The 72,089-nt window shown below is 38.1% G+C and overlaps 1 protein-coding gene across 5 annotated transcripts; it reads right to left on the bottom strand.

Moving 5' to 3' along the window:
- Positions 1-11,579: 11,579 nt before the first annotated feature.
- Positions 11,580-38,404, bottom strand: RFC3 (replication factor C subunit 3). 5 transcript variants are annotated; one of them, XM_028497758.2, is made up of 10 exons: positions 38,127-38,358; positions 35,334-35,471; positions 32,090-32,157; positions 30,173-30,270; positions 27,947-28,128; positions 26,764-26,900; positions 26,575-26,673; positions 24,436-24,505; positions 22,972-23,236; positions 11,580-11,669 (listed from the first exon to the last, which is right to left on the bottom strand). In XM_028497758.2, exons 1-9 carry the CDS (start codon positions 38,277-38,279, stop codon positions 23,045-23,047), a joined length of 1,137 nt encoding a protein of 378 aa, XP_028353559.1. In that variant the 5' UTR covers positions 38,280-38,358; the 3' UTR covers positions 11,580-11,669; positions 22,972-23,044. The 5 variants fall into 5 exon arrangements, with proteins under 5 accessions (XP_028353559.1, XP_054945568.1, XP_054945566.1 ...); XM_055089591.1 differs by having other exon boundaries at positions 11,587-11,669; positions 38,193-38,357; XM_028497759.2 differs by lacking the exon at positions 38,127-38,358 and adding an exon at positions 38,105-38,125 and having other exon boundaries at positions 11,589-11,669.
- Positions 38,405-72,089: the final 33,685 nt, after the last annotated feature.

Below are 72,089 nucleotides of genomic sequence, written 5' to 3'. Positions count from 1 at the left end.
GGTCTGCTTCAGTCTCCTATGGGGTCACTGCTCCTTCCCCCTGAGTCCTGATATGCACACTACTTTGTGTGTGCCCTCCAAGGTTGGAGTCTCTGTTTCCCCCAGTCCTGTCAAAGTCCTGCAATCAAATCCTGCTAGCCTTCAAAGTCTGATTCTCTGGGAATTCCTCCTCCCGTTGCTGGCCCCCCAGGTTAGGAAGCCTGACGTGGGGCTCAGAACCTTCACTCCAGTGGGTGGACTTCTGTTGTATAATTGTTCTCCAGTTTGTGAGTCACCCACCCAGTTGTTATGGGATTTGATTTTACTGTGATTGCGCCCCTCCTTCTGTCTCATTGCAGCTTCTCCTTTGTCTTTGGATGTGGGGTTTCTTTTTTGGTGAGTTCCAGTGTCTCCCTTTCGATGACTGTTCAGCAGTTAGTTGTGATTCCAGTGCTCTCGCAAGAGGGAGTGAGCACACGTCCTTCTACTCCGCCATCTTGAACCAATCTCGGCAACATGTTTTAAAATATTATAAGATTTGTTTGAATATGTTTCTTAAATAATGAGAGAGAAAAGAAAAGTTTTGGCTACTTTAAGAAGTCACTGCAGGGCTTGCTTATTTTATGAAAATGAAATATCACTAAGCAGGAGGAGGTTGTTTTTTTTTTAATTTTTATTTTTAAAATTTATTTATGTATTTATTTCTGGCTGCACTGGGTCTTCGTTGTTGCCCGCAGGCTTTCCCTAGTTACAGCGAGAGGGGGCTACTCCTCATTGTGGTGCACGGGCTTCTCATTGTGGTGGCTTCTCTTCTTGCAGAGCATGGGCTCTAGGCACACGGGCTCAGTAGTTGTGGCTCGTGGGCTCTAGTGTGCAGGCTCAGTAGTTGTGGCGTACAGGCTTAGTTGCTCTGCGGCACACGGGCTCTTCCCAGACCAGGGCTCGAACCTGTGTCCCCTGCATTGGCAGGCAGATTCTTAACCACTGCACCACCAGGGATATCCCAAGGAGGAGGTTATTTAAAGGCCCATAAAATTGTTGTTGCCAAAGTAACCTCCCCCTGATTTTAGGAAAATCTTGACGGGGAATCATGTCACAGACAGAAACATAACACATCTCATTTTTCTTTCTTCTCTCCTTGCTTTAGCCTAGAGGGAAAGAACAAGGAGTTTCTCTATCCTCAGAGCTGCCTGGACCACATATGGAGTCAAGTGTCACTTTAAGAAGCTGAGGGGGGCTTCCCTGGTGGCGCAGTGGTTGCGCGTCCGCCTGCCGATGCAGGGGAACCGGGTTCGCGCCCCGGTCTGGGAAGATCCCACATGCCGCAGAGCGGCTGGGCCCGTGAGCCATGGCCGCTGGGCCTGCGCGTCCGGAGCCTGTGCCCCGCAACGGGAAAGGCCACAGTGTCACTTTAAGAAGCTGAGGGATAAGGAGACGCACATCCAGAGACAAGCAACCAGCGGAACAAGGACTCTGAAGCCCAAGTCACAGGATGAAAATGTGCAGCACCTGGAAATGTCTAGTTTGGAGAGGGGTACAGTTAAGGAGAAATACAATAGCTAATTCAAATATTTAGAGGTCTATAATGTAGAATACATCTTAAAATGTGTTTGTGTAGTAGCAGACAGCAAAATCTGTCTGCATCTGAGCAAGTGTCTGATGGCAGCCCCCACCCCAACTGCAAGCAGTCATGGACTTCCATCCTCCTCCTCCACATTGTTGTTCCCTTGATTTTCTTGTGGGGAACCTGGCTACTTCAGCTTTCCCCCCTGGCTCTTCTCCCTCATCCAAAAAATATATGTACAGATAGAGTACAAAAATATATCTAAAGATAGATATAGTCTTATTTAGCCATCATTATATACGGGATGCTGCTTGCCTGGCCTGTCTATAGGAAATTTTATTATTTATGTCAAACTGTAAATACATACATGTATATGCATATATATAATATATAATATTGTGATTATAAACATAATTCACATTCCTTAGAGGGAAATATTAGAAAATGTAAAAAATAGGAATTATGCATAGTCCTACTACCCAAAATTATGCTAAAATTATGCTTCTTTTCCTCATGACTATGCTCTCCGAGTATTTTTATAACGTTGTGATCTTTGTATACACTTTTATATACCCATCTCTTCACTTGTTAAAATATAAAGATTTTTGTGTTATTAAAAATACTTCTAAATATTCAATGATTTTATAGTTTTCCATTATAACATTATTTCACTATTCTATTATTTTGGAGCATTAGAGTGATTATCAATTTTCCTTATTATATATTGGGTTAATTTTTTATTAACCCATCTACTTTTTTTCCTCAAAATTCTTATTTTGCTCCATGACCCTCTCTTTTAGGCGTGTAGGCTTTGTCTCAGGGAAAGCATGAGAGGGCAGATGAAAATAGTTCATCCTCAGCTTCCGAGTTTTAAAGCAGACTTTTGAAACTTGCAGCAAAGACAAAGCAAAAAGTTATTTAAAGTTATTTTTGAGTCTCAAAAGTCTGACTTCTGAGTATCAAAATCATGATGTATTTTTGGCATTTCATTTATGTCATGAACAATAAACTTGAAAGCATGTGAAATTGCCAAAGTGGTTTAGAAGGGATTACAATTTATAAGGAAGAGAGAAGTGTGAGATATGAGAGGAAAGCCATAGAGTTAGATGGTGTAGGTCTCTGAAAAGAGAGTCTGCCCTCTAACCATCATCACCAGGGCCAAAACTCTTGGGAGGGGGTGAGAGGCAAAGAATCCCAGATAGATTTGGGGATCTGAGCATAGAGGAGACCAGTGCCCCACTTCCACTAGAGACTATGCAAGAGGTAAGCCTTAAAGGGGTCCCTGTATCACCATGGCAAGGTGACAGTGGGTGGAGATGGTGGCATGAGGAGTCTATACCAAGGCACCTGAGAAAGCTCCACAGAGCACAGTTTTGCCTGTGCCTCCCTGAGAGACAAGGGCGGGGAGGCGGTGTCACTAAAAGAGAGTTTGTACACTCATCACATCCCAGTGGCTGAAGGGAGCACAGTAACTGGAGACCAATGGGAAGCCCAATGCCTCAGCAGACACCACACTGGGACAGTCACAGACCCCAGGAAACAGGTAGAATGATACATTTGCCAGGTGCCAGCCTAGGCAGAGAACGTCCCAAGTGTAGTCTCTTCTCCATGCCTTGAGGTAATGGAACTTCCCCACAATTGAGAGGCAGTCTCAGAGGAGGAATCCTGAACTGACTGGGGGGAAAAATAAGCCTCTGAATTGACTAAGAAAGCCATAATTTGACCGAGTCTACCATGAATTGGCTGAGATTAAATCTCCATGGGGAATGAGGAGCTCAACGTTAATGTTAATTTGAGTTGGAGAAAAATGATTACATTTTTGCACATCCAAATTTGTCACCACTGCATAATTAATACCATACTAAATAGTTTCATAGCAATGATAACTTTCAATGATAATACCCTTTCAATTGGGTTCAGTCATTTAATTTTTGCCCATTTATCCCTTCAACAAATATATTGAGCACCTATATTTTCTAGGCATTGTACTAGACAGCTAGAGCAGAGAACAAAACAGATGTAGCTGCTCACTGTCTTCACTGACTTCCAACTAGGAAGACTGAAAATGAAGAAGTTATTACAACAAATTACTATGGCCAGTATGACAAGGGAGGAGTCCTAACCTACCCTTCTAGGCAAAACAACAGTGACACAGAACCCCCACAGAATTAGCAGACGTAAGGAAGGAAAAAGTATCCCAGAGAAAGAAAACAGCCTACCCAAAGTGCCAGGAGTCACATAGAGAAGGATGACATGGCCACCCATTGCTGAGCATGCATTCAGCACTTGAGGATACATATCGTGTGTGTTATAAATGGAGTTTCAAATTCAGGGGGTTACGATGCCATAGTTTAAAGAAAAAGGTAGGACTAAGAACTAGAATCAGAAAAATAAATTCTGTGAGCAATACTTTCTCAATATTTGATAGCTTACCATTTCTATTTCCACTTAAATAGGTAAAGAGATACCTCATTTTTCTATGACTGGAACAGAGACAGCTAATTGCTTACCCTAATAGTCATTTTCCACTATTTCTCTGATTTAAAAAAAAGAAGGATTTTACTCAGTGCCATCATATGCCTAGCTTTTCTCCAACTTCAGAGGTGACCAACAGAAATAAATCCCAGACATTGAGAAGTAAAAGTGTAGAAGGTACCTCTAGGAAATCTTCTTTAAAGTTTCCTTTGTCCTGTTGCCATCCTAGAATATGACCGTGATGTCTGCATCTCCAGCTGTCACCTTGAAATATACGGACAAAGTTCGTACTCCAGGGTTTGTAGAATGAAGAGTGGGAAGTATATCCTGATTACCAATAATTTTGTAAAGCCACAAGACTAGCCCACCAAATTGCTTTTACATGAGAGAAATAAACTGTCATGTTTAACCCACTATTATTTTCTTTTCTGTTATATGCAGCCAAACCTAATCCTAATACAATGTTGTAAGCAGTTGATTTAGGATAGCTGAGAAGTAAATGTTCTAAATCTACAGCAAGGCCCAAGACACAAATCAGATAACTGTAAAGCTAAAAAGAAATCTAGAAGTCATTTGGTTTGTTTTGTAAACTTGACCATATCACTCTCTGGGGTACGGCTGTTCAAACACTCCTCCTCATTGACAAGATAATGTCGAAGTTTAAGCTTCTTGAATGGTCATGAACCAGTCCTTTCTACCTCTCCATCCTGATTTCCTATCAAAGAAATTATGTTCAGGAATTATCAACTATTTTTAGTATCCTGATACAACATGTACTTCATAAGCCCACGTGTTTATCATGTCCTGTTCTTGCTGTTAAAAAATACTTCTCCTGCTTGGCCATTTTGCTCAAAAATGTACTTCTCCATGAAAGATGCCTACCTCCAAACCACCAGACAGACTGATTGCTTCTTCCTTTGTGTGATCTTTACGATATACGTATTTTTTCTAATATTATACTTAGGCGTGTAAATAAGTAGTCACCATCTAATGTGATATTGTGTATTTCTGTATTCCTAGTGCCCAGCACAGTAATATATAGTAGGTGCTGAATATTTGTTGAATTGACTTGCATTTCAGATTAGGAAATTAAGGACTCTGAAAGAGTAATCAACCTAGGTATTAACAGAGCACCAAAGTTTACATCAGGAGTCAAAAGAGAAAAGATGAAGCCAAAATATTTTTATATCTGACAGAGGTCAAGTTGGAAGACCTGGCTTATATTGATATCTTGGGACTCACTAATAATGAAGTCCAGAATTGGGCAGACTTACCCAACTAGGCACAGAAGCACTGGACCAGGGCAGGACTCCCCATGTGGAATAATGGAAGAGAATTCATGGTCACTTCCAAGAGGAGAAAGATGGGAGCTGAGCTGAGCTGAGCTGAGCATGCCCTGTTTTTCCTCCAAAATGGACTCACAGGCTAAGAATCTCCTCAGAGGCAGGGTGATTGATGGGCCAGAGGGAAGCCCAGCCCTACAACTAATTGAGCTCCTTTCACATGACCAAACCATCAGAAGTGGGAAGGAGGACCATTCCCCACATTTTGATTCTCTTAACTCATTGGGCTTAAGCATGAAGCTGTGGATGCAAATAATCAATTAAAACATCTATAATAAGAATAGAAGAGAGCTTTATTCAAGCCAAACTGAGGACTACAGCCCAGGAAACAACCTCTCAAGGGACTGCTCTGAAGAGGTAGGGGAAGAGTCAGTATATATATGAATTTTTTGGCTGGGAAATACGTGTAGTCTAGCATATATCTTGGTAAAAAATTACTGCTTATCACAAAAAACAGATACCTCAAGTTAATGATTTTAGTGTTTTTCTATGTATAGGACGATGCAAGAATCTGGGGTCACTGAAATTCTTCCTTAGATATGCACCTTAACTATCTAGGACCCCCGATATATCTGAAGGACAGAATGCTTCGTCCTGTTTTGTTTTTTTTTTTTTGCATCCTGAATTCCCCTTAGGGCACACTGTCAGTGGGGCAACTGTAGTGGGTTGTGATTTAACTCTTTGCATAACTGGATGATGAGTGACACTCTTTTCTTTAATGGTTAAAGCAGATGTACAATGTATATTTGACAGGCCATAAGAAAGTTCAAGCCAAATCACGTTATAAGCCCAGAACGACTTCCCCATACCTCAGTATGTGAAAATTTCTTCCATCAAAGCCTATGGTCAGCAAGAGTTGTAGCTGTCTGCCTTGGGAGACCTTTCATGAGGCCACCTTCATAAGATCACAAGCTACACGTCTCCGCTCTTTTGAGTTTCCTCCTGGGTTTAGTGGCAGGCAGCTTGAAAGTCGTCCCCACAAGAATCTGCAATGCGTCAGATGAATACATTCAATATATCAACTTTGAATCCACTCCATACCAAAAGCTGAAAATGTATCCCCTATTCTATTTTCTGCCTCGAATTATATCCACATATGCTGTCCAATACAGCATGACAAAGGTTCTGCAGAGATTAAACAAACACTATCTTGAAGATACTTTGATAATAAAACACCTATAAAGAGATGTTTCAACTTTGAACATGATTTCCTTTCTATTATTAAATTCCAAGAAAGAAATTAAAGTCCAAAGACTAGATTCTTTTACAAGTTGAAATTCAAAGACACTGAAATCCAAGGGAACTAAAGTCTGAAATCAAATTCTTGTGTGTTAAAGTTCAAAGTGCAAAGTTCAATTACAAAACAAAAACCATTCACTGATTTGTTATTCCACTGAGGCTCAGCAAGAGGGATTTTTTTCTGCCTCGGTAGAGTGGGGTCTCTTCAGCAACTACAACAGTTCCTCTCTGGAATGGATTTGGAGTTTCCGAAGCCCCAGAAGTCATAGTAATTCAATACTTAGTCCCTCAGTAGCCTCACTTCTAAAGAACCCTAAGAGTTAACAGGACACAGAGAATTATCACAGGGTTTTTCCAGATCCATCTAGTTTAGAAAGCCATTCTCCTGCCCTTAGATCAATTACAAAATTACATTCCCAGAACCAGGCTACCAAGACCCTAAGAGAAATCTGATGATGTCTGGGAAAAAAGGAAAATATTCTTGGATTCAACCTAGTAGGAAGTCTGTCATTCAAGACCAATTGTCTGGATTGCTTACTTAAGCCAAACGAGGAAAATTCTCCGAACGAGAAGTTATTTTGAGACTACACTTGCATTTAGTACTTTCATTTACATTTCTTTACATTTACATTTTTGTGAGAAAAAAAAATCTATCTATGCATCCTGCATCCTCACAGAGTGTCATTTGAGGCATTTCTGCCTCCTTGCACATTTAGATAACTGTAATGGGGTCAGCTCCAATCACAGGAACTCAAGTACCTTTCTTCCCCATCAAGCATACCCAGGACCTCTTAATTCCATTTTCCTATTAAACCTTGGGCCCCCAATGCCGTGTAGTGACATAAGTGACCACCTCTCAGAAAGAGGCTTTTTCGGTCCTGTGCCACAGTGGCTGCCTCACTGCCTCTGGCTCCGGGATTGCTTGGGCAGTGAAACTGACCCCCTAGAGAAGTTTCCCTTCATTCCCAATTTGTTTTGGCTGAAGATCCACCCTGAACAGATTCCTGCACTAAGTGATTTTGATGCTTCTGAAGCTTGTGTCCCTGGGGAAAACAGTTTTAAATGTCCCAGCATCTGAGTAGATTTTTGTTCAACTACAACTTTTTTCTGAAGTAGTGAAACATACCACTGGTACTGAATTTCCCTCTGTTATTTCCCCACTCCTTTCAGGAAGGCTATTTGAGCTTAACAATTTAATCTACTTCTTAAAGTAGCCACTTTCCTTCTCTAATCCGTGTGGGAGCTAATGCTACTTGCTGAAACTTAGCGCCTCCCTTCCCTTTATTTCATCTTTGCTTTCTGGTTCAGTTATTTTTATAACTTCTCTGGATTCTTCATCATCATCATCATCATAGAGAATAAATCAACAAGTTCTGGATTCATTGTTCAAATTTTGTCTACCTTACTCTTGATGAGATGAATAATCCCCGCCTAGAGATATTCTTCCATCAGACATTTAATCAAAACCTGGACTTATTCTCTGATTCCCACATCTAGATTTCATCACATCTTCTCTCAACTTTCTTTTAGGATCTATTGACCAAGGTCAGTAAGTTCCCTCAGGGCAAAGGTAATGTCTGTTTCAACTGCAATGATGTGTCACATGGAAACTCAGCTGAAAAATGCTTTGAATATTTCACATGGATTTCCTTCCTCAATTCTGCCCCAATTTTTTATAACCACTTGGTACAGCTGTCCCACTCTTTAAGGAGTGGTTCTCCAACTGCTCTGACTGGGGACCTATGGCTTTCAGAAGTCATCATCCCTCGGTGACTTGGCCTTTCTTGAAGGAATCAGATCTGCTATCTGCTAGATTTGTTTGGATCCCAGTCATCATTTCTGATCTTATAACAAAAATGTCTTTTCTTCTTTTAGAGCAGTTGGAATCTGGGTACTGCTTTTTCCCCCTTTTATATTGGTCTAACGTCATCTTTAAGATGCTCTTTTCTTCTTTACTCTTCCTTAACATAAATGAATAAATTTTTTAAATCTCTTCCTCCAGCTTAATTGGCCTGTGTTCCTTTATTTTTTTAATATTTCACTGCTTCTGAGTTTGACAATAAAACTGAAGTACACCTTTCAAACCACTAGTTTCTTCTTGTTTTCCTAAGCAAATGAATTTATTACTAGAGGCAAACAGTTCCAGGCACTGAGCATTTTTGCTTCCTTTTACCTTTGGGTTTGTAATAATGTCATTTAGTTGAATTTCTACCTTAAGGGGATGGCACTATTTAATAAGGGCTCACATCTCTTGTTTGCTTATTAAGTCTAACACAAGAACAAGGATAAAGCCACAATTTGGGTGTCAGATATCAAGCCAGAGTTATAAGTTATGATATTAACATAGAGCCGATCTGAGATTCTATGATAGGACAGTGAGTCTTGAAAGTCAGAGGAAATGCCACATGAAATCAAGGTTAGTCAGTCCCTCCAGAGTGCCCTCCTTGATCCTGAAAGAGGAATAGAACCTAGTATTTCCAATCTAGATTACCTAGGCTTGGTACTAACCATATAAAGCTAGAGCATCTCTAGTGCTCTGTTCACATGCAGAATTCAGCTGCCTTGCAGTTGAAAAGTGGCAAATATTCTTCTGACAACCAATGGGTAAAACAGTTGTAAAACTCTTCTCCGCAATGGAATCTTTGTCTCAACAAGGAAAAGCAAGGCCTGTGCAGTAAACTAAAGCAATCTACCTGAAGCCCCCAACACAGCCAGAGGGTTGTGTCTTATTTTCTCAAATTAATTGCGTTAAGTCATAAGTTACAGTCACCTGCTAAGCTCAAAACACCTCCTGGCAGCTAAAATTTCTTTCTCAGGCGACAGAAGTTCAAACTCAAGTACAAAAGTGTAAAAACACATTTGGCCTAAAATAAGCCTCTATAAACCAGCAAGGTTTCTCCCCCAAACTAAAGTCCAAGACCCACGGTGTGGGCCCCGGATGCACAAAAAGCTTCTGCCCAAATTGTCCCCCTCGAATTTTCCGTTTATTTTTCTTTCTCACTGTTGCTGGTGAATAAACAAAACTTGGGAATCTCTGAGAGCCCCTCCCCAATAAACAGCACCTTTAATATACACTCGGCTTATAAACAAGTTGAGAAGTACAACAAAACAGAAAAGTAGGAGGTCAAAATAATGCCTGTGACTGATAGAGGGCAGGCTGCAGGATATGGTTTGTTGGGGGGCAGGGGCGGGGGTACAGTGCTAGAGGTGGATAGGCCTTCCTGTAGGTAGGAAGTCTGACTAGTTAAGATTTATAACTTAGAACACACATGCTCATTCCAAACAGGAAGAAAGTTGGAGCTAAGGCAAGCAGGTTCATTTATTCTTCCCAAAGTTGACAATCAAAAAAGACTCGATCTCTCTAGGAGCTGGATGAATAAAGGATGGAGAGAGACCTACAATGACATTAAGAGATCTCACTCTACAGGAAGGAAACATCAGAAATGGGAATTATTCCCAGCTAACAATGCTTGCAAACAAGGTTAAATTATTTGCTTACTGGTTTTTATACCGAGAACAACTTTTCTCAATATATTTGTGCAATTCTGATAGGATAATATTCTCATATTTAGTTTTCAGCACCACTCGGCATTCCAATTTAATAAATCCCATTCGTGGAATATCAATGTTTCACAATATCGATATTAATTCATTTTCATCAAATTTGATATCAGAAAGTCAATTTTAGAATTTAGTTTTCAACTTCACAATTTGGGGAATGTATTCATAGTTATGTCTGCTATTTAATGTCTGGAAATTGATTTCCCATAAGATTATAGGCCAGATGATTCACTGACAACTAATTTCCCAAAGACTTCAGTAGGAGCATATGTGTAATGGTTTAAGAATGACCTTACACAAAAGTATTCACCATTTAGATGCACTGTATTATCAACTAAAGAATCCAATCTTTGCAAAACAGGAGACAGGGGGTGGGGAAAAATTAAGAGTAGATTTTCCCTTAGAGGACATGAGCAAAGTTGACTTCTTTCAACAATTCAAAAATCATTTTCATCTAACCTTTGTGTAAAGACAGCCTACGCCTATATTATTTTATGCACTCAACTTATCCAAGATATAACATTACATTTATATACACGTTCTTTACCTTCTTTTAACAATGATTTATTTTCAATGTACAGGTCTTAAGCATTGTTTTTTAAACTTATTACTAATTATTTTAGCATTTTTGATGTATTTGTAAATTATTTAAACTTTATTTTCCAATAATTTACTTGTTTATATAAAAATACGATTAATTTGTGTATATTAACTTTATATCTTGCCAGCCTGCTAAATTCACTAATTTGTTAAAAGAATTTTTGTTTAGGATTTTTCAGGTAAATAATTTCACCTGCTAAAAAAAAAATTTTCCTCCATCCTTTGGTTTCCTTATGCCTGTTATGCATTTTTCTTGCCTTATTAAACTGGCTAGTTAATGATATACATGCTAACCGGCTGGGAGAAAACGTACTTACTTTGAAATGCAGCAAAAACATAAGATGACTAAAGAATGGAGTGATGGATAGACGTGTGATAAAGCAAATACAGTTAAATGTTCACTGTAAAATACCAGTATGAATGTTCATTGTCACTTTTTTTTCAGTTTTCTGTATGTTGGAAACTTTAATAAGATGACGTTAGGAAAATAAAAACCAAAGCAACAATCCAATTTTGAGAGAGGGACTGAGGACCAAAGAGACAAGGACAAAGGACATCATAGGTTTTGAGAGACAGGCTAAAATTGGTGAAATCCAAGGCACAGGATTAAAAACAGATGAGCAGCTTCTCTGTCTCATCAAGAGAAAATATGAATGCACACAGAGTAAATCGGATACATACAAATGAACACATAGTAATATAGGATGCATACATATTTGGTTTTGGTAGCTGGCTGGTAAGGGGATAAGGTTATCTGCTCTAAATGAAGTTCTGGAAAAGGCATTGTGGAGATTTGATCTGAGAAATGTGAGTTTGCTGGGTAGTATTGAGGGCTTATTTCTTGGTTGGTGGCTATGAATGTAGTTGAGGGCAGTCTGCGCTCAACTGCCTGGATCCAGTTTCTTCACCTGCAAAACAGGATAATAATGGCCAACTTCAAGATCATTAAGAGAATTAAGTGAGAGAATGCCTGTAAAGAATCTAACACAGTGTCCCACATAAAGACCAAGAAGGTTTTTCCATGCCTACTGCTAGTGATTATTTTGTACAGCCGCACTTCAGGAAGTTGCTAAAGTTTCTCATGCTGCTATCTACAGAGAAGGTAATTTCAGTAGGCAATCAGCTCATCAAAAGAGCTGAAACAGGCACAGAGAGTACCAAGCCACAAAGGTACCATGCAGTGTTTGTAACCAGCATTAGGTTGTAATTTAAATGAAAGTTAAGGTTTGTAGGGACCACTTTCCTTTACTGAGAGGAAAGAAATTTATTATAAGTCTTACATACCACAATCAAACTGATAAAGAGCATCTCATGATAACATTCCAAATTTCCATAGGAATTGTAACCAGGAAAGAAACCAAGGGGCAAATAGCTAATAAAATTTAGTTCATCAATTTGAAAAATATGAAATGATTATGTCTTTCTTGAGAACTAGATAGAAAATGGCTGCTAAGGGTTGATTTCGTAATTTTTAAGAAATGTGTTTCATGATTTGGAGGGCTATAATTTGGAAATAACATTTAAATTCCTATTACTCAGTTCTATAACTCAAAGTATAACACAGTACTTAAGGAAAAACCACAGCAAGAGGTTTTTTGTGTGTGTGATGCATATTACACAACTTCAAATCTTAGGAACAAAACTTAATTTATATTATAAAAACATAAAATCAAAGGGGAGTGACGTCAGTATCATGGCAGCTTAAGATGTACCTCATCTTTGTCTCCCCACCAACAATAAAATTTGGCATCCACCCATGGACAGAAATCCCTTTTAGGAAGCTGTGGAATCCAGCACCATAAGCCAAGGAACCCGGGAGGAGTCTCGTCCAGCCATCCATCAGGTAACAGGGAGACAGGACCTCAGTCCAAGATGTGGACCCTGTCGTGGCCTATAAACTGGCCCCAGCCTCTTTCAACCGCCATCTAGGAGCCCCTGAGAACACCAACTTAGACATTCACTCAAGGACAAGAGAGACTTTGCAAAAGTTCAGGTTTCCAGAGAAGTCCCAGAATTCCATTGGAGGAAAAAAAAAAGTTTGGATGTATTGGAGGAGGTAAGAGGAACAGTTTGACTTTACCCACATCACCCCTCCACCCAGGGATGGCACAGCTTAGGGCCAAGAGAGATCTTCCTCACAGTGATTTATCCCACAGAAGAAAGGGAGAGCATGTGAGTGAACACCCAGCGGCCCCAGCTGTAGAACACCCAGCGGCCCCAGCTGTACACGACACTGCCAAAGGGGCTCCTTTCTCTCTTGCTCCATCCAGAGTATAGAATCATGAGCTACATGACTGGGGGCAGGAAGAAGTGGGGAGAGTGGCAGATACAACTACTGAAGGACAGTAAGGGGCACAGATCTTAACTGTGTCGTGAATTCCACCAAGAACCTGCCCAACAGCTGCTGGGAATGCATTACCAGTGGATCACAACTGGGTCACAGGAACCTCAAGCACTCTGTGTGCCTCACCTACAAACTCCCCATCTTGTGGTCAGCTCCCTGTGTGTGTTCCCAATGGTGGCAGCAAGAATAAGCTTTGGAAGACAGTTAGTGAGCATGCACATAAGCTGGCCAAATCTGCAGGCCAGGGAGAGGTCACAAACTTGACCCTAAGCACCACCTGTGGGAAACAAAAGAGAGGCTGTCAGCACTCACTCAGCCTGGTGTATTGAAGGATCCAGAGAAGGCATAAAGCCTAAGAATTCTGCCACAAGAGGGAGCAAGAAGCATGGAGGAAGTATACCCCAGAAAGGGTCTAAGATAGCCTCAGAATCTCTAATAAGGCTGATGGGAGGTATCTTTCTCCCAGAAGCAGTTAGTGAAGCCTGGAAGGGGTGACTGCTACTTCAGAAGTAAAGGAATAATGCAAAAGTTCAAAGAACATGAAAAATCAAGATAACATGACACCACCAAAGGATCACAGTAATCTTCCGGTAACCAAACCCAAAGACATGGAGATCTGTGATTTACCCAATAAAGAATTCAAGTTTTAAGGAAGCTTGATGAGGTACAAGAAAACACAGAAGGACAACTGAACCAAATCAGGAAAACAATAAATGAACAAAATAAGAAGTTTAGCAAATGCTCATAGCAGCACTATTTACAATAGCCAAGACACGGAAACAACCCAAATACCCATCAACAGATGATTGGCTTAAGAAGATGTGGCATATATATATGATATATATATCATATATATATCATAAATATATATCATATATATGATATATATATCATATATATCATAAATATATATGATATATATATATCATATATATATATCATATATATGATGGAATATTACTCAGCCATAAAAAAGAATGAAATATTGCCATTTGCAGCAACATGGATAGACCTAGAGAATATCATACTAAGTGAAGTAAGTCACACAAAGACAAGTATATGATGTCACTTGCATGTAGAATCTAAAAAATAGTACAGATGAACCTATATACAAAACAGACTCACAGACACAGAAAACAAACTTATGGTTACCAAAGGGGAAAGGGAAGGGAGAGGGATAAATTAGGAGTTTGGGATTACAAACTACTACACATAAAATAGATAAGGAACAAGGATATACTGTATAACACAGGGAACTATATTCAATAACTTGTAATAACCTATAATGGAAAATAATCTAAAAAAATACGTATGTAACTGAATCACTTTGCTGTACACTTAAAACTAACACAATACTGTAAATCAACTATGCTTCAATTAAAAAAAGAAGAAGAAAAGTTTAGCAGAGAGACAGAAGTCATAAAAAGGAACCAAATGGAAATTCTGGGGCTGAAGGATACAATGAATGAAATGAAAAATGAAATAGAGGACATCAATGGCAGAATGAATCAAGCAGAAGAAAAAAATCTGTGAGATTGAAGAAAGAACTCAGAAATTATGCAATCAGAGAAGAAAAAAGATGTAAAAGAGTAAAGAAAGTTACATAATCTATGACATATCATCTAAAGGACCAGTTTGTAAATTACTGAAGTTCCAGATTTAGAAAAGAGGGAGAAGGGGGCAGATAGCTTTTTTTTTTTTTTTTTTTGTGGTATGCGGGCCTCCCTCTGTTGTGGCCTCTCCCGTTGCGGAGCACAAGCTCCGGACGCGCAAGCTCAGCAGGCCTGGCTCACGGGCCCAGCCGCTCCGCGGCATGTGGGATCCTCCCAGACCAGGGCGCGAACCCGGTTCCCCTGCATCGGCAGGCGGACGCGCAACCACTGCGCCACCAGGGAAGCCCCAGATAGCTTATTTAAAGAAATAATTACTAAGAACTTCCCAAGTCCATGGAGAGACTTGGAAATCCAAGTTCGTGAAGCTCATAGGTCATCAAACTAAGAGGTTCTCTCCAAGGCACATTATAATAAAACTGTCAAATATCAAAGACAAATTAAGAATCTTAAAAGGATTAACAGAAAAAAGCTTGTATTTACAAGGCAACCCCCATAATGCTATCAGCAATTTTCTAAGAAGAAATCTTAGAGGTCAAGACAGAGTGGGATAATATATTCAAAACACTGAAGGAAAAAAACTGCCAACCAAAAATATTTTATGTGGCAAAGCTGTCTTTCAGAAATGAAGATGAGATAGACTATTCCAAACAAAGCTGAGGGAATTCATCACCACTAACCTGATTATAAGAAATGCTGAAAGGAGTTCTTCAAGTTGAAATGAAGAGACACTAATTAGTAAAATGAAAATATATGAAAATGTACTAAACACTGGTAAAAGTAAGTACACAGTCAAATTCAGAATACCCTAATACTGTAATACGGTTACGTGTTAACCACTTAACTTTTGTACAAAGGTTACAGGACAAGAGTATAAGAATTACTACAGCTACAATGATTTGTTAATGAATAAACAGTATAAAAAGAGGTAAATTGTGACATCAAAAACATAAGAGGAAGGGGGAGTAAAAGGATAGAGTTATTGTGTGCAACTGAAATTAAGTTGTTAATAAAATAGACTGTTATATCTATAAAACGTTTTATGTAAGACTCATGGTAATAACAAAGCAAAAATCTATAGTAGAGTCACAAAAGATAAAGAAAAGGCAATCAAAACATACCCCTACAGAAAACCATCAATTCACAAAGAAGCAGCAGCAGAAGAAAAAAGCAAGGGACTTACAAAACAGCCAAAAAAAACCATTAATAAGATATCATTAATAAGTCCTTACCTGTCAATAATCACTCTAAATGTAAATGGAGATTCTTCAAATAATTAAAAATAGAATTACCATATGATCCAGTAACACCACTTCTGGGTATTTATCCAAAGTAAATGAAAACAAGATATGAAGGCTGTATCTGTACTTTCATGTTCATTGCAGCTTTATTCACAAAAGTCAAGATATGGAAACAACCTAAGTGTTCATCTATGGACAAATAAAGATGTGATATACATACACACACAAACACACACACATAATTATTATTCAGCCATGAAAAAGATGAAAACAGTGCCATCTGTGACAACATGGATGGACCTTGAGGGCATTATGCTAAGTGAACTAATTAACACTGAGAAAGAAACATACTGCATGATATCACCTATATGTGGAATCTAAAAAAGCCGAACTCATAGAAACAGATAATAGAATGGTGGTTAACAGGGGCTGGTCAATGGGGAAATGGGGATACACTGGTCAAAGAGTACAAGCTACCAATTTTAGGATGAATAAGTTCTGGGGATCTAATGTACAGCATGGTGATTATAATTAATAATACTGTATTACATACCAGAAAGTAGTTAAAAGAGTAGATCTTAAGTGCTCTCACCACAAAAATAAAATTGTAATGATGTGATGTGATGGGAGGTATTGCTAATGCTATGGTGGTAATCATTTTGCAATATGTAAGTGTATCTATCAACACATTGTACACCTTAAACTTACAAAAGGTTATATATCAATTATATCTCAATAAAGCTGGCGGGAAAAATGTAAATCATACATTTTTAAAGAACTACGTAAGATAGTGATTCACACCCAGGAATCAGGGCCTTCAGTTAAAATCCTGACATCAAGACTTTAAAAAAGAGTAACTGATACTAGACTTGCCCTCCATTGTAAACAACTAGAAAACTAGACAAAACATAAAAGGAATGCTACACCAGACACTGGAGCAGGCAGTGCAATGCAGTGATACGTTAAAGAAAAGAAACCAAGGAAGTAAACTCTAAAATCACCCCTGATTTCTGCCTAGAGGCACTTTCCAGTCTACAGGGTAGGAAGGGCAAACCCAGGCAGACAACTGTGACAACAATGAGTTGAGGAGAAAAGAGCAAAATTCAGAGACTGGGGTGGCTGAACATGCATGCAGAGATCTGGAAAGAGGAGAATTATACAGAAAAAGTGCAACAGAAATCTGCATAAGGGTTGCCTTGCATCCTTGGCTGATTACTAAGCTGCATATACATTGAGTATGACTCCACAAAGCCAAGCAGAGAGAAAAAAAACAAGCAAACAACAACAAAAAACTACTGGGGAAAGACCTGCTAGAAACTCAGCTGAATAATTACCAGAGCTCACACAGGGCTGGAAGACAGTGAGTTCTGGTGACCTAGGACGTAGCTCCTCAATGATCTCTGGGGCATTCGATCAAAACTAGAAAGATCAAACCACAGTTGTAAAGCTCAACTAGGGATAAAGACTACTCTAGGCACACCGTAAAAAAAGGTTAAAAACAAGCATGAAAAGGATCAAGCTGCTAACCAAATAACTGCCTGTGAAAACAAAGTTCAACGCTGTTTAAAGAAAGAGGGTTTCACTGGATGGTTTTTAAAGCAAGTTAGACTGTGCAAAAGATTAGTGAACTTAAAGGCAACAGAAACTATTCAAACTGAAGGACGGTGAGAAAAAGTCTGGAAAAAAGAAAGAAACCCTGTCATTTATGGGCACTATCATGAAGTCAGAGATGTAACTAGAGTCTCAGAGGAGAGGGCAGAAAAATAATTGAAGAAAATGGCTAAATTTTCCTAAATTTGATAAAAAACACAAATCCACAAATCCAAGAACTGAAACAAATGTAAAGCTAGTATAAAGCAGTATGAACACAAAGAAAAATCATGCCAAGACACATCTTAAACTGCTGGAATTGGTCATAAAGAGAAGTTGTAAATCTTACAAGGAGCCATAGGAAGTAAAATAAAACAAAAAACGCATAGGAAAAAAATTAGAATGCAGATGTCTCCTCAGAAACAATGCAAACTGAAACACAAAACTGTATTTTTAAGATACAGAAAGAAAAACAACTGTCAAACTACAATTTTACACCCACTAAAAATGCTTTTCAAAAAAGAATGCAAAATAAAGACATTTTAGGCCAAACCCCCTGCCCCCAAAAAAACAAAAACAAAAACCTGGGAGAATTCACCAGCAGATCTGCCCCACAAGAAAAGCTAAACCTGTTTCAGAGTAAAGGAAAATTACATCAGATTGAAATTTCCATATACAAAAAAGGCAATGAAGAAATGAGTCAGTGGAGGGCTACTTCTACAAATTGAAACAGGAGGAGATTAATTTCCCTCTGCAGAAAAGTATAAAACAGACAAAACTGTCAAAAAATAACCAATCATGACACTGAAAATTGATCAAAATCAGACAACAAATTTAAAAAATGTTTATTGTTGGAAAACTAGATTTGGACAAAAATGGTAGCAACTCCATGACTTTCTATACTTGGTATTATTACCTTGTGCCTACCACTTCTCCAGTAAAAACTGTACCTTTATAAGTTTAAGGCTAGTTGCAGCCAGAGTATTAGACTGAATTAACAGTTGGGAACAAGGAAAACCCATAGCTTTGCTAAACCAAGGTTGCAGGTCCAGTTCATGGCCACTGAGAAATCAATCACATAGTGAACTGAGAGATCCTGGAAGTGAAAGAGCCACACAGTGGCTAAGACAAGCTCTTAATTCACACATACCTGACCGATTGTTTAAGTGGAAAAATGAAAACCAAGGGATACTGAGAACTGGTTGCAATCTTGAATGTGTTCCTCAACCCACATACAGCTCAGCAGACTTAAAGTCTCAACTTTAAGATGTCTGAGCTCACACTCCACCCAAATCACTGGGTTGACCACTAAGCTATGCAGACAGAAAGACGAAGCCAGGCTAAAATAAAAACAACTGAGCAGAAACATCAGTGGCAGCACAATGCAAGGAAGATAAATTACAGAGTTTAAGCATAGGTAAGCTAGGAAACAAACAAAAAACATCAAAAAAAAAAATCAGAAACCCAAAAGAGAATCCAAAGTTACTAGAATATATTATCTAAAAGTAAAGGTTTCAGCCACAAAATTACCAGACATTGGTGTAGGGGTAGGGGGAAGAAGTATAATGATACACAAGGGAAAAAGCAGTCAATAGAAACTGACTGAGTGGGACCAGATGCTGGGTTCAGGAAAGACTTCAAAGCAACTATTACAAACATGTTCAAAGAATTAAAGGAAAACATGCTAACAAGGAGACAGAAAATAGGAAATCGTAATAGAAACATTGAAACTATATAGAATAAAATGGAAATTCTAGAGTTAAAATGTACGAATACTAAAGTGAAAAATAAATTAGATGAGATACCAGATATGAAAAGGCAGAAGGATTCAGCGAATTTGAAGATTTATCAATAAAATTATCCAAGCCAAAGAACTCAGAGAAAAAAGACTGAAGAAAAATGAACAGAGAATCAGCCACCTGTGGGCCAATGTCAAGTATTCCAGGATATAAGTAAAAGGAGTCTCAAAGTAAATGAGAAAAAAAGGTCAGAAAAAAGGTTTGAATAAATAATGACCAAAAAACTCCCTAAATTGATACTATAATACTAATACTACTCATAATAATCTGATCCAAGGAACTAAACAAAGCCCAAGTAAGGTAAACACAAAGAACTACAACTAGTTACATCATAGTCACCTTGCTAAAAGCCAAAGAAAAAAAATACTGAAAACATCAAGAAGAAAGTATCATGTAAAAGGGAACAATCATATGTTACTGGCTAACTTCTCATCAGAAATAATAGAGAGCAGAAGGTAGCAGAATGAAATATTCGAAGTGCTAGGGGAAAAATAATAAAATTTTTAAATGAACCTAGAATTCTGTAAGTGAAGACAAAATAGGTACTTCCCAGATAATCGAAACTGAGAGAATGCTAGCAGACCTTAGCTATAAGAAATATGTCTACCATACAAACTCTAATCAAAAGAAAGCTGGAGTGGTAATATTAATATAAGATAAAATAGATTCAGAGTAAGGAATACTACCAGAAATCAGGAGGAGCATTCATAAAGGGGTCAATTCATCAGGAAGACATAACAATCCTAAAATTTTATGTACCTAATGAGCTTCTAAATGTATGAAAACCCGAAAGAACTAAATTAGACAAATCCATAAATACAGTTAGCTATTTCAATATTCCTCTTAGTAAATGACAGAAAATTAACAAGGGTAGAGAAGCCTTTAAACTATATCTGAAAATTTTCAATCATTTGGAAATTAAACAACACACTTCCAAGTAATCATTTGGTCAAAGAAAAACATCTCAAGTGAAACTGAAAAATAGTTTGAACTAAATGGAAATGAAAACACACGATATCAAAATCTGTAAGAGGAAGTTAGATCAGTATTCAGGGTAAAATTTGTAATTTTAAATGATAGAAGAGAATGGTCTAAAATCAATTACCTAAATTTCCATTTTAACTCTGGAAAAATAAAAGCAAACTACATCAAAAGGAGAAGGATGGGATTAATAAAGATAGAAAAGGTAATAAATGAAATATAAAACAGACAATATAGAAAATCAATTAAATCAATTTTATAGAGACAACTAGAATGCCCATACAATGTTGGTAGGAATATAAAATGGTACAATCACTTTGAGAATCTGGTGACTTCTTAAAAGTTAAACTGACACCTATCTTAGGTCTAATTATTCCATTCCTATGTATTTACTCAAGAGAAGTGAAAACATATGTCCACAAAATGACTTACAGAAATATTCAGAACAACTTTATTCATACTAAACAAATCCTGGAAACCCAAAGGTCCATAAACAAGTCAATGGGTTGTAAAAGTGTATACAAACATACACTGATCAATGAACATTAAAGAAATTAGTGAAATATGCAACAATATAGATGAATCTCAGTTATAATTCTGAGAGAATGAAGCCTTAACCAAAGACCATACAGTATTTGACTCTAAATTCCTGAACAGGCAAAACTAATCTATAATGACAGGAAGCAGATCAATGGTCACTTGAGCTGGGGTAGGGGTGGGCTGACAGCAAAAGGGATATGTAAGAAACTTTTCAGGGTGATGGAATCTGTATCTTGATTGGGATGATGGTTACATTGAATACCTTCGTCAAAAATCAAACTGCAGACTTAAAATGGATATGTTTTATTGTATGAATTATACTTCATTTCTCTACATCTCAAGTTTCTTATTCATAGCTCAGAGGTAATACTTACTTCACAGAGTGGTAAGGTTATAATGAAATAGTACACATACCCAGTGCAAGGCCTACCATGTAGTAAGCAGTTCGTTATTCATCAGTTCTCCACCTGAACACCTGCTGTTTCTAAGGAGCTTTCAAGATTCCCATACCATTATTAAGATAGCTGCAGTTAAAAAATTTTTCTTCATAGGGAACTAAAATGCCTCTCTCTAACCTACATCCACTGATCCTAAGTCTACCCTCCCTCTCTAGAGCAGCGGTTCCCCAACTGAGGCGTGCATCAGAATCACTTGGAGGGGTGGTACAACACAAAGACTGCTGAGGCTTATCCCGATCGTTTGATTCAGTAGACCTGGAATGAGACCTGAGAGTTTGCATTTCTGAGTTCCCAGGTGATGCTGGTGATGCCAGGGGTTCCACTCTGAGAAGCACTGCTTTAGAGAAACATAAATTATAAGACCACTCATACTTCCAAGTGCGTCATTTTAAACACTGGAAGAGAGTTAACATATTTTTTAACTTCCCTTTTTTCCAAATTAAAGCAGTCTTAGCTCTTCCAAACCTCACTTTCCTAGTTCTGTTAGAATGTCAATATCCCTCCTAACATGTAGCCTCCAGGACTGAGACTACCAGTTGGGACCTGACTAGTACCACCCCGCCCCCCGCCACCAGATAAAAAAGGCAACAATCATTTATCTTAACCTGAACAGTTTCCCAGGTTTAGGTTTTTCAGTGTGTGTGTGTAGTTGTGTCTTTGTCAATCAAACACTTCCTGATTGTTTATCACCAACTGCTATAAGAGCAGGTCTTCCTAATATTCTTATACAGAGCCTGTCATAAACTTCCGTCAAGCAAACCCTTTGTTCCATGAACCAAATTTCTGAATTAAAAAATGCTCCAAAGGACAGGACCAATAATACAACAGTATACTTGTTCAAAGAGTAATTTCAACAGTAATATACCTTTGCTTCAGAACTACACGATGCATAATCTTCAGGAGTCTTCAAGTACTTAATGAAAACATGCTTATCTGAATCACTGAAAATAAAAGCTGGAATTCTCGGGGCTTCCCTGGTGGCGCAGTGGTTGGGGGTCCGCCTGCCGATGCAGGGGACACGGGTTCGTGCCCCGGTCCGGGGGGATCCCACATGCCGCGGAGCGACTGGGCCCGTGGGCCATGGCCGCTGGGCCTGCGCGTCCGGAGCCTGTGCTCCGCAACGGGAGAGGCCACAGCAGTGAGAGGCCCTCGTGCCGCAAAAAAAAAAAAAAAAAAAAAAAGCTGGAATTCTACAGTTTCAATAGAAATGGTATGTGCAATTTTCTCCACACCCATGCTATTACGTTTCAAAATTAATTCCTGTATTTCCTGCAAAAATATAATTCTTGGTTGAGAGAAAAAATGATTAAACATAATGACTTGCCAAGCAAAAATCTATGTACCTGTGGCCAAAAATGGTCATCTGAAGGATAGAAAACAATCCCTGCTTTCTTATGTGTACATTTCCTCCAGCAGGTGAGAGAGTATATAGAAATGGGAGGATCAATACCGCATACTTGGAAAACAAATTTTTAAAGTAAATTAAAATCATGTTCCTATATTCTAAAGTTTCTAGTTGTATCCTTTCAATACACTTCAATAGTACAGGAGCAATTATTTAACCTAGAGAATAATGATGAATAATTCAGAGGAATTATTACAAAAACCACAAATAAGACATAATTAAGTAAAGTTAGTTTATTTTACCTGTAGCTCTTCCAATATAAATTTAATGTAAATGCTGATACTGAGAAATATTAGGAAGAATTACTGATAGATGTCAGAATATCATGCCTTCCAATCCATCCTCCATGAACTTCTTATAAAGTGCCATAAATTTGGCCACAAATGCTTCCAAGTGATAAATGGCTTTGCTACCCAGCTGTAGACGATGTTCATAGTAAGCTGCCATCTGGGCCACTTCCCCTTTCAGTTGTCCATCACAATTATGTAAAAGTTCTGAGAGAAGGCCCTAAAGAAAGATATCTAGTAATTAAAAAAGTAATCATTTAAAAAAAATATTAGCTGAAAATGCTTTATTTCTCTCATTCATAAAGAAAGTAAAACTTAAGTTAAATATGTTCTTTTTTTATTTCTGATGGACCAGCAGACTTCATCCAAAAGTACATACCATTCTATAATGTAAAAATGTGATAGTTATCTTTCATATTCCAACTCTAAATATTTAAATGTACAAGGGTGCAAAGATATAAGTACAAAGATGCTTACCGCAGCATTATTCATTATAATAATCTGTAGACAACCTAAAGTTCCACCAACAGGGGTCATATCCAAAAAACTGTGGTATAGTCATACAATGAAATCCCACCCATCCACTAAAAAGAATAAGGTAAATCTGTACTGTCATGAAACAGCAACCATACTACACTGCTGAATTTTTAAAAAGAAGGGAAAAAAAAGCCAAAAAAGTGCAGGACACTGAAGTTTTGTGAACACACACATATATGGGCTTATTTCTATGTGACTAGAAATGAGGTCTTACAGAAACAGAGTGTGGAGCTTCACTTTTTTCTTTGTATATTTGGTATCATTTGAATTTTTTCATGTTAAGGATTACCAGGTAATTTTAATAAATACAAACAAACAAAAAAACAGTGTGTTCCCTAAAATCTAACAGTCAGCCTATCTATCCAGCTGGGGAGTTGATTAGGTTTAGACCAGCCCTAAAACCGTGTCTTAGAATATCCCTCTGCCTCCTTCTTTAACCTCATTCCTCAAGTGCACCGGGCCCTGCTGTCTGAAATACTTGTTCCCCAGCTACTTACATGGTTCCCTTCTTTTAATCCTTCAGGTCTCAGTTTAAACATACCTTTCTCACAGAAGCCATCACTGACCTTCCATAACCCTGCCCTCCATTGTTACCATTTCACCTGGTTACTTCCTTTGCGGCACTTGGAACATTCTGAAATCCTCTTGCTTCATTTCCCATTTCACCCCACAAAAATGTAACTTCTCTGAAGGCAGGCCCACCCATCCCCTTCAACACACGCCTAAAGGTTCCTGGCGCACTGGAAGCTCAAAAACTATCTGTTGAACTAATGAGCTGGGCAGAAAGAGGTGACAATGTATCTTAGTGCAGCAAAAGCCCTCAGATCACACAAAGTCCAAGTTTTATGCTTATAAACAGTTCGAGATTTGAAATCAGGATACCTTCATTATAATTTCAGGAGGAATACAATGAGTTAGAAGCTCATAGAGTCTCCCACGAACTTCAAGGAGCCTATACAAAACAAAACAATATTTTGTGATAAAAATAGGAGGTAATTTTTCCTCTGCACTGTCTTACTTTACAAATTAAACATCCCAATACAGACATTTTCTTAAATGGCTTATCATACTTAAGATACACCTATGGAAGCTTATCCTAATTTCAGTTCATTTTTCTAAAATGATATAATAATTGCTCACTAAATATTAGCTGCTATTCAAATTAGAAAATTATGAATTTTCTAAGATACGTCAAACAAGAATCAAGACTAAGGGGTCAAAAATCAGAAGGAGTCATTTGGTACTGTGTGGACCAATGTTCAGAATGACACCAGCCATCCCAGTATTTCTGCACAGCTCCAAGGTTTTCTGAAATTAAGAGAAATTTCTTTTTATACAGCATAATGGCATCAACTCCCAAAACTGTTAGTCTAAACAGGCAACAGCAGCACTCGAACAAGTTCATTTAGGAGCTGTCAAAACCTGTTTGGAAATTGGAGGAAAGGGCCGCAGCAGCTAGAATAATTAAGTAAACTAATAATCAACTAAAGTCTTAAAAATACATCTAATAATAGTCAAATAGTCAAATACTGCAACATCTGTACCTAAATCTCTTAAGAGCAGGAAAAGTTCAACTATTACCACCAATTTTTCTTCATTAAAATCAGAACAAAAACAAGAAAGTCACCTTTAGCGTGGAAATATTTTATGAAAGTAAAAGGCTCCCAAGACACACTTTGTTTGAATTTTATTTCTTTAAAGCCTGAAATTTCTTCACTGCTTGACAATATTTTACAGAATGGAATGCACACTTTTTCATAAAGTCGAGGTTTCTTTTCTGAAGAACCTACTTAAAACGTTTGGCACTTTTCGAAAACTATTAATTTCTTCAACTAAAATAAATGAATTAATAGGAATTCAACGCAAATACCACACACCCATTATCTATGACTATTCACCTCCTCTAATCTATATGGTAGCCCAAGAGTACATATTATCATTTCCTTTGAAGAATTTCTTATAAAAATAAGAATTCATCAGATATACCATACAAGAAGAGAAACATGGTATAATCCTCTCATGATTATTTTCACGTAAACCAGGGAAGCTTACAGTTCAGTGGTTGCATTCAGTCTAGTCTGTTTCCTAAAAGAATCAACCCTCTCTAAAGTCCAAAGATGGTTTCTCAGTTCTGACAGGCAAAAAAAAGTAACAAATTGTGTCTCAGTGAGCCTAAGGGACCTTCACCAGACGTTCCAAAGGTAATGAGTGCGCCTTAAGACTGTCACTCTTGATTTGGAGAAGAGCAGACTGCCCTTCTCAATCAATGCTGTCACGATAAATCAAACAAGCAGCGGCTGAAGTACTTTCAGTATGGTCTACTACTGAATAAGAGACCTAGGAAGTAAACAGAAACAACTGTACCGCAAATATGCACAGAACACTTCCTAAATACTGATGGCATATACACAACATTATTCTTAACAAAGCCTATCATCACGCATGAGCACCGGGTCTTCTAGTTCTCAATCCATTATCACACAATCTCTTCTGCTCTTATAACAAAGGTGCAAGTATCCTTGGCAGAGTAAAAATAATAGTATCTTCATTACACAAATGAAAAAGCTGAAGCTCTAAGATGAAGTTACCTGCTCAAGGACACTTAGCTAAAAATCAGTAGAAGAACTAGAAGTCTGACCCACAGTCTAGGGTCTTTCTATGACACATCAATACAAAGTTATATATTGTGATTTTCAATATTAGAAAGCTAGACACATCATGCTATGTATTAATATTAAATCATCCAAGATTCTGGGAGAAAACCTAAAACTTCCAAAATTTGTTTTAATTTATGTAGAAGTTCTACATTTACATGCCAATAGCCATGATATGATACACTAACTATTCTGAACCACTACATTTCTAAAATTAAATCCTACCTTTTCTTTATAAGTATAGTATTATAGATTTAATTATAATTCTAAATGGCATGGTATTAGCATAAAACAGCTAACCTAAAACTTAGAATATCTGTACTATCTCAATGACCAAACTTTCATGGTGATCTTTTATAGGAGTTACCTCTGTGGAGTCTGCTGACTGACAATAGCATTGGCAGTCTCCCTCAGATACACCTCCCAATCTGTTTCAGGGATTTCTTGATCTGCAGTAAAAGGATATCTACATGACAAAAAGAGAACACAATAAATTAAATGAAAGTGGGCTTATGTCCCAAAATGTTTCCCATGGTAACTTCCCCCTTTCACTCACTGTTGCACTCTGCAGGCTTCACACATAAGCAGGGCTTTCCTGAGATTTCTGCAGGACTTCTCTGCAAGTCTATGAGCCAGTTGTGAAGGAAGATTTAGACCTTCCTTCTTGCACACAGTAGATAACACATGGCAAATCTACAAACAAAATAATTAACAAAAATGGGCAATCTGTCAAACAGCATGCTGAGACAATTTCTGTTAATATCTTTATAGACCCTCCCCCCAACCTTTTTTTTGGTCACTACCCTACCCTAACCCACTGCTCCTTCAGCAGGAAGCTAGGGGTCTAGCCTAGTTGTCAGGAAGAGGCAGCAGCTAGATGGGCAACTGGAGGAAGATCTGGTCCCAGCTCCAAGCCTGACAGCCTCCTCAAGGCAGCAGGGAGTTGGAGACAAAGGGTCTCATGTTGGGGGCAAAGATACTGCTCACAAGGCTGCCAAGTAGAGCCGTACAAGCTGAAGTGCACATGACTCAGGCACTAAGACCTGAATGGTGCCCATGGGAGTGGTGTAACCTGGCAGTGCTGCTGCTTTATAGACACTTTTAACTCTATCACCCCCAAAATTTTTACAAGTGAAACTTATAATAAAGTTACTTTAACTACTTTGAAACTAATACAATGTCACATATTATCCCCACTTTGCATAAAATTGTCCCAAATCTATTAAACAGCAGAAAACTGCCTGTGAGAAACTGGTATTTCTACTGATGGCTATTAAGAATGATAAAGAAAATAAAAAAATGTATTATGTTTCAGACTAACTTTGGTCCCCTAACAGGGGACTAGGTATTCCCAAATCATCTTCTTGCAAAATCTATTTCCTGAATACTCACGCCTCCTCCCTAAGCCAGTTAAATCAGGTTAAGGTAGAAGCCATTAAATAACTAGCCCTTACCTACTTTAGTAAAATCCACAATAATTACTTGTTTAAAGTAAAAGATGATTTAATGGAAAGAACATTTTCTATATATTGGTATCTGGTATTTACTACATATATATATATATATATATATATATATATATATATAGGTTTATACGTATACTAATAGTTAGCATCCAGGCCATAGCTATTCCTAAATTACTGATATAGCTCACTATGTTTTCACAAAAACAAACATGACACACAGTACGCATGGAATCTGAAGTGAAATTTTCTTCTGAAAAGTTTAACTTGACTTACATCTTCAATGCTGGGAGCAGGCACACGAACTGCAAGGCACCTACTACGAATAGGTGGTATCACTTTTGATGTAGAATTGCAACACAAGATCAACCTGCAGGTGGACATATACTTTTCCATGGTTCTGCGCAAGGCATGCTGAGCATCTTTAGTGAGTTTGTCAACTTCTGTCAATAACACGACTGAGTCAAGGAAAAACAAAACAAACTTTAACTTAAGTATTTCTCTTCCTCTTCCTCCTCATTATTCAGAGTGAAATCCTAAACAATAAGCCCAATATACTACTTTCCCCTTTGGAGAAGACATGCAAAACTTATAGGTATGGCAAGAATAATTTCTTTTATTTTTATTTTAAAACATTCTACGATCAAACAAGCCTAAGAAACACTAGGCTAAACAAAGTTAAAGAGGTTATTTTGTTGTAGAATTTACTGCAGCCTTTATTATATTTATACACAGTAGAAATCACCACGACAAGGATATACTGTGCTGCATTTACCCAAAATAATTTATCTCAGGAGCACATTTCTGTAGAACATCTTAGCATTAAGGAACATACTTTGGAAAACACTGGCACAAAAGAAGTAGCAAATAAGGCATAAAGATATCTGGTTACTTGTATAATAAGATCCATCTGGTCATAATCAAGGATTGGCCTTAAAGTACTTCAGGAATAGTATGTAGGGACTGAATCCAACTGTTGTATTTTTCATTGTATTAAATTATTTCTAGAAGATGACAGTGGTAGCATTTGTAGCATTTGAATCTCTCCCATAAAAACAGACAGAACAAGTAAAGATTCCAAGACCCAAGACAACATTTATATCAAAACTAGGTGACAAGTTGTCCCTAAGAACCCTAAATATGAGCAAGTGAGAACAAGAAACTATGTGTGGGAGGAAGTGGCTGGGATCCACCAGGTTTTTGACAGCCTTTAGGACAGGAGAACCCCAAATCACCCACAAAAGCACACTGGAAATATCATGGGCCAATTTAAGAACAGCACTCATAGGGCTCAATTCATCGATAAGAGCTAAGGAACCTTGATGCAATAGGTTTGAGAGAACATTGGACTGAAAATCATAAAACGAATATTCCTTCCAAGACAACACTTCACAATATGGAGACATTCTGGAAATAGAACCGAAATTCAACAGAACAGGAAAAATAAAGACAAGGAGATTGATCCCAGTATCTGACAAGGATAGCACCAAATAAAATGATAAAAAAATAAGTCATTGCTAGGTGAGAAAACAGCAGCATATTTTAAAAATTAACACATCCTAACCAAGTGACATTTACTCCAGAAATGCAAAGTAGTTTCATGAAAAGATCCAGTAATATAATACTAAACACTAAGAAGAAAAATCATAAAAAACTACATTAATGGATACAGGAGAGCATTTGAAAAAAAATTTTTAAATTTATTTTGAAGTATAGACTGAGGAGGAAAGATAAGAAATACAATGGAATATGCACAGGCGATTTACAAAACAGTAAAATAAGCAATGAACAAAAGATAAAATCATCATTCACTAAAAAAAAAAACAAAGTACAATTTATTTTCTCCACTCAAACTGACAAGGATTAAAAATAATTATCCAGTGTTGATAAATGTTAGAGAGCAATGGGCATTCCTAAACACTGCTGGTGGTAGCACAGAGCTATACCCTCTTTCAGATAAAGAATTTGGCAAAATATATCAAAAGCATTAAATATTGGCATATTTATCAAAAAATCTCCTGTAAAAATATATGTATATGCACATAAATAATACTGCAAATGTTAACAGTAACTGTTACAAGGATTATAGCCGATATGAATATTCTTTTGTTTAGCTAAATATTTGATAATGAACATATCACTTTGGTTCTAAGAACCATTATTTTTAAATCATGCAATTTTTTTTTAAATTAAGTATTTTTTCATTACTTATCTAGTTCTAAAGTAACAAATGGGTGGCACAAATAGTTCTCTTTCTGCCAAAATCCAATTCCATTAGACTATAAACTCCCAGGAGCAGAGATCATGTCTCTCTTGTTCACTTTTACATATTTAAAGAAAAAAAAAAAAAAAAAAGGTACCATAGTGCTTGGCACAGAACAAGAGGTTAATAAATATTTGCTAAATGGATGGAATTTACATTCCCCACTACATTTTTCTCTTATACCCACTGCTTGTAATTTAAATGTCTGCCTCATAAAAAGAAATCTTTTTATCACATACCTTTAAAATCTTTTTGAGAGTTTGTTTCAAGTTGCTGTGATTGTGCCACTGTTTTCAACATCTCCTGAATTACTACCCGGTCACTATTTCCAGCATCACTATACAAAACAAAAATAGTGGTAAATATGTGTGTAAATATTTAGAAAGTATTATGCCCTTATTCTTAATCTGTTCTTGTAAGAAAAATGTTGAAGATCTTAAGTTATCAAAATTTTAATCAAACTGAGTAACACCTATTACATTCACAAAACTTTAAAAGTGAAGTGTTTTAGGGTCATTAAATACTAAAAATATTCCAATACTCAACTACAATTTGGTTAATATCACTGAAAACACCAAGCATGTTCTTATATTAAGTTTACTGAGAATATAAACAAAATTGATAAACCATTAGCCAGACTCATCAAGAAAAAAAGGGAAAAGACTCAAAAAAAAAAAAAGAGAAATAGCTATTAACAGCTTATCAAATACTTTGACACTTCTGTACCCACTATAATTCATACCTAGTCAGAGCTAATTTTAAAAAATATAAAAATAACTCCTTGGAACAGAAATTTAATCTGTTCCTCTTCCCCACCCCCAAAATAGTAAAGGTCCGAGAGAGAACAAGCCTAGACAAGTCCCTCTCAGCACCAGTAGAGTTGATTCAGGGTCTTAGCAAGGGGATGGGATAAGCAAATTAAGTTTAGCACACAAATCAGTACTCTGTAAGCTGCTGACTTACAGGGATTACCTGTCATTTATACCAATATCATTGCTTTAGCACTTAAGTCCTGCACCTCACAAACCAACATAAGTCACCTGGTTAATTCAGGCTGAATGTCAATTTAAAACACCTGAAAAACAAACAGCTTACCCTCCAACTGACTATTCTTGCTACAGAGGAACTCTCAAAGAGAAAAAGAGGGCAAAGAAGTCAGCTTTAGTTTATTTTCCCAAACAGCCGATGTCTGTCTCAATTCAATATTATTAGATCAATATACGTAGTGTTTCTTTTATAATCATTTCCTTGTCCAGAATCTGAAATATTTCACTTTTGTCTATGGAATTACCACTCTCTACTTTTACGATCAGACCCTTTCCCACCAACCTTAATTTTTTCTTTGACATACCTAGGAAAAATAATATCAGTCTGTTAGGGTTGTTCTGAGGACTAAATAATCCATGTAAAGCTTCCCACACAGTGCCTGCTACTGAATACACATTAACTTAAAACTCTCTTCCTCTTATTCCATTCAGTCTAGAAAGGGATGCTCGATCTCATTGCTGTGCCACTGCCCATAAAGTTGCCTTTGCCTGAAGATGTCCTTGATTCTGTTCTCCTTCAAGAACATATCAGACCCCGTAGAACCCTGAAGGCTTAGCCAACTTTACGCCCAATACAATCATTTCTACATCATTTACTTAAGCAGAACGTAACTGCTGTGGCATGAGTTTTCAATGTGCCTCCCAACAAGATCCTAGTCATTATCTCATGATAGAGAATACAGACAGTGGCTGATGGACTATAATACCCTCTAATCAAAAAACTGAAACAAAGAAAATGGAACCCAAATTCACTTTCTGAAATATTTTTTCAGGCATTTACAAACTTTTTAGACGCTCTGTGCTCACCAGTTCTGAATGAGTCAATATAATTCAACAAAAACTTACTGACTATGCAAAATACTTTGTGTAAAGCACAGAGCTCTGTAGAGCAAGAAAACTTAATTAAAATTATTTGCCTTTGGGGTATCAAAGAGAAGGGAAAGTAGGAAGGTTCTAGGCTCCCCGTCTCACACAGGGCAGCTTCACTTTTATCTATGTTATATATTGTTTCCATACATAATTTTATTTCAAAATAACATTCTACTCTTTAAAAAAAAGTCTGAACATTGCTATTCTAAAATTGCTTATTTCTATGTAGTAGCAACTTACCTGGGATTAACTTCAAGGTGGTAATTGCTTGCAATAGTGCTAATTTCAATTTTCTTTTTAGATGGAGTCTGTGGACAAAGAAAATCGTTTTTTTTTAATGTTTATTCATGACTATTTCTCCTCTTTTCTGTATTTCACATTTTAATTATGTAAACAATTTATGTTTACTAAAGAAGGAAAGTTTAGATGACCACCACTAATGCTTCATTAACCCCATTCCTTTCTTAAGGTGCATGTAAACATATGTTTTTATGTACATTGGGTCATATCACACATTCTGTTTTTAGTGTGATCACTTTTCTCTATTACCTCCAGAAATCTCCAAACCATTCCCAGTTATCAGATCATCGTTGTAAACAATCTGCCTATGTCCTTTCACAGCCTTTTCCACGATAACACACAAAAATAAACACATACTAATACACTACTACATAGTGTCAGCGCACTTGCAAAAATTGTTTTAAAAAGAGGCAATCATATATATTTCTCTGTTTTGCTTTTCCTTAACAACACGTCTAGACAACCTTCTCAGACAAGTGGTATAGGCTGTTATAGTTGCATATCAACTATAACATGGATGTCCCAAAGCCAGTCATACAGATGGGCATTTTGTTTCTTGCTTTTTACAATCTCAAATAATTCCGTAATTAACATCCTTGTGCATATGTCTCATGCACTGCTTTCACGTCTATGTAACAGATTCCCGATAAACGATCCGCTGGATTGAAGATGATGTCTTTTCTAAACTTTATGCGTATGTGTTTATGTATAACCAGCCACTTTCCAAAAAAATCTAACAATTCACCTTTCCACTGGCAACAAATACTCCTCGTTATTCCTCATCTGCAGTAGGTTTCATCATGCCTTCAATTTTTGCCTATTTGATGACTGTGTAATAGACTCTCACTGCTTTTCCTCAACTACCACAAAGGTCAAACATCTTCACATAGGTTTATTGACTGTTTATCTTTCTCTCCTGTGACCATTTATTTATTTATTTATTTATGGCTGTGTTGGGTCTTCGTTTCTGTGCGAGGGCTTTCTCTAGTTGTGGCAAGCGGGGGCCACTCTTCATCGCAGTGCGCGGGCCTCTCACTATCGATCCTCCCAGACCAGGGCGCGAACCCGCGTCCCCTGCATTGGCAGGCAGACTCCCAACCACTGCGCCAGCAGGGAAGCCCCTGTGACCATTTTTTACTCAGTTTTCTACCAGGTTGTTTTTCCATTGTCACTTTGTAAAATCTTTTATCTAATACATTCCTTTCAAATATTTTTTATAATCCTTTATTTTTCTATTCATCTTATGTATATTATCTTCTGTCATACAAACTTTTAAAATTCATATATACCCAAGTGTATATTTTCTTCTACAGCTCCCGTTTTTTATTAAAAGGTGTACCGGACTCATACACTGTTCATACAATCTAAGAAATTCTATTCTAAGAAATTTAGTTTCATTTTACCATTTCAGTCTTTAATTGATTTGGATTTATAAATTATGTGTCATAGGGATTCAACTTTATTTTCTTCTGGGTTGGTAACTAGTTATGCTAGCACATTTTGCTGACCAATCCTTTTCCTACTGATGTGAAACAGATCTTAGGCTGTCATATTTCTGGGCTCTCTATTCAGTTCCACTGATGTAATTCTCTATCCCCATGCCATAACAAAATGTTTTGATTATAGCAGCCTTACAGTATGGTTTAATAAACACATGTCCCACTTCACAAATCTTCTTTTACATAATTATTTTAGCTAGTCTCAGAAATGTACTTTAAGATCACTTCATACAATTAAAAAAATAAATTGCATTTTAATTGGAATTTCACTAAAATTTATACTGAACATGGGGAGAACAGATACTTTTAAATACTACTGAGAACATGATGCATCTTTCCATTTGATCAGCTCTTGTTTTCTGTCCTTTTATAAGATTACGTATAAGGTTTTCTTACTACCTTTCTTATTAAATTTGTCCCTGCATATTTTAAAGAATTTCCACCAGGATGTACTATCAACATCTCAAATTCAATGTGTCTAAACACAAGCTAATCCACATTAGCCTACAGTCCATTTATCCTCCTAAAGATTCTATTAATAGCACAACCTACTGTCCAGTCACTCAGTTTACTTTTGTTTTTTGTTTTTTTTTTCTGCTTTTTTTGCGGTACGCAGGCCTCTCACTGCCGTGGCCTCTCCCGTTGCGGAGCACAGGCTCCGGACACGCAGGCTCAGAGGCCATGGCTCACGGGCCCAGCCGCTCCGGGCATGTGGGATCTTCCCGGACCGGGGCACGAACCCACGTCCCCTGCATTGGCAGGCGGACTCTCAACCACTGCGCCACCAGGGAAGCCGAGTTTACATTTTTTCATTGCCTAATATGTGCAAGACACTATACCAGAGGCTATGAAGAACATGAAAATGATGGCAACTGGACTTACTGTGGTGATTATTTATTTCATAATGCATAAAAATATCAAATCACTATGCAGTATACCTGAAACTAATATAATGCCACACGTCAAGTATAACTTACAAAAATATAAAATTTACCCTATATAACTTCAAAACGAATACAATCTTGTCAGAGTCAAGATGTATAAATAACTATGATCAAGGCAAAACAAAGTAAATGCTCTAAAAAGTATAAACTATGGGTTGTAGGAGGAAACATTAATTTTAACAGGGTTGGGGGGGCACTTCCAAGAGGATACATTTCAGCTAGATCTTAAACAGTCAGTAAGGAAAGAGTATGAAAATGCATTGCATAGCATGAGGCTACAAAACACAGCCAGGGCAAGATCATGGGAACTCTGAACATCCCAGAGCCTCATGCCTCCTCTCCCAGTCAGTCAGCTGCCCAATCTTTACCGAGTCACCAAATTCCACGTTTAAAATTTTTCTCCAAATCATTCCCTTTCCATACCCACTACTGCTCTCAGAACAATGAACTTTAGAAACTTGAGTTCTAGTTCCAGCTAACACTAATTCGAATCTGAAATGAATCCCACCACCTACATCTTACCCAAAGTCTCCTGTTGTTCATATTTCTTCTCTAACGTAATGTAACTTTTGTCTGGTTATAATAGTTAGGTCTATAAATCAGCAACTCTCAATCCTGTACACCAGGATTACCTGTGAAGTTCTTACTTAAATCACACATTGGGCAGCAAAGGGTCCTATATGACGAGGACTGAAAATCCCTGCTCTAAATATTTGGAGGGCCTCAAAGTGAAATGCTTACTGTGATGGTCTGATGTTCAATTCTCAATTTTTCCACTCCCACACCATAAAGTTCACGTAGAATACACATAATTCTTGTCTTTTTTCCAGCACCTGATGGTCCATAGACTAACAGATGAGGAAAGTCACCACACTGCACCTGGAAAAAAAAGAACAAGGCATTTTCCCCAAACTACTGCCCAATGCGTGGAAGTAAACTACTTTTGAAGTATCAAATATTTTGTGTCTCTACCTATGAAACTTCAAAAATGTGTGTGTGTGTGTGAATGTATATATAGAGAGACAGATCTTTAACTCTGAAATGTTGATTATCCCCCTGGGATTAATGTTCTATAACTTATATATCTAGCACAGTACATGTAAGATACAACACTATATGCTAGAAAGCAAGAAATCCCAAACCTGGCTGACTGTCAGAATCTTTCAGAGAACTTTTAATAAAAAGACTGATTAATTACTGGACCCCATCCATAAGATTATGATTCAGTAACTGAGACTGATGCCTGTCGTAGTTTGGGCTTCTACAAATAGTCCCTTTGATAAGAAACGAGTGCATCTGGTTTTATTTGGAAGGTAAAGGAAAACTTTGTAGGGGAGCAGGAAAGCAAGGAAGGAAGGCAGCCAACAACAGTGTTGTTAACTTAAAAACCACTCTGGGCATCTGGGGCGTGATCCTGCTGTGGATACTCTTGAAGCTAGTGAAAAATACACCACACTATTAAACCACCCAAGGGTGGAGAAGCTGGAGTATGATACACTACCTCTCATCAATCCTTTGCTGGCTTGGGAAAGTGAATGGAGAGAAAGGGCATTAATTCCCTGACATTTCAAGTCTGCTTAGAGGTGTCAGCAAGAGAAAGCCTTCAGGAAATGCAGATGCAGGGAGTTGGAAGTTGGTCTGTGTAATTTTATAAATTAAGAGCAAGGGAATGGAGTAGGACGCTGACAGTGCTGCATTTCAAAACAAGATTGTTTGTTTTTTAAAAACGTTCCCAGGTGATTGTGATGTTCAGTCAGGTCTGGGGATCAGTGTTATGAAGGCTATAAAGATGACAAGAACACAGACCTTAGCTTCAGGTGCATAAAATCTTGTGGAGCAAAAGTTTTATAAATAACCGTTTTAGAAAAAATGAAAATAAGTATCTTAACAGAAGTGCTTGTTACAGTGAATTTTAATACTTTGTAAACTCATCTGTCTCTGGCACTGAAAGAAAAAAGTGTCAAGGAAAGGAACTATTTATCTAAGACAACGCATGGAAAATAGTAGGTACTCCCCAAATATAGCCTTCATTTTTTTAAACTTCTATCTCACCAAAAAGAAGTTATGCTGCAAATGTTTCACACTTTTATTAGGTTGTAGATGCCAAATCTATTAACACAAGACTAATATACTAAATTTTTGTGCAAATATTTATTCCAAATTCTATATAATAGAAAATAAAATATATCCCATGGTTAAGAAAACCAACGTCGAAGCTACTGTAAGAAAATGCAATTTGTCTATAAATGAAGCTGTATTCATTTATAAATTGCATTTTCTTAGAATAGCTTTGACTCTGATTTTCTTAACCATGGGATATATTTAAACAGTATTTTAAATACTAAAAATAAATAAAATAGTAAATTAATAGATTTACTTAAAATTAGTATAGTATTAGTATTGGAATACCAATAATTTTAAAAGAGAGTTTAAAAAAAACACTTCACTCTCACAACACCACCAACTTTTCTAATGCCTTTCATATGTAAGGATGGAGTTCTTTTATTATAATTTCTCATTTAAAAAAAACTTTACAGGGCTTCCCTGGTGGCGCAGTGGCTGAGAGTCCGCCTGCCGATGCGGGGGACACGGGTTCGTGCCCCGGTTCGGGAAGATCCCACATGCCGCGGAGCGGCTAGGCCCGTGAGCCATGGCCGCTGGGCCTGCGCGCCCGGGGCCTGTGGTCCGCAACGGGGGAGGCCACAGCAGTGAGAGGCCCGCGTACCGCAAAAAAAAAAAAAAAAAAAAAAAAAAAAAATTTACAAATAGTACCTGTAATTCTGAAAAAGATGGGTACTGGAAGACCAGAGGGCTGAGCAAAAACATTTCCATCAGGAAGTGGTACTTTAGGCCCTTAAAAAGAGTAGATAAGTGGCTTTTCTACTCAAGACCCTTCTTCCATCTCCACTCTCTACAAACTTCAGTTTGCTTTTCACAAACCACTGCCATTAGATACTTTTATCAACTACAACATACGAATAGGCATCGCGACAGGAAAAGAAAAATCTTCCATTAAGGAATTAAACTCAAGGACAACCTAATACCACATATTTTAGAATTTAAAATGACCTTAGGAATGAATAAACCTAATATCTTCCTTTTTGTAAATGCGGGCAATGACACCAAGACATTTTAAGTAAGCCTATTAAAAAGTCAGATGATGTCACTTCTCTGTTCAAAACGTTCCAAAGGCTTCCCATCTCACTCTATTAAAATTTACTGTATCTGCACTTCCTCCCACCCCCAACCTCCTCCATTTCCTACTCCTCTTCCCGCTGGCCCACGGTTAGCCAGCCGCACTGGCCTCCCGAGTGACGGGCTGTGCACACTCCTACCTCAGGGATTCTGCACCTGCTGTGCCCTCTACCCGCTCCACTCCTCCCCACAGAGCTCCCTACTGTGGGCTCTCCCACTTCCTTCAAGCTTCGGCTCAGATGACAATCCTCAGGGAGACTTTCTTTGTTTACAAGCACAGGCACCGCCCCCACACCGTGTCCCCGTCCCAGTTTTACTTTTCTTCACAGCATTCATCACCTTCTGAAGCGGGAGGGCGAAGGCCTCCCCTCCTCCGGCTCTCCCCGCCCCGTCCCGCTGACTCACCAGGTTGCGCAGCTGGGCCGCCTGCTCCTTGTGATAGTCCAGCTGTCCCAAGGAGCAGGGCCGGTATTTGTCCACCCAGAGGCTCATGCCAGCCGGAGCTCCCGGGGTCCGACACTCGAACTTCCCGCGCGCTCGCCCTCCGCTCCGGTCGCACAAACAAGTTTTCCCGCGAGCTCCAAATCTCGCGACATCACTACTTGCGCGGCGGCGTAAACGAGCTAAGGGCGGAAAGACTACGGAAGCCTAGTACGGACAGAATTGGCGCAAAGTCGTTTACCACCTACTCGTTAAGGCTCATTGTTTTATTTAATCATTCTTTGTTCTCACCCTCTATCATAGTACAGGAATTATTAAGCAAAATTGGAGATTTGGCTCTGATACTCTAGGCGTCAAATCCGGGAACTTAAGAGAGACCACCCTCCTAAATTCATTTCATTCGTTCATTCATTCACTCATTCGTTCTGCAGAAACTTAAAAATATTTACTGTGTGGAGCTCTGTTCTTGGCACCAGAATATATCCGGCTTTTCTCACTTGGCAGGCACCAAAAGAAGCTTTATTGAATAAACCGCTAAAACTAATATCTAATCTTCACTACCTTTCCTTACCTCCATTCCTCGAGATTCTTACTGAATTTAAAGCAAAGGAATCTAAAGGTCGTGAAAAGCTACAGAAATGTGGCCACTCAAACTGCACCTCTTAAATGCACTTCTCTAGGTGTATGTAATTTTAATTACTTATTTCACTTATGCTTTTATTTTACATATTGTTCAAAATCCTAAATACTGCCACAGGACAGGAATTGATTTCCAAATATGTTTAATAACCTTCTGTTAAGGTGCCCCCTCTCATTCACTTATGACACAAGAATTTATTGTATTCTTTGAATCATCAAATTTACTGAATTATTCCTGTGGGCAAGAAATTATTGGGCACAATTAATAATACCACCAAGTATAAGACACAATCTCTGTTCTCAAAAAACTTTTGAAACACCCTGGGAGACTTCTACCTCAAGGCCTTTGCGCTTATGATTTCCTCTTCCTGAACCACTTCTGTCCAAGTGTCAACGGAGCTGGGTCCCTCTTCAGGGTGTTTGCTCAGAGTCATCTCCTCAGTGAGGCCTCCCTAACCATCGTATTTAATACTGCAAAACGCTCCACAATCCCTATGCTCCTACCCTGTTGAATTGGGATGTTTGAAATTAGAAGGTAAAAGAAATCAAAAGCAATGGTATTGAAGTGTCATTTATGTGGATATTGGAATCATAAAAAATAATGAAATTATTACCGTGAGAAAGAAAGTGAATCAGGTGCTAAAACAATCAATGAATTGATGTGACTGACAACAAGCATGGCAGACAACTTCAACAAGGAGGTGTTCATGTAGAAAGTGGAGTCTGAAGACCTGTGTTTCAAAGTTGCAAGTTCTAAGGAAGCAGAAATGGTGTGGAGGGGACAACAGTGCATAAGAAAAACACTTAGCTCACCTTGACTTGCCAGATTTCACAAATAAAAATACAGGAGGCCCAGTTAAATTTGAATTTCAGATAACTTTTTAGTATAACTATGACCATGCAATATTTGCAGTAATATTGCATGGGCATACTTATACCAAAAAAATTCATTGTTTTTCTAAAATTAAAACCTAACTGGTGTTCTGTATTTTATCTGGCAATCTCACTCCAGACCCTTGAATATATGGGATGTGAGAGATGGTTGCTCAGAAGAGAGACAGAACATGAAAGAAGTATTCAGAGAAGAAGGTATGAGTATACAGCAGCAGCCAGCAAACTACAGCTCCAATCACTTAATGACTCAGCTTCCTCAGCTCAAAATGGGGTTAATGAAACTTGCTTTATGGCTCATTTGAAGATTAAGGGAGGTAATGTAAACACCTGTCACACAGAAGGCATGCAATAATTAATGGTTACATTTTATTGAGAAAAGACATATTCACAGTGATGTCTGCCATCTTGTACCTATAACCAAGGACTAAAAAGAACCAACCAAACCTTCTAAAGACCCTCAAGATGAAGGATTGTGTTACCTGGGCTCTTCTGCTCCTAGCCCTTGACAGTTCATCCCACTGCACCTCTCTGGGGCAAACCTGTAATTGGTTCTTGCCAGAATCAGGAGTAAGGTTCTTCTCCAGGCTGGATCTAATTTTGGTTCTTTAAAGAGAAGTAATGAGGAAGAAATTTCAGGGTCTCAAGAGGCTGAGAGACTAGTTAAGGGTATAAAATATATATGTAACTTTGGCTTAGCCCCTATGCTTGTGAGTTTTCTTCTTTTTTCATATGCCCACACTTTCTCTGTTCATTGGCCAGTTAGATGCAGAAAATCCAGAGGAGGGCTTTGAAGCTCTAGGGGACAGTTGAGGCCCTTGCTAGAAGGAAACTGGGTCCCTGCATCTTAGCCCAGGGTGATCCACCCTCTCCCCAAAAACAAAGCAGGTAAATTATTGGGGAGATGATGATCAAATGGATCAGCAGTGAGAGACTGAGGAAAGCAAAACTGGGGAGGAAGTAAAGCCAAAGCAAGGTGTGTTATCAAGGTCACTTCCATGGGCAACTGGGGCTTGATCCCTCTGGGGACTTTCTAAGGAATGAACAGAGTATTTCTTTGAATCATCTATTGAGGAAAGATGGGAAGAAGCATTCATCCACCAGCTCCCATACTCTATTGGTTGAGGGTTTCTCCCTTGAGGATGGTAATTCCCAACACACACACAGTTCTGTACTGGGCCTCTGTGCCCATGGGCAGCTGTGCCCATGCTGTCAAAGGACAACAATCCTACCATTTTTTCCTATCCATTCTGTTTTCTTATCCATTTATTCTCTTATGCTCCAAGAAAACAGGTAATAATGGGTTTGTGTTTTCCATATTAAATTTACACACAGTGTTAAAATATCCCAGGATATTAAAGATGGAATTTTTTTTTTCTTTTTTGGCTGCACTTCACGGCATGCAGGATCTAAGTTCCCCTGACCAGGGATCGAACCCACGCCCCCTGCAGTGGAAGCACAGAATCTTAACCACTGGACCACCAGGAAAGTCCCAAGACTGAATTTTTATAAAGATAATTATAATAGAAATAATAGCCATGATTTATCGGAGAGATTGATGCATAACAGAGAAGTATTTTTCTCATAAAAGGAAAACTGGCATCTCCTTAAAATGCCAGGGATTCTCAAACTGAGTGGGAAGGCAGACGGTTCTTTGGATAGTGTCCCTTTGCCCCTGTGTGGATGACACCATTCGTTGCTTCAAAAAGGAAATCTAAGAATTCAAACCCTATGGTCCACTCTATGTCAAGGGCTGCTTCAGCCAATTGTCACCAGTCAAGAGTATGTGCTAACTGAATGACCTCTATTACTAGAGTAAATTTCCTTCTAATGTTCTATTTTTATTTTGTTTTTAATATGAAAATTGTTTTCTTTCTAAGTGTGTATCTTTTTTACTTATGTTAAATCTATTGATTACATTGCAATGAAAAGAGGAGTGTCTCCGAAATAAGGTCTCATGAAAATGAAGGCAAAGTACAGCCGTGGTGTGCTACAATGTAGGGGTTTTTTTAGGTCATGTGAGGCACTTCTGCCCATAACCTAAGTATCCTAGATAGACTTCTGAGTGTGTTGGGTGTGAATTGGCATGGCTGGTGTCCCTGACTCTGAGGAGTATCTCAGGACGGCAGATGTTGATAGTGGACAATGGGAATGTGAGTGCCGTGAATCAGAGAGCACGTCAGCATGGAGGGTCTTCCTCCACTGCTCTCTGAGCCACACGTCCATGCAACACCACCCATCCAAACAGGAGCCAGAGCACAAGATTGAGATCTGTGCCTGGATGACAGGGATTGGAGGGTAGGAACAGCAGACACCACGAGTGCTTTCATATTCAATCAGACAAGTATTGTCATTTATGTTTTTATACATGTATGTATCTGTGTAACCATAATCCAGATCAAGATAGAGAACATTTTCACCACTCTAGAAGGCTCTCTCATGCCCCTTCCCATTCAATACATCCCTCTGGAGTAGCCACTATTCTAAATTCTACCATTGTATACTATTTTCCCAGTTCTTAATCTTCATAGAAATGAAACCGCATAGTATATTCTCTTTTGTGTCTGACTTCTTTTATTCACAATATATCGCGAAATTCATCTGCTTGTATGTAGCAATAGGTTGTACCTATTTTTATCGCCATGTAGTATTGCATTGTATTAATATCAGGCAGGTTTCCTGGGATGTCACCTGTGCAATGTCACATAGCCTTTTGCTTGGTGTAATGCTCTGCTGTTGCCATCTTGAAATTCTTAAAAATTTCTTAACAAAGCACCTGAATTTTTAAATATTTTGCGCTGGGCCCTGTATATTATGTAGCCAGCCCTGCTCAATATATCTTAATTTATTTATTCATTGTACTATTGATGGACATTTGGGTTGTTTCCATGTTTTGGTTAGTGAAAATAATATAGCTGAACATTCTTGTGCATGTAGTTGAGATATGTACTAATTTCTGTTGGACACATGCATCTAGGGATGAAATTCCTGAGTGATAAGGGTAGGCATATGTTCAGCTGCAATAGATACTAACAACAGTTTTCAAAAATATTTGGACCAATTTACACACCCGTAAGCAATGAATGAAAGTTACATATTTCATATCCTTCCTGACAAAAGCCTCTTTCTTTATCGTGGTAAAATATTTGTAACATAAAATTTACCATTTGAGATATTTTTAAGTGTACAGTTCAGTAGCATTAAGTACATTCATTCACACTGTTGTACGACCATCACCACCATCCATCTCCAGAACGTTTTCATCATCCCAAACTGGAACTCTGCACCTATTAAAAGTAACTCCCAGTGCTGGTAACCCCCAGGCTCTGGCAACCAGCATTCTGTTTTCTATAAATTTGACTAGTCTAGGTACCTTTATAAGTGGAACCATATAATATTTATCTTTTTGTGTCTGGTTTCTTTTACTTACTCTAATGCCTTTACATTTCATCAATGATGTAACATGTATCAGAATTTCATTTCTTTCAAGGCTGAATAATATTCTATTGTAGGTATATACCATAAATTGTTTATGCACTTAACCATCAATAGACATTTGGGTTCTTTTCATCTTTTGGCTTATGTGAATAATGCTGCTATGAACATTAGTGTGCAAATATCTGTTCAAGCTTCTGATTCCTATTCTTTAGGGCATATGCTCAGAAGTGGAATTTCTATAGTACTGCTTTTCATGGCAGTTGCACCATTTTATGTTCCGACCAGCAATGCACAAAGGTTACAGTGCCTTGCATCCTCATCAACCAGCAAGCTTTTTTCATTTTAGCCATTCTGGTGGGTTTATAGGGGAATAATTCATGCTGTTGAGCATTTTATCACGTGCCTATTGGATATCAGAATATTCTTTTGTAAAGTGGTTTTCAAGTTTTTTTGCTATTTTTTTACTAGATTGTCTCTTTCTTACTGACTTGTTTCTTTTCAAACGAATATATTGTAAATATCTTTTTTTCTATGCGTGACTTGGTTTTGAACTCTCTTAAAGGTTTCTTCTGATGAACAGAAGTTTTTAATTTCACTGTAGTTTAGTGCATATTGTTTTTAAAAGATGTTTGCCTACTCCAAAGTCATGAAGATGTTATCCTGTGGGCTTTTTAAAACTTCATTGCTTTATTCGCATATTTAGATTTTAAATCCACTGGAATTGATTTTTTTCTGTGATCTACAACGTAAGAGTCAAGGTCCTTTTTTTTCCCCATGTGAATATCCAATTATGCCAACACTATTTATTGAAAAGAACTTTCTCCATTACACTGAAGGATAACCTTGTCATAAGCCAGGTGACATATATGTGTGGATTTGTTTCTGAACCCCTGTTCTGTTCCATTGGTCTATTTGTCTATACAGGCACAGATACCACACTATCCTGATTACTGTAGCTTTATGACAGGTCTTGATTTCTGGTAGCTTGACTTTCTTTCTTCTTATTCCAGGCTGCCTTTGCCAGTCTTTGTGCTCTGCATTTTCATATAAATGTTAGAATCAGCTTGTCAGTTTTGCAAAAGTCTTGGCTAAGATTGTTTGGGATTGCTAGTTACAAGTATTTAAGCCCATATTTGAATATTGTGGATTTCATCTCTTTGGTCTTAGAAATCATAAAATATAAATTGTTCCACTTGAGCACATTACAAATCTGTCACCCATTTTACTCAACCCTTTACATATGAAGCTGTAATTTCAAAAGGGAAAAAGCACTTTTTTCTGCATGATTTAACTGTGATATATATTTAACATGTCTTCAGTTGCCCTTGCTACCTTCTTGAAAGGCAATATATTAAAACTAAAAATAGTCACTAATAGATGTTGAAAGGGAGGATTTATTTTACATAAAATGGCATAAAAAACCAATTACAACTTTAACAACACAAAATGTGATTAAATATCCAGCGTAAAAAGAAGAATGCCTTTATTAGTTTGAGGTTCTGAGGCACTTGTCACTGATGTTAATTCACCTTGAGGTTTTAAAAATGACTAATCTGTGGCCTCTGGGAGAGAGATCTAGTAATGAGGAGATTCCACAGTGGAAGAGAGCAAGAGGGCATTGCAGGCAACAGTGCAGGAAAGTCCCAGGCAACAGTGATAGAGCAAGCTTGGCAAATGACCGACTCAGGCTGGAGTAGGAGGATAACTACCTCCAGAAGGTGAAATTACTATCTAATGTGCTCACACATCCTGAGATGAGATTTATACATATGCAAGAGAATATGGGGAAATTAGCAGGATATATTAATACATTAAAAACTAACCAATGAGAAAACAATTAGCAAGAGCAGTAAACATAAAAATTATATAAAAGGAATATGTAGTACCTAAGAAAGGAAACGTTGTAACGTTTTAGCATGTGGCTCAACTGTGCATAACAAATATTCAAAATAATATAAACACCACATACTTATCTAACTAGAAATTATGATATAAATGCACTGGGAAGATGACGGGAGGGGAAGTGTGTCTAGGCATGAGAAGGGAGTGATATAAAAGACATATGACCTCATTTTCCATAGTAGGCAATAAATAGCTAAATTTTCAAAATCAAGAAATAGCAGGATTATGTTATTAAGAAATATGGAGTTAACGCCAACACACACACACACAAACACACACACACTAAAAGAGTTAAAAGTGTCTTTTCTGGGAAGCAGAAATAAAGTGGTAAGGCAGAGACCAGGAACAGGGATGCTATTTTTCACAACAAGCACTGTGGAACCTTTAACATTTTTCATTACGTAATCTGATAAAAGTAAAATTTAAGTAAACAGTACAATGATTAATACAAAGTGAACCCAAAGAATATACTGGCCTCTAATGCCACACAAATTAAAGTTATTCATTTTGCTAATAGCTTTAAACAGGACTTCTAGGGAGACCCACCTAATCAGGTAGGTCAGGAAAGTTTCTTTGGAAAAGCAATACTTAGGACGAAGCTTGAGCAGTGGAATCAGCCAGAAAGGGAGCAGAAGAGTGTATTTTAGAATAAAGGACTAAAACTTGCACAGGCCCTGAATAGGGAAGCTTCTGGGATCATACTGAAACACTTGTTGGGCCTGAGAGAGGTAAACACGGAGGACAAAGGCATGAGAAGAGGCTGGACAGGCCAGTGAAGAAACTGCACTGAATGGTCCTCCTGGGTTTTAATAAGGATTTTTTGGTCTATATCCTGTTCCCTCCAGTTACCTCCTCACAGGTAATGTAACAGGATTAAACTGGTTCTTCCCAACTCCAACATCCTACATTCTAAAACCCTGAGCAGTTTCCCCAGGGATTTCCTCGGTGATGGAAAGCTCTCTGCTGAGTGTCAGGGCATAGCTCCACCCTGGCCCGGCTTCATTCTGGCTTCTTTTTTGACTTTGATTAAGTCACTTTCTCTAGGCCTGAATGGACTCAACCACAAAAATGAAAGGCTGGGCTACATAACTCCTAAGGGCCCTGCAAGCCCTAACACTCTTTTCACTTTTGCACTTGTCTCTGTACTTTTACCAAAAGGAAGAATTCCCAGTCTTCAAAGCATTCACATTTTTGTGTGATACTCCTTTTTGCCGTGATCTTTATCAGTTCCTCAACTTCTCGATTTTTGACATGTTTCTACAAAGTGGAATGGCAACACCAGTGAATGTTGGTTTTAGCAAATGGGACACAGAGACAATGGTCTAGGATGGGTGGCAGTCTATCATGACAGCTTTAAATCAGTTCATTGAAACATTGTTTTTGAAAATATAGTTTGCTTTTTTCTCTCAGAAATTATTATATTTTTATAAACTAGATAATACTTTCAGCATTATTATGCTTTTTCTATAATCACAGCAGCTCATTAACCCATACTGTTTGATTATTTTTTCTCATTTCCATATATCTTCTGCATTCCTCTTCACAGGAGTTACAAACAGAAATGCCAGCACGGGCTGGACAGGCAAATAAATGCATGATCTCAGCTTGGGAGAATAAAACAGTAAGAGAATGCAGTAAGTTTCTTCCCACCAAAAAGAGGTGGCAGCCCGTCAGCTTCACTTGATCACCCACAAGCAGGATCCTGGACCGCCGGTCACAGAATTTCATGTGTTTTGAAAGAAGCCACAGTCCAGACTTTTTTTGTACAATCTCCTGAGAAAAACAAGGACACTGTCAGGGCCAACAGAACTTATCTGCAGGACAGATTCAGCCTGCCTCCTTGGCTTGCAAACTCTGCTTAGACCTTGTAACATTCAAACCTCAGAAAGAGAAGCAACAAACTCAAAATTCAAATCATGCAGTATCTGGTCTATTCTCCCCTGCTTGATCCTGGAGGGAAAACTCTGGTGCAGACAGAAACGGAAACAATGGACTAAGAGAAGCGAGGAGCTCGTTTGATGGTCACTGATGCAAACATCCTCTGCCTTCTAGCATCAGGGATCCCAGCAGCTGGTAACTATTACCTGAAAGTCTATCACTCTGGTTTAACAGGTTAATGGAGTTTTGCCTGCTTGGTTTACAAAAATGTGTAATATAACACATTTATCTATATTTTTCACATTTGAAGACTAATCACGTTTTCTATAAATAATAACGTGTCCACAAATGTTACTCAGAGATGTAAAGCAAAGCACATCTGACCATTTAGTGATTTATTTCCACAATAATCTGTAATATGGAAATCAATTCTCTTTTTCATTTCTGAATGAAAAGGCTCAGAAATCCCTTCAGTTTCATTTATTCTGTGAGTTGGACGATATATATTACAGCCAATAATTACAAAAGGCTTTTATTATAAATAATATGATTATATAAGTAAAAGTGCAAGGATCAGTAACAACTTCTAACAGAACCCCATTGATTTTCCTTCTATTCCTTATACTTTTTTATGTCTCTGATATTTTTTATTCAAATACTCTGCTAAATTCCTCATCCTTCCTACCTCTGAAGTTGGAGGAATGATTACATTTTATAGGAACTATTTACCCGTAGAGGTAATTCTGAATCATCATGTCCTTTCCTATGGCGCTTTTGAATATTAGTCATTAGAAATATAGTTTCAAAAAGCAGTTCTGTTTATTCATGGGTTATGGGTTTGAAAACAACTGTATTTTAGATATTTCCCTAGGAACCATTAGTATTTCAAACTTACTCATAATTTTGCTACTAATTATTGTAAGAAAAACATTAGACATGCAATTTCTATGTTGCATTTCACTGGTAAAACTAGATACATTCTAAATAAAGTGGGTTTTAAAAAATTCTAAATAAAACAGCAACTATTCAAATCAGAACATGGTTTTTATGGTATACAATTAGCCTGGTTCAGCCACCTTTGAACATGGGTATATAAATAAAAAGAAAGCTAATTTAACAGGAATTTATATTTACAAACATCCCTCCATCCAAAATTGAAAACCATAACCAGTTCAAAAACCACATTGATCTGACACTAATATCATGGTATCATTCTGCCAAGTTACAAAATTCCAGCTGCTTTAAGTAGGATACGCAATCTACTGTAAAAACAGACCCCAAAATCTATAATGGTGCAAGAAAGATGGACTTTTATTTTTCACTTATGAAAGATCAAAAATGAGTGATCCTGAACAGCAAGTGGCTCTCTTCCAGTCAGAAATACAGGGTCACAGGCTCCTTCTCTCTTTTGTCTCTGCTATCTTCACCAGCTGGCATCCACAGCCTCCATACTTGTCTTCATCTAGCCCACTGAGAGGACAAGAATGTGCAGGACCACATGTGGAAAGTTCGTGTGGGCCAGGACCAGAAGCAGCATATGGCACATCCCATTTGCTAGACTCAGTGGCGTACACACACCTAACTCGGATGGAAGCTGGAAAAAACAGTCCCCCTTTTGCGACCTCCTGCTGCGGCCCCTTAGCACTATGTCTATGAAGCTCTTGTGATAAATTAACCTGTTAACTGTTGTTACAGTTGTAGACAGCCTGTGGAATGACTGCTAAGTGTCAGGTGCTGCACTAGACCCTGGAGGAGAGACCCAAGGAGGAAGGCGTCGTGGTCCTTGTCTTCAAGGACTTCACTCTCTTACATGGGCTTTCATAGAAGAAGCTGACAGGGAACCAAAAAGGAAATGGAAGAGGACCCACACTTATATTGAGAGAGAGAAGTGTTTACTTTAGACACTTAGCTTAAGGCTTCACTCTATCCTGGGTGTACCTGAATTAGAAACATCTGCAAAGGGTGGTACCTGAATTAGAAACATCTGCAACACCTAAGTCTGTGTTTATGAGAAACACAGACTCTCAGGCCCCACTCATCATCCTGGTCTGCATTTTAATAAGATCCCTAGATGATTTTTATACACATTAAAGTTTGAGAAACACTAGCCTATATCTCAATTAAGAGAGTTTTATGAATTATTCTTCTATCTACATAGAATTAAGACTTCTGTGTACACTCATAGACCAGTGGCAGATAAGAAAAGTTCTTCGTATCATGTTGAGGAATTTGAATTCACAACATTTGACTTGTTATAGAAAAAAATATAAGCCTAGAAACAGTGTGGATGGTGGATTGGAATAGACAATGAAGCTGGGAAAACTGTTAGAAACATACTGTGAACGTCCAGTCATGGGATGACATGAGCCTTTTCTAAGACAGTGCAACTAAGGACAGGTATTTAGAAGATACTTAGATGGGATTTGGGGGTACAGAGAAGAGTTGTCAAAAATATTTCTAAAATTTCTTGTTTAAATGACTGAGTAATAGTAGAGTTATTTACTGAGCTCTGAAAGTTCAAGTGCATTTTGTTTATTTATTTTTAAAATATTTATTTATTTATTTGGTTGCGCTGGGTCTTAGTTGTGGCAGGCAGGCTCCTTAGCTGCAGCACGTGCTCCTTAGTTGCGGCTGGTGGGCTCCTTAGTTGTGGCACATGGGCTACTTTAGTTGCAGCAGGCAGGCTCCTTACTTGAGGCTCGAGGGCTCCTTAGTTGAGGCTCGCCTGCTCCTTAGTTGCGGCATGAGAACTCTTAGTTGCCGCATGAGTGTGGGATCTAGTTCCCTGGACAGGGATTGAACCCGGGCCCCCTGCATTGGGATCACGTAGTCTTATCCACTGCGCCACCAGGGAAGTCCCTCAAGTGCATTTTAAATAAATAGAATTGCTCCTAAATTTTTATCTTGTCTATCATAAATTTAATATTATAGCCCAAGCCCTTAGTGAATGTTGTAAACACTGAAGAACGCAGACTTTCATCCTCGCCCCTCCTCTACTTTTACTTATTTTATTAGTAATTTGAAGTACATTTTTCATACGACACATTAAAATCAAAATATTATAGAACCACTGAACAAAGAACAGCTATGCCAAGTAAGCATTTCAAAGAAAATTTGCTTTTACCTCCTAGGGAAGTAGTTACTAAATGATTTTTGTCCCCCAAGAATGTTAAGTGTTATTAAATGAGAAAGTAGAGTTTTCAATTGGCCCCCAGGTGGCTGAGATTCTTTTTCCTGAGTCTTGAAGTTGTCACTGTTGTTCCCCAAAGTAAATTCTCAAATGTAGCAGAGCCTACAGAAGCTTTCAGTAAAGACCATTCAAAGGCTACTTCCCAGAGATATAGACTATAGTGCCCCACAGTGGTCTGCAAAGTAACCAGATGCCTTGCTCTGCAAACTTTCAGACTACAGCAAAAGAAAGATTGTTTAAAACATAACAGACAGGGCTTCTCTGGTGGCGCAGTGGTTGAGAGTCCGCCTGCCAATGCAGGGGACATGGGTTCGTGCCCCGGTCTGGGAGGATCCCACATGCCGCGGAGCGGCTGGGCCCGTGAGCCATGGCCGCTGAGCCTGCGCGTCCAGAGCCTGTGCTCCGCAAAGGGAGAGGCCACAACAGTGAGAGGCCCGCGTACCACAAAAATAAATAAATAAATAAAAACATTAAAAAAACATAACAGACATACATACCTTGGAGATCTTGCAGGTTGGGTTTCAATGAAATAAAGCCAATATAGCAATAAAGTGAGTCACGAATTTTGGGGTTTCCCAAAATAAAAAATTATGTTTACACTATACTGTAGTCTATTAAGTGTGCAATAGCATTATGTCTAAAAAAATGTACATACCTTAATTTTAAAATAATTTATTGCTAAAAAAATGCTAGCCAGCATCTGAACCTTCAGTGAGTCATAATCTTTTTGTTGGTGGAGGATTTGAAATATTATGAGAGTTACCAAAATGTAACACAGAGACATGAAGTGAGCAAATGCTGTTGGAAAAATGGCACGGACAGACTTGCTCGAGGTAGTGTTGCCACGAACCTTCAATTTGTAAAAAACACAGTTCCTGAAAAGTGCAATAAAACGAGGTATGCCGTATACAACTGTGTTTGTTTCCTGGGGCTGCCATAACAAATTACCACAAACTTGGTGGCCTAAAACAACAGAAATGTATGCTTTCACAGTTCTGGAGGCCAGAAATCTGAAATCAAGTTTCGGCAGGGTTGGTTCTTTCTGGAGGCTCAGAGGGAGAATTTACCACATACATGCCTCTCCCTAGCTTCTCTTCTTCTAGTTGCCGGCAGTCGTTAGCATTCCTTGGTTTTGGATGCAGCATTCTAATCTCTGCCTCTGTCTTTCCCTCTGTTTTTTTCTCCTCTGTCTGTATGTCTCCAATCTCCCTCTTCTTTTTCTCATAAGAACACTAACCACTGGACTTAGGGCTCACCCAAAATCCAGGATCTTCTCATCTGGAGATTTTTAACTTAATTTTATCTGTATAGACCCTATTTCCTTTGCCACTTGTAGCAACATAGATGGACCTGGAGGGCATTAAGCTAACTGAAATAGGTCACACATAGAAAGACAAACACTGTATGATATCGTGTATATGTGGAATCTTAAAAATATAACAAACTAGTGAATAAAACAAAAAAGAAGCAGACTCACAGATATGGAGAACAAACTAGTGATTACCAGTGGGGAGAGGGAAGGGGAGAGGGGCAATATAGGGGTTGGAGGGAAAAAGGGTTAATACGGGATTATATAAATCAAATGTGTGAAACTTTTGAAAATTGTAAAGCACTATGGAACTTAAAGAAACTTTTATTCAATAAATAGATAAATACTCTATTTCCAAATAAGGTCACAGGCACAGGTATTTTAGGGAGATGCAATTCAACCCACTACACAACCAATCCAAGTAGAAAAATGAGTTTTTGTGATGTCAAAGGGGCCAAAGACAATGAAACCCAAATTTAAGTTAATTTATCAAACCCATGGGCCTAAGAGGAGAAACAAAACTCTATTCAAAATAAATACTCCCAGGGTACTCTCTATTCAGACTTGGTTTTTTTCAGCTGATGGAGAGTCCTGTTTTTATATTTTTCTACGGGCCGCATTTTTCTACTATAATTTTTTTTCTTTAAATAGTTTAGAATGATAAAGGTTTCTGGAAGTGTTGAATCATCATTACTTTTTTCTTTTCCTTCAGCAATAAATCAAAGAAAAACAGAACGTTGCCTACTTTGCTTACACACCTTTTCCTCTCTTTATTGCAATTTTATTCACTAGGTGAATTTATGCTGAACATTTCCATATTTTCAGTTAACTTTTATTTACAGTTTTGAAATAGGAACCGCTGAACCATGAAAAGGGCAAAATATCAACTGAAGTTCTTTGATGCCTACATGAAGCAAATATGTATATCTGCTTAACAGCTAAATAATGTTAAATATGTCCACTGAGACCAAACCTTAGTTTTACTTTAAGAATTTAAAAGATCTTTTTAAAGGAATTAAAGTCTTTTTTAAAAAAGCAATTTGCATTTTGGCAACCCTTGTTTATAGATCTCTCATCAGTAGATGACAAATAACTTGGAACCTAATTTTATATTTTCAAACAATATTTACTGATGAAAAGTAAAAATAGAGATGTTTGAAAGAATTCCAATGTAGATTCCACATAACTGTTTTTTTTTAATTTCTTCCTTTATTGCATTGTTGAATTCATTCTAAACTATGCATCAAGTACTTGCTCTGAGCTGAGCACTGTTTTCAGGAAAGTGAACAGGCAAACTACATCCCCTTTTTCATGGGATATCATTCTAGCAGGAGGAGACAGACAATAAATAAGCACCAGGATAATTTCAGGTATTGATGAACACAGTGAAGACAATCATGGAGGGCAATGTGACTGAGTGTGACACGAGAGTGTGAGGTGAGAGATGTCTGCTTTAACTAAGGTAATCAGGGAAGCCCTCCCTAAGGAGATGATGTTAGAACTGACACTGAAGGATGAATAGGTACTTTTAATACTGCTGAAATGGCTAACACTGTTATTAGCAAGGCCAAATTCATTCACTCTCACACGGAGCACAAGAAGTCCAAAGGAAAAAGAAATGATGCCAAATGCTTCAAGACAAGATTTGAAACAGATCATGTATTTCCAAGTTGATGACTCATTATAGATCTAGTGTGTATGGCCAGAAAACACCTTATATGTATGGCCCGAAACCAGCTGGGAAGCATTCCAGACCCAGCCCTGTGGTCCTTGTGCCCAGATGCATTTTTATTCGATAGATTCTGGGCATGTCAGCAGCAGGACCTTAGCAGCAAACAGCATTAAGTAAGGGGTTGAACTGAAATCCTGGGGAACCCTTTCTCCAGTCTGCCTTTTCCTCATCCACAGTCAGCACTTAGTTGCACATGACCAAATCCCCGTGGTCCCTAGGGCTTGGAGGGGTTGACCTGAAAAAGCTTAAAGGGAGGATGAGGATTTAAAACAGAGCCTAATTTTTGGTAGAGAAGCAAAGAAAAGCTTTCCAGTGTATTACCTCAGTCTCTCAGTGCTGCACCTGCATAGAACCCAGCAGAATACCTATCTTGAAGTTATGGTCAGATTTTTAATTTGCATTGGAGGTCAATTTTGGATTCTATTCAAGACCAAATCAGTGGTCATTATTATTATTATTATTTTGGTTCTCATTCTTTTTCTTTTAAAAAATCAATTATATTGAGGCATAATTTACATACCATAAAATGTTTACAGGTTAATCAATGTTGACAAATGTAAATATCTGTGTAAACATCACACAATGAAGATACAAAGTACTGCCAAGGGTTCTCTTGTGATCCTTCTCATTCTATTCTTATTCCCCACCCTCAGTCCTAAGAACACTGACCTACTTTCAATCACTATAAATTTGTCTTTCCTGGAGGTTCATATAAATGGAATCAGACAGCATGTGACCTTTTGTGTCTGGCTTTTTCCATTTAGCATAAAACTTGAAGATTTATCTGTGTTGCTCCATGTTTCAGTAGTTCATTACTTTTAATAGCTGAGAAATATTTCATTGCATAGATATACCACAATTTATTCATTCACCTCTTGATGGACATTTGGGTTTCCTATTTTTAATAATATGAATAAAGATGTTATTAGCATTCAGGTATAGGCCTTTTGTGGATATATGTTGTCATTTTTCTTGAGTAAATATCTGAGTGGAATTGCTGGGTTAATACGGCTAAGGGTATATTCACCTTTATAAGAAATAGCCAAATAGTTTTCCAAAGTGGTTGTATCATTTTACATTTCCACCAGCAATGTATGAGTGCTCCCATCTTTGCCAACATCTGGCATCTTATTCATTTATTTATTTATTTGTTTGTTTTTAGTCATTTGATTGAGTGTATATTTGAACGAGTGGTATTTCATTGTGGTTTTAATTTTTATATGCCTGATGACTAATGATATTAAGCATTTTTTCATGTGCTTGTTGACCATTCATATATCTTCACTGTGGTCCATTCAAATATTTTGCCCATTTTTAATTGGACTGCTTTATGTTATTGAATTGTTAGAATTCTTTATATATGGTGGATATAGTCTTTTGTTAGGTATATATTGTGCATATTATCTCCCAATATGTGGCTTGCCTTTTCATTTTATTTATGGTAATTTTCAAAAAGCAAAATTGTTTTCTTTCTTTTTCCTATTATGTTGCTGATTTTTTGTGTATTTTTCCTCTTGTCATATCCCTAATTTATGAATGTTGAGAAACTAAGACTATAATCTGTAATATATATTGCTAAATATTAAATGGGTAAAAAATTGTACTATGGCATTGAAAGAATGTTCTACAATTATAACTGCCTGTATTAGTTTTTCATAGCTAACACAAATGGTGCAGCTTAAGACAACACCTGTTTATTATGCTATAGTTCTATAGGTCAGAAGTCTGGTCACAGCATAGTTCAGGTAGTTCTCTGCTCCTGGTTTCATAAGGCCAAGATCAAGGTGTTTGCTGGGTGGATTCCTTTTTGGAAGTTCTAGAGATGAATCCACTTTCAGGTTCATTCAGGTTGTTGGCATAATCTAGTTCCTTGCAGTTGTATGACTCAGGTCCCTGGTTCCTTGTTGACTGTCAGCTGAGGATTGTTCTCAAGGCTGCTCACTTTCCCTGGCACATGACACCCTTCAAAGCCAGCAATGGCAGCTGAGTTCTTGTCAAGGTCTCCATGTCCTTCTGCCTCATTTCTCCTGCCTTCCTCTTCTGCTGTATCTCTTTGACTAACTCTTGTGCCTTCCTCTTCTATTGATACTTATTAAGGGTTCACATGATTGGATGGGCACCACGAGATAATCTAGAATAATCTTCTATTGATTTGCAATCTTGGGAGCTTCCTGGGGGAAATCTAAACCTGCTCCCAAAACACATGAGATAAGAGACCGAAGAAAGAGGCAGAACACTCAGATTGGTAGGTTAGCAGGTTTAATAGCAAGGGAACTTACACACAAGGCTTGCCTTGGACAGCTGCAAGATGAGCAGATCTCCACACCCACTCACCAGAATCTTAAAAGTTTATAAAGAGACCTTAATTGGGTCTTGTCACATATACTGTCCAGATGGTCTCAGCAGCATCTTACTTTCCCAAGACTATGTCCCTGGAACAGCTCCCACTGTGAGAACAGTGGGTAGAAAGTACATTCCAAAACGGAGGAGGGGGTGAGGAGCCTCTGATTGCCCAGGTCCAGCTCTCAGTCAACTGGTGGTCACATCCTTTCAATTACTTCCTCCAACACCTCCCTGTTTTAGCTCACCTGATTATTAATCTTAATTATATCTACAAAAGTTCCTTTACAGAAGTACCTAGATTAGTGTTTATTGGGTAATGAGGGAATGGGAATCTTAAGGGAATGTCTTTAGAATTCTACCTAACACACTGCCTAACTAATATCTATATTACATATTTATGTGATGGGGGTGGGGGAGGGTTAAAATTAGATTCAGCAATAGCAATAGGTTGGAGTGGAATTCTAAGAGGATATTTTAATTTGATATAATCATTTTAATGTTAAATATTAGCTTATAAATTAAAACTAGTGAGTAAGGTAAAATTTACACACATTCTGCATAGGCATTTTATTCAAATTGTCACTTTTTATGTTTCTTTAATCATGATCACACTGAGTGTGAAAAAAGGAAACCTTAATTTTTTTAAATTTTGCTTTTTTCCTCTTTGATTAGCAATTGATTTGATGGACACCCTAAAAATGAATTAATAATCTGCACCTACAAATCAATAGTGAATCTAAATTTTTTGGAGAAATTGCTAATACTAGCAGAATTTAAAAAAGAAATGATGACTATAACACACTATTAAAATACTGCAAATTGTCCCTCTTCTTTTACCCTCTTTCCATGCTTTGTCCCCCTTCACCAGAAAACAAACATAGTGTTTTCAATGTTAAGTTGCTGTATTAGTCTGCTAGGGCTTCCATAACAAAACGCCACAAACTGGGTGGTTTAAACGACAGAAATTCATTTCCTCACACTCTGGAAGCTGCAAGTCCAAGATCAAGGTGCTGCCAGGACTGCTTCTGGTGAGTCCTCTCTTCCTGGCTTGTTTATGGCCACTTTCTCCCTGTGTCTTCACGTGGCCATTCCTCCACGAATGTATGAAGAGAGAGATGTCTCTCCTGTCTTTTCCTCTTCTTATAAGGATGCCAGTCCTATTGGCCTAAGGCTGTAACATATGACTTCAGTTAACCTTTGTTACTTCCTTAAAGGCGTTATATCCAAATATGGTCACACTGGGGGTTAGGTCTTCAGCGTACAAATTCTGGAGAGACACATTTCATTCTTTAACAGTTGCTATAATAACATTTTTGGCATTTAGAAATGACAGCGAATTTGTTATTGGTTGAATTGTGTCTCTCCAAAAAAGATATGTTGAAATCCTCACCCCCACTACCTCAGAATGTGACCTTATTTGGAAATAAGATTTTTGAAAGGTCATTCATGGGCTTTACTTGAATGATTTAATATAATAGGCCGTTAATAATCTACAAGAGTAGATACTTAATACAGAATTCATCCATGACTTCTTTTTAAAAAAATTATGGTAAAAGATACACAGCATGAGATCTACCCTCTTAACAAATTTTTAAGTGCACAACACAGTATTATCAACTATAGTTACAATGTTGTACAGCAGATCTCTGGAACTTTTTCATCTTACATCACTCAAACTTTATACCCATTGATCAACAGCCTCTCATTTTCCTACCCCCTCAGCCCCTGACAACCGCCATTCTACTCTCTGCTTCAATGACTTTTGGCTACTTTAGATACCTCGTATAAGTGGAATCGTGGAGTATTTGTCCTTCTGTGACTGGCTTATTCCACTTATCCTATCGCTATCAAGATTCATCCATGCCGCAGCATATGATAGACACGTGTAATGGTTCATTTTCCGTGTCAGCTTGACTGGGTGTGTCTGTAAGGGTGTTTGTGGATGAGATTAAAATTTGAATCAGCAGACTGAGTAAAGAAGGTTGTCCTCCCTAATGTGGTGAGTCTCATTCAATCTGCTGAAGACCTGAATGGAACAAAACAGCTGAGGGAGAGGGAGCTCCTCCTGCCTGGCTTCTTGATCTGGAACATTGGTCTTTTCCTGCCTTTACTCGAACTGAAGAATTGGCTCTTCTTGGGTCTTGAACCTGTTGGCTTCAGACTGGAATTTATACCATCAGCTCTCCTGGTTCTCAGATCCTCAAATTTAGACTAGAGCTGTATCATCAGCTCTCCTGAGTCTCCAGCTTGCTGAATGCAGATCTTGGGACTTCTCAGCCTCCTTAATCACATGAGCCTGTTCCTCATAGTAAGTCTCTTTGGTTCTGATTCTCTGGAGAACCCCGACTCACACAACAGGCTTTCCCTCTTTTTAATGGCTGAATACTATTTCACTGTACATATATACCACATTATCAAAGGAATTTAGGTTGTTTCTACATTTTGGCTATCGTGAATCATGTGACATTAAACATGGGAGTGCTAGTATGTGTTCAAGGTCCTGATTTCAATTCTTTTGAATAAATACTCAGAAATGGAATTCCTGGATCATATGGTATTTTTATTCTTAATTTATTGGGAAAACCCATACTGTTTTCCATAGTGGTTGCACCATTTTAGTTTCCCACCAACAGTGCACAAGGGTTCCAATTTCTCTACATTCTCATTAACACTTGTTATTTTCTAGGTTTTTCTTTTTTCTTTCTTTTTTTTTTATAATGGCCATCTTAACAGGTGGGAGGTGATACTGCAGTTTTGATTTGCATTTTTCTGATAATTAATCATATCAAGTATCTTTTCATATACCTGTTGGTCATTTGTATTTATTCTTTGGAGAAATACCTGTTCAAGTTCTTTGTCCTTTTTTTTATTCAGATAATTCACTTTTTTGCTATTGAGTTGTAGGAGTTTCTTACATATTTTTGATAGTAATCCCTTTTTGGATATATGGTTTGCAAATATTTTCTCCTATTACATATGTTGCCTTTTGATTTTGTTGATTGTTTGCTTTGCTGTGCAGAAGCTTTTCAGTTTGATGTAGTTCCATTTGTCTATTGTTGCTTTTTGTATTGTGTATCCATTAACATATTTTATAATTATTTGTATACTTTAGTCTTTTGATCTAAAGATATTTATGCACGACTGTTACAGTGTTACAATGTTCTGTATTTGTCTATATGTTTACCTTTAATAGTATACTTTATAATTTCATGTTGCTGTTAGCATTTTTTTGCTTCATCTTGAAGGACTTCCTTTAGTATTTATTTTAAGGCGGGTCTAATGGTGATGAACTTCTTCAGCAATTGTTTATATAAGAAAGTCTTTATCTCTCCTTCACTTGAAAGACAAATTTTCCAGATGTAATGTCATAGTATTCTTGGCTGGCAGGTTTTTTTTTTTTTTCTTTTAACACTTTGAATACATCATTTCACTCCCTTCTGGCCTACAGGGCTTTTGGTGAGAAATCCACTCACAGTCTTGTGGGGGTTCCTTTGTGTGTGATGAGTCACTTTTCTCTTGCTACTTTAAAAATTCTCTTTGTGACTTCTGACAATTTGAGGGTCTAGAGCTTCCTATTCCACCATCTTTCTGACATCACTCCCTAGTCTTTGCGGACTCAACCAAGTTAAGATGAGATCATCATGGTGAGCCCTAATCCAGTATAGCTGGTGTCCTTATAAAAATGGGAAATTTGGACACAGGCATACACAGAGGGAAGACAGTGTGAAGACACACAAGGAGAAGATGGTCATGTGACTAGCGTGATGCCAAGGAATGGCAGGATTGCTGACAAACACCAGAAGCTAGAAGAGGTAAGGAAGGATTTTCCTCTGGTATCATCAGAGAGAGCATTATTTACTTGCTGACAGTTTGATTTCAGACTTCTAGCCTCCAGCACTGTGAGACAATAAATTTATTTTATTTTAAGCTACCCGGTTTTGGGTACTTTGTTACAGCAGCTCCAGGAAACTAATACAAGGCTCCTTTAACAAACTTGGTTTCATTGTGGATTCCCTCCTACCCACCAAGATATATGCATAGAGACAACCACTTCTGAGTGGTTCCTATTCTCTATACAAGAACAACTAGGAGATTGGGAGAAGGGAGTGCAAAAACATGTGCGAGGTTACAGATCTATAACTGATGCTTCTTTTGAGAAATATGTTGAAGTATCCAAATTTTAACTTGATAGTGTTATATCAAAAGCAGAACATATTGCAGTAGAACTGGCTTATTACTTCCTTATATCCTCAATAAATGTCACTAATTTACCTCATTTCTTTGGTGATCTACATCCCAACGCCTGCCCTCTGAGGAATTTTTAAGTCTTTTTTTGCAAGAAAAATAAAACAAGAATTAAACAAATTACAAAATTATATATAGCATGGTCATGACGTTCAAGCAAAATATGTTTAAAGACCCAAATACGTGAAAATAGAGGCAAATATAACTGAAATATTGAAGTGAACAATTAGATAGCACTGAAGTTATTTACAGAGCATTTAAAAAATTCCTGTCCCTCGGGACTTCCCTGGTGGCGCAGTGGTTAAGAATCCGCCTGCTGATGCAGGGGACACAGGTTCGAGCCCTGGTCTGGGAAGATCCCACATGCCACGGAGCAACTAGGCCCGTGCGCCACAACTACTGAGCCTGCACTCTAGAGCCCATGAGCCACAACTACTGAAGCCCGTGCTCCTAGAGCCCGTGCTCTCCAACAAGAGAAGCCACCACAATGAGAAGCCCTCACACTGCAATGAAGAGTAGCCCCCGCTCACCGCAACTAGAGAAAGCCCGCGCGCGGCAATGAAAACACAATGCGGCCAAAAATAAATAAATAAATAAATAATTTTTTATAAATAAATTCCTGCCCCTAAAATAAATATTATTCTTATTTCTTGTTTTCTTTTATACACACAGTATGACTAGTGGACTCTAGTGTTTGTGATAGAACTGAGCCAACAATGAACTCAACATTTCCCGCTTTACTTCATGCAAAACATAAATTCTCAATGAAACTTCCCCACTTTCTTTTTACTTGCATTTCCAGGGCTAGAAATTGGCTTTCCTTTAGGGTCTCTTTTTTCACAAAAGAAGAAAGGTTTGTCATTTCACAAGAGTAAAGATCAAGAAACCAGAGGTGTGGATGTGATGGCAAAGGTGCACTCGAGAGACAGGGACCCATCCCCACACACAGCCTCAGCTGTGGGATATAAATGTTTGCAAATTTCTACACGTCCTCACCCTTTGAAGTTAAAACCATAATGGTAAATGGTAAATCCATAAATGCTTAGGGGGTCCTGTAACTAAAGCTAAGCCCTAAATGGCAGTAAACATGGATGGTGGGACTCTGTTCAAATCATACCAAGAAAGAGATATCAGGGGAATTTGTGATATAGTTTTCTAAATTATTTCCATCAAATAATGCTGGGATCCTACAGGATCTCACCCTGAACAAGATACCAACACTAAATATCATTCATTAATACTAATTTCAAGTTTAAAAAAAATGAACCTAGGAAAAGTAAGAGTATTGTAGAAGAATATATTTATTACTTAGGAAGTTTTTGAACTTATGGGACAATTGGAAAACATAATACTTAAAATGCATTAAAACATAAAAGCAGTAACTTCTGCCCCAGTCAGATCTCTCCAAGAAAAGTGTTCTTCTGAAGCCCGTGCTCCTAGAGCCCGTGCTCTGCAACAAGAGAAGCCACCACAATGAGAAGCCCTCACACTGCAATGAAGAGTAGCCCCCGCTCACCGCAACTAGAGAAAGCCCGCGCGCGGCAATGAAAACACAATGCGGCCAAAAATAAATAAATAAATAAATAATTTTTTATAAATAAATTCCTGCCCCTAAAATAAATATTATTCTTATTTCTTGTTTTCTTTTATACACACAGTATGACTAGTGGACTCTAGTGTTTGTGATAGAACTGAGCCAACAATGAACTCAACATTTCCCGCTTTACTTCATGCAAAACATAAATTCTCAATGAAACTTCCCCACTTTCTTTTTACTTGCATTTCCAGGGCTAGAAATTGGCTTTCCTTTAGGGTCTCTTTTTTCACAAAAGAAGAAAGGTTTGTCATTTCACAAGAGTAAAGATCAAGAAACCAGAGGTGTGGATGTGATGGCAAAGGTGCACTCGAGAGACAGGGACCCATCCCCACACACAGCCTCAGCTGTGGGATATAAATGTTTGCAAATTTCTACACGTCCTCACCCTTTGAAGTTAAAACCATAATGGTAAATGGTAAATCCATAAATGCTTAGGGGGTCCTGTAACTAAAGCTAAGCCCTAAATGGCAGTAAACATGGATGGTGGGACTCTGTTCAAATCATACCAAGAAAGAGATATCAGGGGAATTTGTGATATAGTTTTCTAAATTATTTCCATCAAATAATGCTGGGATCCTACAGGATCTCACCCTGAACAAGATACCAACACTAAATATCATTCATTAATACTAATTTCAAGTTTAAAAAAAATGAACCTAGGAAAAGTAAGAGTATTGTAGAAGAATATATTTATTACTTAGGAAGTTTTTGAACTTATGGGACAATTGGAAAACATAATACTTAAAATGCATTAAAACATAAAAGCAGTAACTTCTGCCCCAGTCAGATCTCTCCAAGAAAAGTGTTCTTTCAATGTGTGTTCTTTACTAAGAATATTCATCTTCATGCCAGTCAGTGCCACCAGTTGGTTTTAAATTCCATAGAAACAACATTAATTATTAGAAATACCAAGAGCAGCAATAAATATAATAATTATAAAAAACACCTACTTAGGGGGAAATTTTCAGCTCTTTTAGGAGTTTGATCTCTCCTTTGTCTCATGGAGGCAAATTATAATAATTGTTTTGTCAGTTGGTACTGGAGATCTTTTAACTTCATATCACATCAGTTCAGAGATCCCAAGTCTAACTGCCACTCAGATAGTGCTAAATAACTGGAACCCTGAAGGAAGCTACTGCTTTCTAATTCATTCCACTGAGTGTGGATAAAATTCGGTATTCCCTTGACACAGCACTCCTCCAATCCCACAATGCTTTGGGGTTATTTTTAATTAGATACATTGAAAAGATATTAATTTTTACAACAACAATGCACTAGGAAACTGCATATGTGAATTTAAAAGATTAGAGAAGTCTACATGTTGTGATTTCCCATTCAACAATAACTGACAGTTCGTATGTAATTGAGAATTAACTCTTTGTCAGTTAATGAGATTTGTGTGAAATAATGGGTGAGTTATTACAGTAATTAAAAAAAAAACTATTCTAACTTACCCCTTAAGCCAATGAATAGCTGTATAGAAGTAAGAATAAATAATATAGGTAAAACTGGAAAAAAAGAAATTTCTAGAAAGCAGCCTCTCATTGAGAGTTCTATAAAATCAGGGGCAGTGCTTTCCATGTTTATCACCACTGCATCATCAGCACAGTGCTCGAAATGCAGTCAGCATACAATAAATAACTACTGAACTGTTGAAGGAAAAGCATAGTGGCTCTCATAAAAGATCTTTTCACAGTCATTTTGACACAATCTTATCTTGATGTTTTTACATGTGTACACTTTTTTATTAGAGTCCAAAATAAAAGTTTAGGTAAGAAAGGATAAGTATAACTATTTTCTCCATTGGTGTTTTGGAACAACACTGTGCTAGAAGTCAGATGACTTCTGGTGGGATGACCCTATCTGTGCCAGGGTGTGACCTTGAACTAGCCAACATCTGAAGCGCAGAGAATAATACCTAGCAAGGGTTTATCACAGATGAAGTAATTTTAATAACAATATAAAATAATGATATATACACACTGCAAGTGACAAGAGAAATATTAGGATGCTGCCTGTGTGTGTAAAGTGCTCTAGCATTTACAAAATCCATCCATTTTTTTATCACCCCACTTTCTAATCACAGTAATGCCACAAGAAAGACGGAGCTCAACCAGCAAATAAAAATATGTTAGCCTCGAGTCATCTAAAATAAAACATGGCCATTTTCTAATTTTTTAGGTATAATTTGCATACCATGTAATTCACCCTTTTTAAGTATAAAATGCAACGGTTTTTAGTAAATTTACTGTTAAGGAACGACCACCATCCAGTTTCAGAACATTTTCATCACCCCCTCTGCCCATTTACCATCATACTTTGTTCCTTCCTCCAGCCCCCCAAACAGAAAAACAATAAATAATATTTTAGTACAAGTATGTCCCATCTATTGAATGAGACATGCTTATACCAAAACATTTTTCACTGTTTATATGAAATTTATTTTTAACCAAGGATCCTGTATTTTATCTGATCACCCTACCAAAACATGGACTTTTAAAACTAGTTTTCTTTTTAGTATTGTTGATGGATTTACACATAGTTATTTATAATCTCTCAGTGGTAACCCAAAGTATGTTTTATAAAATGGCTGACCAAGGACTTATGTTTTACAATTCTTCCCTTGTAAATCACTATTAAGACAACCAAGGAATTCTAAAAACAAGAATCTCTAAGGAAACTAATCCCCACATCCTTTTCAGATTCAAGTGCAGCTACCAGAGGAGGTAGGGTTTGGCACTGCTCTGGGATGTCTGAATGTTTATGATTCTATCCGATGTGTCCTGAAGCAGCACACTTCCACCTTTTGCATTCTTCTAGGCACCTGTGCATTTTAAAATTAGCTATGGTACACTGTCTACTTGCCATATGCACTGCATGACCCCACTCAGTAGGGAAGCTGTTCGGGGGACTAATAAGTGTTAAGCCACATAGAAACCACAAAGAAAAGAGATCGCTCTGCTTTATTCTTATCGCCATTATACTGGAGACCTGAGCCTTCAGGCTGGGACTACTTAGTAGCCAGAGACCTGTTTTTATTTCAAATAGAAGCTTCGGCTGAAACATGCATGCTATGTTTCTGGGAGTCGAGGCTACACAAACGTTAGGTGGAAAATACTCTATTATGTGATCTCTTCCAATCTCTGTGGGGTTCCTATTGCTTCCCTCATTTTATAACCTAAATTTAGACATTCAATCTGTCAACAAATTCTTCCTTAGGGCTTTTTTTTTTTTTTTTTTTTTTTTGGTGGTATGCGGGCCTCCCTCTGTTGCGGCCTCTCCCGTTGCGGAGCACAGGCTCCGGACGCGCAGGCTCAGCGGCCATGGTTCGAGAACTACATGGTGTGGTGAAGACACAGAAGCACAGAAGTTCCAGGATTGTGTTTGGTTTTTGCTTGCCTTTGTGGGCTCAGTGCCTACGTCGGTGCCTGGTAGGGACAGCGGTCAAATTCATGTGCCAAATAAAGGAAAACATTCAGCAGTGAATAAGATAGAAATAGCTCTTGCCCTCGCCAAGTTTACAGCCTATTTTACTGGCCCTTCTCAGAAAAGTTTTGAAGCGCAACAGAGAAAATCAGGCCACAGCAATCTCTGCAGTTTAGTTTTACTCTACTTTAGCCTTTTGCTTTAATCTTTAACACTAAAATCTTTTAACTGCCCATTTTAGACCCCTGACCAAAAATTCTAAATGATTCTTCCTAAGGTTAGAAGTAGAAAATACTATTTGAGGCTGGAATGGTCAGGGAAGGTTTCTCTGAAGGCAGCAGAAGCATGACATTTGGGGAGATGGCACTGTAAATCGGAGCAGATGATACAAATAAAAATCCAGAGGCAGAGAGGCTGAAATCAATAAAAATAGGATTTTGTGATAATATGGGGCTTTTCTTTATTAGAGTGCTTTTGATAATCAGTTGGGCATCTTGTGTGGGCTCACTTCTGGGTTCTTTGTTTTGTTCCACTGATCTATGTGTTTATCCCTCCGCCAATTATCTTGACTCTATGTAGTAAGAGTTAAAATCAGGTAGCGATGTCTCCAACTTTATTCTTCTTTTTCAAAACTATTTTATGTATTCTAGATTTTATGACTTTTCATATAAATTTTAGAATAAGCTTATCTGTGTCTATAAAAAAACCTTGCTGTATTTCGATAGGAATTGCACTAAGTGCAATCAATTTGGAGTTAAAGTGTTTTTATATATATGAAATCATTTTATCTTCCGGAAAACCATGGTAAAGTTTTCACAGTGACGACACACACACACACACACACACACACACACACACACACACAAATTCCAATGAGATTTGGGCAAGTATGTCCACCAAGTGAAGCAGGGACGACTATAGGACCCTCGTTTGCAACAGAAGTGACCCAGAACACTGGTTCAAATGGGAAATGGAATAGGATGTAAAGTGCTCTATAGGGATCAACGCCATATCCCAGGTAGGATGTCAAGATAACGTTCGCCAAAAGGTGGCACTGGTCACTTGATGGGGCTTTATCAGAGGCTTCTACCCTAGTAGCTCACATCGAATTTTCCTCAGACTGAGGGAATCATTGGAAATGGCAATTTTCTTTCTTTTCCTTGGCTTATAATTTTCTTTGAATTACATGGAAATCTCATTTAGATCAGTTTATGGTAGAGCAGTGCTCTGACACTCCAAATCCATGAATAAAAACAAAACAAAACTTAGGCAGGGCAAAACGGCATACTACTAAATTTACTGTTTCAAATTAATGCAAAGTACTGAAAGCTCAGTTATATGACAGTAAATAATCTTGTCTTATTGGGATTTCATTATTATTTAATAATTACTAACATCATTCAATAGTTAATGTAGTTAATGTAATCTGTAATAAAAAGGACAATAGCTTTGAGGGAATGTAAAATGCTGCAGCCTCTATAGAAAACAGTATGGAGTTTCCTCCAAAAAGTAAAAATAGAATTACCATATGGTCCAGCAATCCCACTTCTGGGTATATATCCAAAAGGATTGAAAGCAGGATCTTGAAGAGACATTTGCACACCCATGTTCAGTGCAGCATTATTCACAATAGCCAAGAGACAGAAGCAATGCAAATGTCCATAGACAGATGAACTGATAAAGAGGATGGCATATACACACAACAGAATACCACTCAGCCTTAAAAAAGGCAAAAATCCTGTCTCATGCTACAAATCCTGCTTCATGAATTTTGAATATACCATGCGAAGTGAAATAATTCAGTCACAAAAAGACAAATACTGTAGGAGTTCATATATATGAGGTACCTAAAGTGGTGAAATTCACAGAAACAGAAAGTGGAATGGTTGTTACCATGGGCTGGAGGGAGAGGGGAATGGGGGCTGTTGTTCAGGGATATAGAATTCAGTTTTGCAAAATGAAAAATTTCTAGAAATGGGTTGCACAACAATGTGACTATAGTTAACACCACTGAGCTGTACACTTAAAAGTGGTTAGGAGAGTAAATTCTACGTTATGTATCTTACCACAATTTTTAAAAAGACAATAGTGGTTATACTGAGATTCAGCATAAGAAAGAGGATTGCAGGTTTAGCTTTTAAAGCTTGTTATCTCCCTATAAAATGAGTCTTGTTGCAGACTGGACAGAGATTATTTCCGAATTTGCATTGGAGATTCATGCTAAACATACATCACTATGTGTGGAGACTAAAAGGGAGAGTTATTTAAAATAGATTAAATGATGTGGAATAAAACTTCCAAAAGCTGTAATTGAAAGTGTCAGAAACATTAGCTTTGAAACAAGTAACATTTAATCACACAGATTATACAGAAGCATAAATTTTTGTAGGTTGTTTTCTTCAATCAAATTTACATTTTAATCTGCTGAGACTGTTCATCACTTTCGGCTGTCTGGTACCAAGCAGCTTGTCAAACTTATAAAGGCAAACCGCCTACATTAGAAACAGGACTTTTCATTTAAGTACAAAGATGATGATAGTTTAATTTGAGTTTTCAAGACTGCAAGTGTCTTCAAGACACTACAAGATAGCAAGGGTCTGAGAGTAGTGAGATTAAGAATAAAGGGCATTTGTCTATCAATATTTCTTTAGCTACTACGAGTTAAAAATTATAATTATTTATGCCCATAGAACAGCTTTAAGGGCCATCAAAATGTAAAACTTTTCAGCATTGGACACTTGCCAAAGGAAAGAATTTGACAGGATTTATACTGTGTGGATGACAGAGGAAAGCCGTGAGATAAACAGGCGCTCTCTTCAAAGACTGGGCTGGGAAAGGACACTTATGGTCATTTTGGAGGACCTGCTACATAGGAGGGTTCCAGAAGAAAAATAACCCATATAGCTAGAGATCTGGGCAGTTCTCTCAGCTAAGTCTTATATCCCCACTCCTCTTCACAGCTGTCCAGGAAATTGTTCTCAATACCAGGTTCTGGAGCAACTCATGATTTTACCAGCATCACCGAGGGCTGCTGCTGCTGTTTTTTTCAATGAAGTATCGCTACCTGCGGTTGTTGAGGTCTTGCTAACAGATTCTAGTTTGCTGTGCATGTGTTTATTTGTATTCTCTTTCATAACAGAAATCCTGCCAGGCACAAACGTCATGAGCGAGAAGAGTTGAAAACTGTGGGTGAATCTTGTATAAAGGCAGAACCTTCCCCAAACATGCATCTTTGGCCAGAGATGACAGTAACATCCAGATCAATGGCATAGTGACTAAACATTTTACCAAACTACGGTGGTTATACATTTCTCCAAAAATGCTGTAATAGGAGAAAGCAACCTTTAAAAATTGTATTTAGAAAAGGAAAAAGTGTTGTAATGAGTTTAAGCTTTTTTACATGGAGTCAAGGCACAGAAGACTTTACCTAAATTGCTACCATTGTTATGTGGTGGATGAGAAGGCAATTCCTTGGGATTGGCCAATGAGGAGGCTACAACATCACCAAAGAGCATGCTCTGCCAACCTCCCTGTGAAGCATCATGCTACCACATGAGTGATGCAAACCCCTGTCGTCCACAGAGAGCGATATTTGCCCAAGGAATCAGAGAAAAAGTAACATGAAGATTCAAAGAAAGAAGACACTATTCCACATTAGGTCCCTGTCTTATTCTTTTTGTTTGTTACTGGGAGTCTATGTATAATAGGTCAAAAATGTGATACTTACATTTCATGAACACAAGAATGATAATTAATAGCTCCCTGGTTTCATGCTAATAACAGTAGATAGAAAATCTATTTACTTTAGCACCAGCATAGGATAAATGTTACTCGTAAGTCGAATACGACGTGGTAATTGTAAGGAAGACCAGGCAGGCACAATAAGGAAGCACAATTCCTTGTTAATAAATATTGCTCCCCTGCTTGTCGTGCTCAAACAATTCCCTACAGCCCAAGTGAGAATGAATTTACTGGATAGACTCTCTCGGTAACAGCAGGAATCAGTACATAGCAGGCTTGACGTGTGCGTTGGGGTCATTTAAAATGAGTTCGGGCTTGGTTGCCTAGAGCCGGAAGATGTTTATGTGCCATCCAAGTGGAAATGTAAAGGAAGAGCTTGAATACGCACATCCAGCATTAACAAAGATCTAGACAGGAGATACAGGCTTCAGTATAACAAAGGTAATTGATGTTGCCACAGTGGATGAGATGACGAAGGAAAACTATGCAGTGTGAAAAGAGAAGAGGCAAAGAATAAAGCCCACATGCTGGAGTTTGAGTTTTCCAGGGAGCAGCCTCTGAAACAGAGTTTTGTGCTCAAGATGTTCTTTGAGGAGTGCACTTGGAATCCACACCTGCAAAAGGGGTGTGGAGGAGGCGGGGTTAGGCAAAAGGAGAAGCTGAGCTGCAGTGCCGCTCCAAGAAGGTCTCTCCAGGTGGAATGACCTATCAGAGCTGTCCTACATAAGGTCAAAATAACCAGGCTTTTATATCCTGCCTTAGTCAGTCAGTCATTGGATATGCGCCCCGGAAGGGTATGGACCCTACGTGAGAGCTCTGAGAGCTCTCTCTGCAGCTGAGGCCACGCCAGGCTGAGATGAAAGCTCTCTCGTCTGTCCTCCCAGCAGCTATGACAGCAGGTCCCTCCCCTGGGGGATCTGGGCAGCAGGTCTCCATGTCCACCACACTGAGAAACGCAGACATGTACGGGGTGAGCAGATAAAGAGAAGCCTAAAATCAGAAGTTTGAAAGGTCAGGTAGAAAAGCAGTAAAACAATAAACAGCTCCTGCTGTATTGGAAAGTGTTGGAAGCCAGAGGAAAAAGGAGGGAGTGGTCAACAGTGTGAAGTGCTATTTAAAAATCACAAGTAAAATAAGGACCACCAAGTGTAGATGGCTGTCAAGAGTTTACAGCTCCCCGAAGAGGTATAGGCTTTAAGAAGCCATAGTGTTTACATGAGGCTGAAGGACTAATGGTCCAAAAGTGTCACGCAGTAGCAAAAAGCTTCTGAGACTAAATCTTAGCCCAGATCTATACGGGGTTGGAAGAATAGGCCAAACGTACTTAAAAGGGCCAAGGCATGTCTTCAAGGGAAGGTCAGGTTTCAGTTAAGGAAAGAGGTGCATGTGGTTTCCAATAAAGAAGTTAAGGATGCCAAAGCCTCGTTTATTATATTAAATGTTCTAAAGCCCAACACGAAGGCTTGTGAGGGGAAAGGAGGGGGAGGAAATGGAAGAGAAGAGGAGGGAACAGAAGGGAAGGGCAATGAGCAATATAATTTTTTTTTTTTTTTTTTTTTTGTGGTACGCGGGCCTCTCACTGTTGCGGCCTCTCCCATTGCGGAGCACAGGCTCCGGACGTGCAGGCTCAGCTGCCATGGCTCACGGGCCCAGCCGCTCCGCGGCATGTGGGATCTTCCCGGACTGGGGCACGAACCCGTGTCCCCTGCATCAGGAGGCGGACTCTCAACCACTGCGCCACCAGGGAAGCCCCGAGCAATATAATTTTAACCCAGGTGAAATACTTACACAGCAGCCCGTGGTGTGAGATTACAGGAAAGGGGGGGATGCTCAATGGGGCTTCTAACACCTTGGATGGAAATGTGACGCCTGGTGGGATTTTCCAATCTCAAGATTGTCAAAACAACTTGTCCTAGCAGGCCCAGGCTTAAAAAGGCATAGACCACCATGGAAAGAGTTAATGTTGCTTGAGTGAGGGTGTTTCAAGGGATTTGTATCTCAGGTGAACGACAAGGAGACTGACTTGTTTTCAGGACTCTCACAAGCGTTAAATATAGCAGCAGCCCTCAGTAGAAGGGCAGGCTCCTTGGAAGGCATCAATAGGAGTACTCTCATGGGGCTATCACAAAGTTAATGTTCCTTTGTCTTTTCTCCTCTTCTATCTTTTTTCTGTATATTAAACAATAAATATTTATTGAGAGTTTATCGTCCCAGGCAGCTGTCCTAGAGCTTGAAGATACAGAGATAAATAAAGCACATCCTTTGTCCTCCAGATGCTCAGAGCACAATAATGCTAGCATAGTTATATTTGTCAGGAAAATGCCATGCAAAAGCCATGCAGAGGAGCAATCACAACCTGGAATAAACCAGAGCCAGACAGATAGCAAGCTGTTGGTAAGTAAAGATTTTAATAAAAGTGGAGAAATATACTTTGGCACTCTTCTGCACATACTTCCTACTTCTGCTGCTACTGCTTGTCAGGTGTAACACTGCTAATATATTAAGTGAGGAAAGGACAGTGAAAGGCAGTTGGTTACCTGCATAATCATTCAGTTCTTTGAACCATCATCCGTAAGAGAAGAACTTGCCAACTGTTTAGTCACCTACCCACTAGTCAGACTTCCCACTAAGTAGGCTGGGAACGATCGCTTGTCTTTTATGGAGGCCAGGTCCTTCTCTGCCTGTCTTGGATCCCACCTGATCCTCTTGCTCTACATTCCATCTCCTGCCTTCTCATCAGTTAACAAGAACAATTTAGATGGAGGGCTTGTTTGGGGACTCACTGCAAAACATGCCCAGGCTGCCCCGCTCCCCGTGGTCCACAGTCACCTCTTGCCAAAACTGGGTTCTCACGAATATATAATTGCTCTGGCCCAACATCTTGACAAGGGGTTTCAGCCCTTATTATCAGGGCAAATATTAAATTGCTATAATTTATTCATGAGACATTTACTGAGTACCTGTTAGGCCTTATTCAAAATGAATAAGACATGATCCCTTCAACAAAGAATAGAGGAAAGGAAAACATCAGCAAAATATTCTCTGAGAACTAAAGGCTAAAGTGCTTAGAGGGTAAGCCTGAGAGATGGACAAAATCTTTCCGTTACTTCTTTCATGGCATAATAAAAGCCTGGAAATAATTAACAGCTAATGATGTAATCTTTTCCCTATTACTGTTGACAGGGATTCTGGTGATTATAAACCAAATTCTATTTGCATGATTGTATACATAAATATTTAACACATGTGAACATATTTTATTTATTCATATAATAATCATGCATATAGGTATGTTCAACTCTGAAACTTAAGTGTATCATGTCTACATTTCACTTATTCAACAAATATTTGTTGAGCCTTGATTCTGTGCAAAGATGGAGAGAGATTCAAAGATGAATCAGACATTAAAAAAAACCTCTTTTAAAAAGTTTTCAGTATAAAAAGGGAGGTAAGCCTGTATATCTAAATAATTAATATTAACTTTTTTGAACAGTTTTCACCAAATTTGGAAGACATATTTGGGATGTATA

Source organism: Physeter macrocephalus, chromosome 13 (assembly GCF_002837175.3).
Source record: "Physeter macrocephalus isolate SW-GA chromosome 13, ASM283717v5, whole genome shotgun sequence".
Classification (NCBI taxonomy): Eukaryota; Metazoa; Chordata; class Mammalia; order Artiodactyla; family Physeteridae; genus Physeter; species Physeter macrocephalus.
Note: the sequence above shows the minus strand (reverse complement) of the source record. Positions and strands in the feature narration are given on the sequence as shown.

Bases quoted from the DNA above. Each gene is read 5' to 3' on its own strand.
- RFC3 (XM_028497758.2), bottom strand. From the start codon at position 38,279: ATGAGCCTCTGGGTGGACAAATACCGGCCCTGCTCCTTGGGACAGCTG. The intron at 26,901-27,946 runs GTAAGTCAAGTT...TTTTGTTTGTAG, and splicing joins CTGCTCCCAGCATTGAAGAT to ATTTGCCATGTGTTATCTAC. The intron at 24,506-26,574 runs GTAACTCCTATA...TGTTTTGTATAG, and splicing joins AGTCAGCAGACTCCACAGAG to GCTCCTTGAAGTTCGTGGGA.